This window comes from Haliotis rufescens, unplaced genomic scaffold, assembly GCF_023055435.1.
Source record: "Haliotis rufescens isolate VD_foot unplaced genomic scaffold, xgHalRufe1.0.p SCAF_4, whole genome shotgun sequence".
Taxonomy (NCBI): domain Eukaryota; kingdom Metazoa; phylum Mollusca; class Gastropoda; order Lepetellida; family Haliotidae; genus Haliotis; species Haliotis rufescens.
Window position 1 is genome coordinate 25,340,241 of NW_025964112.1, and position 63,410 is coordinate 25,403,650.

General features: G+C 38.9%; 2 protein-coding genes and 1 long non-coding RNA gene across 3 annotated transcripts; 1 reads left to right on the forward strand and 2 right to left on the reverse strand.

The window, feature by feature from the left end:
• Window positions 1-17,485: 17,485 nt before the first annotated feature.
• Window positions 17,486-40,461, reverse strand: LOC124128278. Its single transcript, XR_006860126.2, has 3 exons — window positions 40,132-40,461; window positions 19,373-19,443; window positions 17,486-18,801 (listed from the first exon to the last, which is right to left on the reverse strand). It is a non-coding gene; the product is annotated as an uncharacterized LOC124128278 (long non-coding RNA).
• A 412-nt stretch (window positions 40,462-40,873) lies between these two features.
• Window positions 40,874-42,844, forward strand: LOC125372253 (collagen alpha-2(IV) chain-like). Its single transcript, XM_048381544.1, has one exon. It carries the CDS (start codon window positions 40,874-40,876, stop codon window positions 42,842-42,844), a length of 1,971 nt encoding a protein of 656 aa, XP_048237501.1.
• An 11,532-nt stretch (window positions 42,845-54,376) lies between these two features.
• LOC124128279 (uncharacterized protein K02A2.6-like) lies at window positions 54,377-55,099 on the reverse strand. The gene has a single exon (XM_046491659.2). The coding sequence runs from the start codon at window positions 55,097-55,099 to the stop codon at window positions 54,377-54,379; it is 723 nt and encodes a 240-aa protein (XP_046347615.1).
• Between the last annotated feature and the right edge of the window lie 8,311 nt (window positions 55,100-63,410).

Below are 63,410 nucleotides of genomic sequence, written 5' to 3' on the forward strand. Positions count from 1 at the left end.
AGGTTATGAATGTCAGTCTGCTCTTTGTAATACAAACATGCACCCAGCATTTTGTGTTCTTTAGTCTATGAATGTCAGTCTGCTCTGTGTAATACAAACATGTATCCAGCATTTGGTGTTTGTTAGTTTATGTAAGTCAGTCTGCTCCTTCTAATACAAACATGTATCCAGCTTTTAGTATTGTTTAGTTTATGAATGTAGTTCTGCTCTTTGTAATACAAACATGTATCCAGCATTTTGTGTTGTTTAGTCTATGAATGTCAGTCTGCTCTGTGTAATACTAACATGTATCCAGCATTAAGTGTTGTTTAGTTTATGAATGTCGTTCTGCTCTTTGTAATACAAACATGTATCCAGCATTTTGTGGTGTTTAGAATATGAATGTCAGTCTGCTCTATGTAATACAAACATGTATCCAGCATTTTGTGGTGTTTAGTTTATGAATGTAAGTCTGCACTGTGTAATACAAACATGTATCCAGTATTTAGTGTTGTTTAGTTTATGAATGTCAGTATGCTCTGTGTAATACAAACATGTATCCAGCATTTTGTGTAGTTTAGTTTATGAATGTCAGTCTGCTCAGTGTAATACAAATATGTATCAAGCATTTTGTGGTGTTTAGTTTATGAATGTAAGTCTGCTCTGTGTAATAAAAACATGTATCCAGCATTTAGTATTGTTTAGTTTAAGAATGTAGTTCTGCTCTTTGTAATACAAACATGTATCCAGAATTTTGGGTTCTTTAGTTTATGAATGTCAGTCTGCTCTGTGTAATACAAACATGTATCCAGCATTTTGTGGTGTTTAGTTTATGAATGTAAGTCTGCTCTGTGTAATACAAGCATGTATCCAGCATTTTGTGGTGTTTAGTTTATGAATGTCAGTCTGCTCTGTGTAATACAAACATGTATCCAGCATTTTGTGTAGTTTAGTTTATGAATGTAGTTCTGCTCTTTGTAATACAAACATGTATCCAGCATTTTGTGTTTTTTAGTTTTTGAATATCAGTCTGCTCTGTGTAATACAAACATGTATCCAGCATTTGGTGTTTGTTAGTTTATATATGTCCTTCTGTTCTGTGTAATACAAACATGTATTCCGCATTTTGTATTGTTTAGTTTATGAATGTCGTTCTGCTCTGTGTAATACAAACATGCATCCAGCATTTTGTGGTGTTTAGTCTATGAATGTCAGTCTCCTCTATGCAATACAAACATGTATCCAGCATTTTGTGTTGTTTAGTTTATGAATGTCAGTCTGCTCTTTCAAATAGAAACATGTATCCTGCATTTGGTGTTTGCTAGTTTATGAATGTCAGTCTGCTCTGTGTAATACAAACATGTATCAAGCATTTTGTGTTGTTTAGTTTATGAATGTAGTTTTGCTCTTTGTAATACAAACATGTATCCAGCATTTGGTGTTGTTTAGTTTATGAATGTCAGTCTGCTCTTTCCAACAGAAACATGTATCCAGCATTTGGTGTTTGCTAGTTTATGTATGTCCTTCTGTTCTGTGTAATACAAACATGTATCCAGCATTTGGTGTTTGCTAGTTTATGTATGTCCTTCTGTTCTGTGTAATACAAACATGTATTCCGCATTTTGTATTGTTTAGTTTATGAATGTCAGTCTCCTCTATGTAATACAAACATGTATCCAGCATTTTGTGTTGTTTAGTTTATGAATGTCAGTCTGCTCTGTGTAATACAAACATGTATCAAGCATTTGGTGTTTGCTAGTTAATGTATGTCAGTCTCCTCTGTGTAATACAAACATGTATCCAGCAGTTGGTTTTTGCTAGTTTATGTATGTCCTTCTGTTCTTTGTAATACAAACAAGTATCCAGCATTTAGTGTTGGTTAGTTTATGTATGTTAGTCTGCTCTTTGCAATAGAAACATGTATCCAGCATTTGGTGTTTGCTAGTTTATGTATGTCAGTCTGCTCTGTGTAATACAAACATCTATCCAGCATTTAGTGTTGTTTAGTTTATGAATATCGTTCTGCTCTTTGTAGTACAAACATGTATCCAGCATTTTGTGTTGTTTAGTTTATCAATGTCAGTCTGCTCTGTGTAATACAAACATGTATCCAGCATTTGGTGTTTGCTAGTTTATGCATGTCCTTCTGCTCTATTTAATACAAACATGTATCCGACATTTGATGTTTGCTCGTTTATATATGTCGTACTGCTCTGTGTAATACAAACATGTATCCAGCATTTGTGTTGTTTAGTCTATGAATGTCAGTCTGCTCTATGTATTACAAACATGTATCCAGCATTAAGTGTTGTTTAGTTTATGAATGTCGTTCTCCTCTTTGTAATACAAACATGTATCCAGCATTTTGTGTTCTTTTGTCTATGAATGTCAGTCTGCTCTATGTAATACAAACATGTATCCAGCATTTTGTGTTGTTTAGTTTATGAATGTCAGTCTGCTCTGTGTAATACAAACATGTATCCAGTATTTAGTGTTGTTTAGTTGATGAATGTCGATCTGCTCTTTGTAATACAAACATGTATCCAGCATTTGGTGTTGTTTTGTTTATGAATGTCTCTCTAGATCTCCTCTGTGTAATATAAACATGTATCCAGCATTTTGTTTTGTTTATTCTATGAATATCAGTCTGCTCTGTGTAATAGAAACATGTATCCAGCATTTTGTGTTTTTTAGTTTTTGAATGTCAGTCTGCTCTGTGTAATACAAACATGTATCCAGCATTTGGTGTTGTTTTGTTTATGAATGTCACTCTCCTCTGTGTAATACAAACATGTATCCAGCATTTTGTTTTGTTTATTCTATGAATGTCAGCCTACTCTGTGTAATACAAACATGTATCCAGCATTTTGTGTTTTTTAGTTTTTGAATGTCAGTCTGCTCTTTGTAATACAAACATGTATCCATTATTTGGTGTTGTTTAGTTTATGAATGTCACTCTCCTCTGTGTAATACAAACATGTATCCAGTATTTTGTTTTGTTTATTCTATGAATGTCAGCCTGCTCTGTGAAATACAAACATGTATCCAGCATTTTGTGTTTTTTAGTTTTTGAATGTCAGTCTGCTCTGTGTAATACAAACATGTATCCAGCATTTGGTGTTGTTTTGTTTATGAATGTCACTCTCCTCTGTGTAATACAAACATGTATCCAGCATTTTGTTTTGTTTATTCTATGAATGTCAGCCTACTCTGTGTAATACAAACATGTATCCAGCATTTTGTGTTTTTTAGTTTTTGAATGTCAGTCTGCTCTTTGTAATACAAACATGTATCCATTATTTGGTGTTGTTTAGTTTATGAATGTCACTCTCCTCTGTGTAATACAAACATGTATCCAGTATTTTGTTTTGTTTATTCTATGAATGTCAGCCTGCTCTGTGTAATACAAACATGTATCCAGCATTTTGTGTTTTTTAGTTTTTGAATATCAGTCTGCTCTGTGTAATACAAACATTTATTACTTGCCCGTGAAGAGATCACCCGTTTAATAAACATACAGCTTTATTACACATTGTGTAATACCAAAACGCGTGCTTATGTACTCTCGGAACACGTTTCACGAACAAATATTGAAAGCTCTCAACATCCCTTGGCGTATTCAACGACATTGTGTGTGGAGATGATAGATCACTGTGAGGAGCTTATGCACACTCGATGACCCCAGCAACCTTGTTGCTAGGCTGACGTCACATGGCATTGTTTCGCCGATGGAACTTGCAACAAAATTCAACAAATTACGTCATCGGGTATTGTGACGTGATTGTAAACTTTGAGGTGCAAGGCCCCGTTCCACAAGGCGATCGTACTCTAGCGCAACGACAGTCGTTGGTCTAAGTTAAATTATGTGAGTTGTGATAGCCTTAGCACTACGATAATTTTGTGGGACGAACGCCTAAATTCTAAAGGTGGACCATTGTATGATATTAAATTCATACGTTTCAACTTTTGACGTGTTTGAAGTATTATTGTGTTAAACTCAATAGGATTATGCCATGGATCGTGTAGGTGTCAGCCTATTTACACTCAACAGTATAATTCTAAAAACATTATAAATGACAAGTAATAAATAAAATACTAAACTCGCTCTCGTGTAAAACCAATTTTATGAAACTCGTGAATAGTTGTGGTATCTGACTCGCTTTCGCTCGTCAGATACCAGAACTATTCACTCGTTTCATAAAATTGGTATTACACGGGAGCTCGTTTAGTATTCTATATGTATCCAGCATTTGGTGTTTGCTAGTTTATATATGTCCTTCTGTTATGTGTAATACAAACATGTATTCCGCATTTTGTATTGTTTAGTTTATGAATGTCGTTCTGCTCTGTGTAATACAAACATGTATCCAGCATTTTGTGTTGTTTAGTCTATGAATGTCAGTCTGCTCTTTGTAATACAAACATGCATCCAGCATTTTGTGATGTTTAGTCTATGAATGTCAGTCTCCTCTATGCAATACAAACATGTATCCAGCATTTTGTGTTGTTTAGTTTATGAATGTCAGTCTGTTCTGTGTAATACAAACATGTATTCCGCATTTTGTATTGTTTAGTTTATGAATGTCGTTCTGCTCTGTGTAATACAAACATGCATCCAGCATTTTGTGGTGTTTAGTCTATGAATGTCAGTCTCCTCTATGCAATACAAACATGTATCCAGCATTTTGTGTTGTTTAGTTTATGAATGTCAGTCTGCTCTTTCAAATAGAAACATGTATCCTGCATTTGGTGTTTGCTAGTTTATGAATGTCAGTCTGCTCTGTGTAATACAAACATGTATCCAGCATTTTGTGTTGTTTAGTTTATGAATGTAGTTTTGCTCTTTGTAATACAAACATGTATCCAGCATTTGGTGTTGTTTAGTTTATGAATGTCAGTCTGCTCTTTCCAACAGAAACATGTATCCAGCATTTGGTGTTTGCTAGTTTATGTATGTCCTTCTGTTCTGTGTAATACAAACATGTATCCAGCATTTGGTGTTTGCTAGTTTATGTATGTCCTTCTGTTCTGTGTAATACAAACATGTATTCCGCATTTTGTATTGTTTAGTTTATGAATGTCAGTCTCCTCTATGTAATACAAACATGTATCCAGCATTTTGTGTTGTTTAGTTTATGAATGTCAGTCTGCTCTGTGTAATACAAACATGTATCCAGCATTTGGTGTTTGCTAGTTTATGTATGTCAGTGTGCTGTGTGTAATACAAACATGTATCCAGCATTGAGTGTTGTTTAGTTGATGAATGTCGTTCTGCTCTTTGTAATACAAACATGTATCAAGCATTTGGTGTTTGCTAGTTAATGTATGTCAGTCTGCTCTGTGTAATACAAACATGTATCCAGCAGTTTGTTTTTGCTAGTTTATGTATGTCCTTCTGTTCTTTGTAATACAAACAAGTATCCAGCATTTAGTGTTGTTTAGTTTATGTATGTTAGTCTGCTCTTTGCAATAGAAACATGTATCCAGCATTTGGTGTTTGCTAGTTTATGTATGTCAGTCTGCTCTGTGTAATACAAACATCTATCCAGCATTTAGTGTTGTTTAGTTTATGAATATCGTTCTGCTCTTTGTAGTACAAACATGTATCCAGCATTTTGTGTTGTTTAGTTTATCAATGTCAGTCTGCTCTGTGTAATACAAACATGTATCCAGCATTTGGTGTTTGCTAGTTTATGCATGTCCTTCTGCTCTATTTAATACAAACATGTATCCGGCATTTGATGTTTGCTCGTTTATATATGTCGTACTGCTCTGTGTAATACAAACATGTATCCAGCATTTGTGTTGTTTAGTCTATGAATGTCAGTCTGCTCTATGTATTACAAACATGTATCCAGCATTAAGTGTTGTTTAGTTTATGAATGTCGTTCTCCTCTTTGTAATACAAACATGTATCCAGCATTTTGTGTTCTTTTGTCTATGAATGTCAGTCGGCTCTATGTAATACAAACATGTATCCAGCATTTTGTGTTGTTTAGTTTATGAATGTCAGTCTGCTCTGTGTAATACAAACATGTATCCAGTATTTAGTGTTGTTTAGTTGATGAATATCGATCTGCTCTTTGTAATACAAACATGTATCCAGCATTTGGTGTTGTTTTGTTTATGAATGTCTCTCTAGATCTCCTCTGTGTAATATAAACATGTATCCAGCATTTTGTTTTGTTTATTCTATGAATATCAGTCTGCTCTGTGTAATAGAAACATGTATCCAGCATTTTGTGTTTTTTAGTTTTTGAATGTCAGTCTGCTCTGTGTAATACAAACATGTATCCAGCATTTGGTGTTGTTTTGTTTATGAATGTCACTCTCCTCTGTGTAATACAAACATGTATCCAGCATTTTGTTTTGTTTATTCTATGAATGTCAGCCTACTCTGTGTAATACAAACATGTATCCAGCATTTTGTGTTTTTTAGTTTTTGAATGTTAGTCTGCTCTGTGTAATACAAACATGTATCCAGCATTTTGTGTTGTTTAGTTTATGAATGTTACTCTTCTCTGTGTAATACAAACATGTATCCAGCATTTTGTTTTGTTTATTCTATGAATGTCAGCCTGCTCTGTGTAATACAAACATGTATCCAGCATTTGGTGTTTGCTAGTTTATATATGTCCTTCTGTTCTGTGTAATACAAACATGTATTTCGCATTTTGTATTGTTTAGTTTATGAATGTCGTTCTGCTCTTTGTAATACAAACATGTATCCAGCATTTTGTGTTGTTTAATCTACGAATGTCAGTCTCCTCTATGAAATACAAACATGTATCCAGCATTTTTTGTTCTTTAGTTTATGAGTGTCAGTCTGCTCTGTGTAATACAAACATGTATTCAGCATTTCGTCTTTGCTAGTTTATCTATGTCAGTGTGCTCTGTGTAATACAAACATTTATCCAGGTTTAAGTGTTGTTTCTTTCATGAAGGTCGTTCTGCTCTTTGTAATACAAACATGTATCCGGCATTTGATGTTTGCCCGTTTATATACGTCGTACTGCTCTGTGTAATACAAACATGTATCCAGCATTTGTATTGTTTAGTCTATGAATGTCAGTCTGCTCTATGTATTACAAACATGTATCCAGCATTGAGTGTTGTTTAGTTTATGAATGTCAGTCTCCTCTGTGTAATACAAACATGTATCCAGTATTTAGTGTTGTTTAGTTTATGAATGTCGATCTGCTCTTTGTAATACAAACATGTATCCAGCATTTGTTTTGTTTATTCTATGAATGTCAGCCTGCTCTGTGTAATACAAACATGTATCAAGCATTTTCTGTTTTTTAGTTTTTGAATGTCAGTCTGCTCTGTGTAATACAAACATGCATCTAGCATTTTGTGTTCTTTTCTCTATGAATGTCAGTCTGCTCTATGTAATACAAACATTTATCCAGCATTTGGTGTTGTTTTGTTTATGAATGTCACTCTCCTCTGTGTAATACAAACATGTATCCAGCATTTTGTGTTTTTTAGTTTTTGAATGTTAGTCTGCTCTGTGTAATACAAACATGTATCCACCATTTTGTGTTGTTTAGTTTATGAATGTTACTCTTCTCTGTGTAATACAAACATGTATCCAGCATTTTGTTTTGTTTATTCTATGAATGTCAGCCTGCTCTGTGTAATACAAACATGTATCCAGCATTTGGTGTTTGCTAGTTTATATATGTCCTTCTGTTCTGTGTAATACAAACATGTATTTCGCATTTTGTATTGTTTAGTTTATGAATGTCGTTCTGCTCTTTGTAATACAAACATGTATCCAGCATTTTGTGTTGTTTAATCTACGAATGTCAGTCTCCTCTATGAAATACAAACATGTATCCAGCATTTTTTGTTCTTTAGTTTATGAGTGTCAGTCTGCTCTGTGTAATACAAACATGTATTCAGCATTTCGTCTTTGCTAGTTTATCTATGTCAGTGTGCTCTGTGTAATACAAACATTTATCCAGGTTTAAGTGTTGTTTCTTTCATGAAGGTCGTTCTGCTCTTTGTAATACAAACATGTATCCGGCATTTGATGTTTGCTCGTTTATATACGTCGTACTGCTCTGTGTAATACAAACATGTATCCAGCATTTGTATTGTTTAGTCTATGAATGTCAGTCTGCTCTATGTATTACAAACATGTATCCAGCATTGAGTGTTGTTTAGTTTATGAATGTCAGTCTCCTCTGTGTAATACAAACATGTATCCAGTATTTAGTGTTGTTTAGTTTATGAATGTCGATCTGCTCTTTGTAATACAAACATGTATCCAGCATTTGTTTTGTTTATTCTATGAATGTCAGCCTGCTCTGTGTAATACAAACATGTATCCAGCATTTTCTGTTTTTTAGTTTTTGAATGTCAGTCTGCTCTGTGTAATACAAACATGTATCCAGCATTTTGTGTTCTTTTCTCTATGAATGTCAGTCTGCTCTATGTAATACAAACATGCATCCAGCATTGAGTGTTGTTTAGTTTATGAATGTCAGTCTGCTCTGTGTAATACAAACATGTATCCAGTATTTAGTGTTGTTTAGTTTATGAATGTCGATCTGCTCTTTGTAATACAAACATGTATCCAGCATTTTTTTTTTTTTTTATTTTTTGAATGTCAGTCTGCTCTGTGTAATACACACATGTATCCAGCATTTGGTGTTGTTTTGTTTATGAATGTCACACTCCTCTGTGTAATACAAACATGTATCCAGCATTTTGTTTTGTTTATTCTATGAATGTCAGCCTCCTCTGTGTAATACAAACATGTATCCAGCATTTTGTGTTTTTTAGTTTTTTAATGTCAGACTGCTCTTTGTAATACAAACATGTATCCAGCATTTTGTGTTTTTTAGTTTTTGAATATCAGTCTGCTCTGTGTAATACAAACATGTATCCAGCATTTGGTGTTTGCTACTTTATATATGTCCTTCTGTTCTGTGTAACACAAACATGTTTTCCGCATTTTGTATTTTTTAGTTTATGAATGTCGTTCTGCTCTTTGTAATACAAACATGTATCCAGCATTTTGTGCTGTTTAGTCCATGAATGTCAGTCTGCTCTTTGTAATACAAACATGTATCCAGCATTTTGTGTTGTTTAGTCCATGAATGTCAGTCTGCTCTTTGCAATACAAACATGTATCCAGCATTTATTGTTGTTTAGTTTATGAATGTCAGTCTGCTCTGTGTACTACAAACATGTATCCAGCATTTCGTCTTTGCTAGTTTATGTATGTCAGTGTGCTCTGTGTAATACAAACATTTATCCAGGTTTGAGTGTTGTTTCTTTCATGAAGGTCGTTCTGCTCTTTGTAATACAAACATGTATCCAGCATTTTGTGTTGTTTAGTCTATGAATGTCAGTCTGCTCTGTGTAATACTAACATGTATCCAGCATTTTGTGTTGTTTAGTTTTTCAATGTCAGTCTGCTCTGTGTAATACAAACATGTATCCAGCATTTTGTGGTGTTTAGTTTATGAATGTAAGTCTGCTCTGTGTAATACAAACATGTATCCTGCATTTTGTGGTGTTTAATTTATGAATGTCGATCTGCTCTTTGTAATACAAACATGTATCTAGCATTTTGTTTTGTTTATTCTATGAATGTCAGCCTGCTCTGTGTAATACAAACATGTTTCCAGCATTTTCTGTTTTTTAGTTTTTGAATGTCAGTCTGCTCTGTGTAATACAAACATGTATCCAGCATTTTGTGCTCTTTTCTCTATGAATGTCAGTCTGCTCTATGTAATACAAACATGCATCCAGCATTGAGTGTTGTTTAGTTTATGAATGTCAGTCTGCTCTGTGTAATACAAACATGTATCCAGTATTTAGTGTTGTTTAGTTTATGAATGTCGATCTGCTCTTTGTAATACAAACATGTATCCAGCATTTTGTGTTTTTTAGTTTTTGAATGTCAGTCTGCTCTGTGTAATACACACATGTATCCAGCATTTGGTGTTGTTTTGTTTATGCATGTCACACTCCTCTGTGTAATACAAACATGTATCCAGCATTTTGTTTTGTTTATTCTATGAATGTCAGCCTGCTCTGTGTAATACAAACATGTATCCAGCATTTTGTGTTTTTTAGTTTTTTAATGTCAGACTGCTCTGTGTAATACAAACATGTATCCAGCATTTTGTGTGGTTTAGTTTATGAATGCCACTCTCCTCTGTGTAATACAAACATGTATCCAGCATTTTGTTTTGTTTATTCTATGAATGTCAGCCTGCTCTGTGTAATACAAACATGTATCCAGCATTTTGTGTTTTTAGTTTTTGAATATCAGTCTGCTCTGTGTAATACAAACATGTATCCAGCATTTGGTGTTTGCTACTTTATATATGTCCTTCTGTTCTGTGTAACACAAACATGTTTTCCGCATTTTGTATTGTTTAGTTTATGAATGTCGTTCTGCTCTTTGTAATACAAACATGTATCCAGCATTTTGTGTTGTTTAGTCCATGAATGTCAGTCTGCTCTTTGTAATACAAACATGTATCCAGCATTTTGTGTTGTTTAGTTGATGAATGTCAGTCTGCTCTTTGCAATACAAACATGTATCCAGCATTTAGTGTTGTTTAGTTTATGAATGTCAGTCTGCTCTGTGTAATACAATCATGTATCCAGCATTTCGTCTTTGCTAGTTTATGTATGTCAGTGTGCTCTGTGTAATACAAACATTAATCCAGGTTTGAGTGTTGTTTCTTTCATGAATGTCGTTCTTCTCTTTGTAATACAAACATGTATCCAGCATTTTGTGTTGTTTAGTCTATGAATGTCAGTCTGCTCTGTGTAATACTAACATGTATCCAGCATTTTGTGTTGTTTAGTTTTTCAATGTCAGTCTCCTCTGTGTAATACAAAAATGTATCCAGCATTTTGTGGTGTTTGGGTTATGAATGTCAGTCTGCTCTGTGTAATACAAACATGTATCCAGCATTTTGTGGTGTTTAGTTTATGAATGTAAGTCTGCTCTGTGTAATACAAACATGTATCCTGCATTTTGTGGTGTTTAATTTATGAATATCAGTCTGCTCTGTTTAATACAAACATGTATCCAGCATTTTGTGTAGTTTAGTTTATGAATGTCAGTCTGCTCTGTGTAATACAAATATGTATCCAGCATTTTGTTTTGTTTATTCTATGAATGTCAGCCTCCTCTGTGTAATACAAACATGTATCCAGCATTTTGTGTTTTTTAGTTTTTTAATGTCAGACTGCTCTTTGTAATACAAACATGTATCCAGCATTTTGTGTTTGCTACTTTATATATGTCCTTCTGTTCTGTGTAACACAAACATGTTTTCCGCATTTTGTATTCTTTAGTTTATGAATGTCGTTCTGCTCTTTGTAATACAAACATGTATCCAGCATTTTGTGTTGTTTAGTCCATGAATGTCAGTCTGCTCTTTGTAATACAAACATGTATCCAGCATTTTGTGTTGTTTAGTCCATGAATGTCAGTCTGCTCTTTGCAATACAAACATGTATCCAGCATTTAGTGTTGTTTAGTTTATGAATGTCAGTCTGCTCTGTGTAATACAAACATGTATCCAGCATTTCGTCTTTGCTAGTTTATGTATGCCAGTGTGCTCTGTGTAATACAAACATTTATCCAGGTTTGAGTGTTGTTTCTTTCATGAAGGTCGTTCTGCTCTTTGTAATACAAACATGTATCCAGCATTTTGTGTTGTTTAGTCTATGAATGTCAGTCTGCTCGGTGTAATACTAACATGTACCCAGCATTTTGTGTTGTTTAGTTTTTCAATGTCAGTCTGCTCTGTGTAATACAAACATGTATCCAGCATTTTGTGGTGTTTAGTTTATGAATGTAAGTCTGCTCTGTGTAATACAAACATGTATCCAGCATTTTGTGGTGTTTAATTTATGAATGTCGATCTGCTCTTTGTAATACAAACATGTATCCAGCATTTTGTTTTGTTTATTCTATGAATGTCAGCCTGCTCTGTGTAATACAAACATGTTTCCAGCATTTTCTGTTTTTTAGTTTTTGAATGTCAGTCTGCTCTGTGTAATACAAACATGTATCCAGCATTTTGTGTTCTTTTCTCTATGAATGTCAGTCTGCTCTATGTAATACAAACATGCATCCAGCATTGAGTGTTGTTTAGTTTATGAATGTCAGTCTGCTCTGTGTAATACAAACATGTATCCAGTATTTAGTGTTGTTTAGTTTATGAATGTCGATCTGCTCTTTGTAATACAAACATGTATCCAGCATTTTGTGTTTTTTAGTTTTTGAATGTCAGTCTGCTCTGTGTAATACACACATGTATCCAGCATTTGGTGTTGTTTTGTTTATGCATGTCACACTCCTCTGTGTAATACAAACATGTATCCAGCATTTTGTTTTGTTTATTCTATGAATGTCAGCCTGCTCTGTGTAATACAAACATGTATCCAGCATTTTGTGTTTTTTAGTTTTTTAATGTCAGACTGCTCTGTGTAATACAAACATGTATCCAGCATTTTGTGTGGTTTAGTTTATGAATGTCACTCTCCTCTGTGTAATACAAACATGTATCCAGCATTTTGTTTTGTTTATTCTATGAATGTCAGCCTGCTCTGTGTAATACAAACATGTATCCAGCATTTTGTGTTTTTAGTTTTTGAATATCAGTCTGCTTTGTGTAATACAAACATGTATCCAGCATTTGGTGTTTGCTACTTTATATATGTCCTTCTGTTCTGTGTAACACAAACATGTTTTCCGCATTTTGTATTGTTTAGTTTATGAATGTCGTTCTGCTCTTTGTAATACAAACATGTATCCAGCATTTTGTGTTGTTTAGTCCATGAATGTCAGTCTGCTCTTTGTAATACAAACATGTATCCAGCATTTTGTGTTGTTTAGTCCATGAATGTCAGTCTGCTCTTTGCAATACAAACATGTATCCAGCATTTAGTGTTGTTTAGTTTATGAATGTCAGTCTGCTCTGTGTAATACAAACATGTATCCAGCATTTCGTCTTTGCTAGTTTATGTATGTCAGTGTGCTCTGTGTAATACAAACATTTATCCAGGTTTGAGTGTTGTTTCTTTCATGAAGGTCGTTCTTCTCTTTGTAATACAAACATGTATCCAGCATTTTGTGTTGTTTAGTCTATGAATGTCAGTCTGCTCTGTGTAATACTAACATGTATCCAGCATTTTGTGTTGTTTAGTTTTTCAATGTCACTCTGCTCTGTGTAATAGAAAAATGTATCCAGCATTTTGTGGTGTTTGGGTTATGAATGTCAGTCTGCTCTGTGTAATACAAACATGTATCCAGCATTTTGTGGTGTTTAGTTTATGAATGTAAGTCTGCTCTGTGTAATACAAACATGTATCCTGCATTTTGTGGTGTTTAATTTATGAATATCAGTCTGCTCTGTTTAATACAAACATGTATCCAGCATTTTGTGTTGTTTAGTCTATGAATGTCAGTCTGCTCTGTGTAATACAAACATGCATCCAGCATTTTGTGTTGCTTAGTCTATGAATGTCAGTCTGCTCTTTGGAATACAAACATGTATCCAGCATTTTGTGTTGTTTAGTTTATGAATGTCAGTCTGCTCTGTGTAATACAAACATGTATCCAGCATTTGGTGTTTGTTAGTTTATGTAAGTCAGTCTGCTCCTTGAAATACAAACATGTATCTAGCTTTTAGTGTTGTTTAGTTTATGAATGTAGTTCTGCTCTTTGTAATACAAACATGTATCCAGCATTTTGTGTTGTTTAGTCTATGAATGTCGTTCTGCTCTTTGTAATACAAACATGTATCCAGCATTTGGTGTTGTTTAGTTCATGAATGTCAGTCTGCTCTTTGCAATAGAAACATGTATCCAGCATTTGGTGTTTGCTAGTTTATGAATGTCAGTCTGCTCTGTGTAATACAAACATGTATCCAGCATTTTGTGTTTTTTAGTTTTTGAATATCAGTCTCCTCTGTGTAATACAAACATGTATCCAGCATTTGGTGTTTGCTAGTTTATGTATGTCCTTCTGTTCTGTGTAATAGAAACATGTATTCCGCATTTTGTATTGTTTAGTTTATGAATGTCAGTCTCCTCTATGTAATACAAACATGTATCCAGCATTTTGTGTTGTGTGGTTTATGAATGTCAGTCTGCTCTGTGTAATACAAACATGTATCCAGCATTTGGTTTTTGCTAGTTTATGTATGTCAGTGTGTCTGTGTAATACAAACATGTATCCAGCATTGAGTGTTGTTTAGTTTCAGAATGTCGTTCTGCTCTTTGTAATACAAACATGTATCCAGTATTTTGTGTTGTTTAGTTTATGAATGTCAGTCTCCTCTGTGTAATACAAACATGTATCCAGCATTTGGTGTTTGCTAGTTAATGTATGTCAGTCTGCTCTGTGTAATACAAACATGTATCCAGCATTTGGTTTTTGCTAGTTTATGTATGTCAGTGTGCTCTGTGTAATACAAACATGTATCCAGCATTGAGTGTTGTTTAGTTGATGAATGTCGTTCTGCTCTTTGTAATACAAACATGTATCCAGTATTTTGTGTTGTTTAGTTTATGAATGTCAGTCTCCTCTGTGTAATACAAACATGTATCTAGCATTTGGTGTTTGCTAGTTAATGTATGTCAGTCTGCTCTGTGTAATACAAACATGTATCCAGCAGTTGGTTTTTGCTAGTTTATGTATGTCAGTCTGCTCTGTGTAATACAAACACGTATCCAGCATTTTGTGTTGTTTAGTTTATGAATGTCGTTCTGCTTTTTGTGATACAAACATGTATCCAGCATTTTGTGTTCTTTTGTCTATGAATGTCACTCTGCTCTTTGTAATACAAACATGTATCCATCATTTGGTGTTTGCTAGTTGATGTATGTCAGTCTGCTCTTTGTAATACAAACATGTATCTAGCATTTAGTGTTGTTTAGTTTATGAATGTCGTTCTGCTCTTTGTAATACAAACATGTTTCACGCATTTTGTGTTCTTTTGTCTATGAATGTCTGTCTGCTCTTTGTAATACAAACATGTATCCAGCATTTGGTGTTGTTTAGTTTATGAATGTCGTTCTGCTCTGTGTAATACAAACATGTATCCAGTATTTCGTGTTTGCTAGTTTATGTATGTCAGTCTGCTCTGTGTAATACAAACATGTATCCAGCAGTTGGTGTTTGCTAGTTGATGTATGTCCTTCTGTTCTGTGTAATACAAACATGTATCCAACATTTTGTGTGATTAAGTTGATGCATGTCAGTCTGCTCTGTGTAATACAAACATGTATCCAGCATTTGGTGTTGTTTAGTTTATGTATGTCAGTCTGCTCTGTGTAATACAAAACACGTATCCAGCATTTTGTGTTGTTTAGTCTATCAATGTCAGTCTGTTCTATGTAATACAAACATGTATCCAGCATTTTGTGTTGTTTAGTTTATGAATGTTGTTCTGCTCTTTGTAATACAAACATGTATCCAGCATTTTGTGTTCTTTTGTCTATGATTGTCAGTCTGCTCTGTGTAATACAAAAATGTATCCAGCATTGAGTGTTGTTTAGTTTATGAATGTCAGTCTGCTCTGTGTAATACAAACATGTATCCAAAATTTTGTGTTGTTTAGTTTATGAATGTCGTTCTGCTCTTTGTAATACAAACATGTTTCACGCATTTTGTGTTCTTTTGTCTATGAATGTCAGTCTGCTCTTTGTAATACAAACATGTATCCAGCATTTTGTGTTGTTTAGATTATGAATGTCAGTCTGCTCTGTGTAATACAAACATGTATCCAGCATTTCGTGTTTGCTAGTTTATGTATGTCAGTCTGCTCTGTGTAATACAAACATGTATCCAGCAGTTGGTGTTTGCTAGTTTATGTATGTCCTTCTGTTCAGTGTAATACAAACATGTATCCAACATTTTGTGTTATTTAGTTGATGCATGTCAGTCTGCTCTTTGCAATACAAACATGTATCCAGCATTTGGTGTTGTTTAGTTTATGTATGTCGTTCTGCTCTGTGTAATACAAACACGTATCAAGCATTTTGTGTTGTTTAGTTTATGTATGTCAGTCTGCTCTGTATAATACAAACATGTATCCTGCAATTGATGTCTGCTAGTTGATGTATGTCGTTCTGCTCTGTGTAATACAAACATGTATCGAGGATTTAGTTTTCTCTAGTTTATGTAACTCCTTCTGTTCTGTGTAATACAAACATGTATCCAGCATTTGGTGTTGTTTAGTTGATGTATGTCAGTCTGCTCTGTGTAATACAAACATGTATCCAGCTTTTCGTTTTGTTTAGTTTTTTTATGTCAGTCTGCTCTATGTAATACAAAAATGTATCCAGCATTTGATGTTTGCTAGTTTATGTATGTCGTCCTGCTCTGTGTAATACAAACATGTATCCAGCATTTTGTGTTCTTTTGTCTATGAATGTCAGTCTGCTTTTTGTAACACAAACATGTATCCAGCATTTTGTGTTGTTTAGTTTATGAATGTAAGTCTGCTCTGTGTAATACAAACATGTATCCAGCAATTTGTGTTGTTTAGTTTATGAATGTCAGTCTGCTCTGTGTAATACAAACATGTATCCAGCATTTGGTCTTTGTTAGTCTATGTATGTCAGTCTGCTCTGTGTAATACAAACATGTATCCAGCAGTTAGTGTTGTTTAGTTTATGAATGTCGTTCTGCTCTTTGTAATACAAACATGTATCCAGCATTTTGTGTTTTTTAGTCTATGAATGTCAGTCTGCTCTTTGTACTACAAACATGTATCCAGCATTTTGTGTTGTTTAGTTTATGAACGTCCTTCTGTTCTGTGTAATAAAAACATGTATTCAGCATTTTGTGTTGTTTAGTTTATGTATGTCAGTCTGTTCTTTGTAATACAAACATGTATCCAGCACTTGGTGTTTGCTAGTTTATGTATGTTGTTCTGCTCTGTGTAATACAAACATGTATCCAGCAGTTGGTGTTTGCTAGTTTATGAATGTCAGTCTGCTCTTTGCAATACACAAATGCATTCAGCATTTAGTGTTGTTTAGTTGATGAATGTCGTTCTGCTCTTTGTAATACAAACATGTATCCAGCATTTAGTGTTGTTTAGTTTATGAATGTCAGTCTGCTCTGTGTAATACAAACATGTATCCAGCATTTGGTGTTTGCTAGTTTATGTAAGTCAGTCTGCTTTGTGTACTACAAACATGTATCCAGCATTTAGTGTTGTCTAGTTTATGTATGTCAGTCTGCTCTGAGTAATACAAAAATGTATCCAGCATTTTGTGTTGTTTAGTTAATGAATGTCAGTCTGCTCTGTGTAATACAAACATGTATCCAGCATTTAGTGTTGTTTAGTTTATGTATGTCAGTCTGCTCTGTGTAATACAAACATGTATCCAGCATTTGGTGTTGTCTAGTTTATGTATGTCAGTCTGCTCTGTGTAATACAAACGTGTATCCAGCATTCAGTGTTGTCTAGTTGATGTATGTCCTTCTGCTCTGTGTAATACCATCATGCATCCAGAATTTATTGTTGCCTAGTTTATGTATGCCGTTTTTCCTAGAAATGATATCTAGTACTTGGACATGCAGTGAAATGCTACAGTATCGCTCATCAACTCCCCCTACCCGCAGTGTAATCACACCAAGTGTCGCTTATACTTCTGTCATGTCATTTTCCTCCTCCTCCTCCGCATCATCATAATCATCATCATCATGATTATCATCATCGTGTACGTCAGGAAGGACGTTCCCGGATCTCAACAGGCCAAATGTTGAAAAATTCTTCAAAAAGTCACACACACGATTCCTGCACACCAACAGGAATCCCAGAAAAATGAAACATAAAAGATAAAAGATTGGCAAGGCTATCTCTACTGTTAGAGAAATCTTGTTTGACTCTAGAACTGATGCCATTTTATGAAGTTAGGTTTGTTGAGATATTGTGAATCATTTGGCACGTCGCTACCACGGACACCAGATACGTACACTGAAGTAAGTAGAGGAAAAAGAAGCTAAAAAAAGTAGGTCGCTTTACATACACCTCGTACATGAGCTTCCATAATACTTTTCTGTTACATGTGTAGGCATATGCTTCCTTCAATATCTCTTGCAATACAGGCTTTCTTCCCACCCCAAATCTACACACACCCCGGATATGGTCCCGTCCCTGACTCTATTCCCGTTCCACCAAAGCTTTTGATGAGTGTGCATACAGGGAACTTCACAGTCAGGAGAACCACCACCATAACGCTGATGACTGCTGCAGCAACGGTCAGCGCGAGAGGAGCGACTATTTTCCTCCAGGCTCAATTACTCTAGACTCTGTCTTTTTTCCTGTTTCGCTTTGTTGTAGATTTCACTCTAGCCCGACCGACATCTCTGTTCACCTTTTTAAGGATAATAATGACGTATGATGTGTTGTCTCCCGTTGTTGGTTAGCTTTCTGTAACTGTCACTTGTCTTTAGAGTGTTGCTACCTTCACTTACCCGTTCAGACATTAAGCAATCAGAAAAATGATTGTAAACGTGAGTCTTACATTGTTTGTTCACCACGTTGTTCGCACTGACAGTCTAGGACCATCTCACTTGGCCCACCACAATCCTTCATATCGCTGCGAAATAGCAGTTACTATCTTGTTCTCTGCGAAAGAAATCATGGACGTCACACTATGACATCCGCCTATCAATGAGAGCACCAAGAGGACCAGTGTATGCACTGACGAAAGTTCTGATGTGTTGTAATCTGTGTGTGGCCCATGATGTTGCGGCTACTGGACAGTGTCAATACTGATGACGTAACTGGTACACGACGCACGCTAGGATTACATCTGCAAGATAAATAGAAAATATGATAAGACATAGAGTATCTATGTCTTTATATGAATGTTCTTACACAATCAAAAATGACCGTTCTACACTGTTAGTTAATAAAGATTAAATATTTGGTTAATGAAAAAACGTCTTAACCTGTACTGTTTACCAGTACACAGCGATATGATTAGGGTGATATGGTTGTCATTTCTTACGAACACCCATGGACTGATATTGACCAATTCCCAAGTGTAAACTATCACGTTATGATTATTATCAGTCACTTCCAGAACAGGTTTCGCTGATCGACCTGCCCCTTACATGTTTCTGTTGTTCGACGTTTATTAACGTGCCGCCGTGATAAAGTTGCAGTATTGATGACTGCGGTATGAAACATCAATAAAACAAAAGTAAAGTGCATAGGAAAACAATTAAAAACGAAAATATATCGACAATCATTTTTCTGATTGCTTAATGCCTGAAAGGGTAAGTGAAGGTAACAACACTCTAAAGACACGTGACAGAATAGTTAAAAGCCAACAACTATGTTTCCAAACAGCAAACACCTGAAAATGTGTTAAACGTAACTGTAGTTAGATGGCCACAGGGTGTGAGTGTCTCGATCTGTGGTCCCGGGCCCTCTCTCCAGCATGGTGGATCTGAAAAACACAAGGCTTGGAAATGACTCGTATAATTTGCACGTTCCTAAAAATTGTACACAAAATAATGTAAATTGCCCCCTAGGTCTAGTGAATAGAGCGTCTTCCCGGGGGGCGGAAGGTGGGTGGTTTGATCCCCGGCGCGTCATGAGGGGGTAACGATGTAAATTGCGGCATGGTATCTCAGTGGTCCGGGCTAGTACATACAGTCTCACACACGTACATGATCGCACGTGGCTATATATAAGTGCAGTTATCTTGAACGCAATATATAAAGGTTATCACGTGAGTGTGTTGGGGATGGTAAATATCCCCTATTAGGAGCTATTTAGCGAGCTTTGGCGAAACCTGTTTTTTATACAGCGGCGTAACTACATACAGACAAAACAACACTTGCCTGCACAAATGTCCGGTGGAGTTAGTGCGCTTTAACAAAGGGAAGAAACTCTAGCCCAAGCCTATGCGACGTCACGTTTGTTTAGAGATGGTCTGTTCTGACATAACGTTACGAAGTGCAATCAGATGTACACACAGCGACAAAATGAAACAAGGTAACAATTTGGACATATAGGCTCCAGTGTCCTCGATAATCTGTTCCGCAATTTATACCTCCAAACTTGTGAAATGCCTTAGCTACGTCACAGTTAGACACTGATTTTCAGTATATTAGACTATTCTTTTGATAGTAATTATCCTAGCAGTTTCTCCAGATTCCCGATGGTTAATTCTGACTCGATCTCAGGATGACAGGGGCGACCGTTGGCTTTATCCTGCCGACACATACCCATTATATGACAAACATATAATCAGTAACAATACTTAAACCTAAGGAAGTTTCATTGTTGCCGGAGACTTACAGGTAAACACGACATGCTGCTCTGTGGTCTCATAATGCTTTCCCTCAGACACTGATTGATTCCTACAGCCCGCTTTTCATGAGGAATAGTCAGCCATCTCAAAGTGATCTCGGGTGTTAAAACTATTGATTGTTGGTATGATGAAATTCGTCTACCACGGCGCGTTGTCGAAATGTCCGCGGTTTCATACTTCGGCCTGGTCACAGTCAGGGGTAATATGTTTTAGACAAGCTTGTTATACGGGCTAAAATGATAACTTACAGGGTGAAAAGAAGGTCATATGTGCTTTTTCATTTTGCAATTGTACTGTCTTGACGTTATATTATTTACTTTTAGCTTTCCATTTTGCATTATATATTTTTGCCATGGCAATGGCCCCAAACATGTGAAGTTTCTTCGGTATATTTGACAGCCTAAACTTTTACACTAACTTTGATGAGGCTTGATCGTTAGGATCCCCCCGCGAAATCTGACGGAAAATATGATTCCAAACAGTCTTCCCATTAATAACCAAGACCAGGGTGACATAATCGCAGTAGACTAGGATGACATAATCACGGTATACCAGGGTGACATAATAACGGTAAACCAGGGTGACATAATCACGATAGAGCAGGGTGACATAATCACGGTATACCAGGGTGACATAATCACAGTAGACAAGGATGACATAATCACGGTAAACCAGGGTGACATTATCACGGTATACCAGGGTGACATAATCACGATAGAGCAGGGTGACATAATCACGATAGAGCAGGGTGACATAATCACGGTATACCAGGGTGACATAATCACGGTATACCAGGATGACATAATCACGGTATACCAGGGTGACATAACCACGGTAAACAAGGGAGACATAATCACAGTAGACAAGGATGACATAATCACGGTATACCAGGGTGACATAATAACGATAGAGCATGGTGACATAATCACGGTATACCAGGGTGACATAATCACGGTACACCAGGGTGACATAATCATGGTATACCAGGGTGACATAATCATTGTATACCAGGGTGACATAATCACGGTATACCAGGGTGACATAACCACGGTAAACAAGGGTGACATAATCGCATTAGACAAGGATGACATAATCACGGTATACCAGGGTGACATAATCACGATAGAGCATGGTGACATAATCACGGTATACCAGGGTGACATAATCACGGTAAGCCAGGGTGACATAATCATGGTATACCAGGGTGACATAATCACGGTAAACAAGGGAGACATAATCACGGTATACCAAAGTGACATAATCACAGTACACAAGGATGACATAATCACGGTATACCAGGGTGACATAATCATGGTATACCAGGGTGACATATTCACGATAGAGCAGGGTGACATTATCACGATACAGCAGGGTGACATAATCACGGTATACCAGGGTGACATAATCACGGTATACCAGGGTGACATAATCACGGTATACCAGGGTGACATAACCACGGTAAACAAGGGTGACATAATCACAGTAGACAAGGATGACATAATCACGGTATACCAGGGTGACATAATCACGATAGAGCAGGGTGACATAATCACGGTATACAAGGGAGACATAATCACGGTATACCAAAGTGACATAATCACAGTACACAAGGATGACATAATCACGGTATACCAGGGTGACATAATCATGGTATACCAGGGTGACATATTCACGATAGAGCAGGGTGACATTATCACGATACAGCAGGGTGACATAATCACGGTATACCAGGGTGACATAATCACGGTTAACCAGGGTGACATAATCACGGTATACCAGGGTGACATAACCACGGTAAACAAGGGTGACATAATCACAGTAGACAAGGATGACATAATCACGGTATACCAGGGCCACATAATCACGGTATACCAGGGTGACATAATCACGATAGAGAAGGGTGACATGATCACAGTAGACAAGGATGACATAATCACGGTATACCAGGGTGACATAATCACGATAGAGCAGGGTGACATAATCACGGTACACAAGGGTGACATAATCACGGTAAACCAGGGTCACATAATCACAGTAGACAATGATGACATAATCACGGTATACCAGGATGACATAATCACAGTAAACCAGGGTGACATAATCACGGTAAACCAGGATGACGTAATCACGATAGAGCAGGGTGACATAATCACGGTAAACAAGGGTGACATAATCACAGTAGACAAGGATGATATACATGTAATCACGGTATACCAGGGTGACATAATCACGATAGAGCAGGGAGACATAATCACAGTACACCAGGGTGACATAATCACGGTAAACCAGGGTGACATAATCACAGTATACCAGGGTGACATAATCACGGTATACCAGGGTGACATAATCACGGTATACCAGGGTGACATAATCACGGTATACCAGGGTGACATAATCACGATAGAGCAGGATGACATAATCACGGTATACCAGGGTGACATAATCACGGTATATCAGGGTGACATAATCACGATAGAGCAGGGTGACATAATCACGGTAAACCAGGGCGACATAATCACGGTATACCAGGGTGACAAAATCACGGTATACCAGGGTGACATAATCACAGTAGACAAGGATGATATAATCACGGTATACCAGGGTGACATAATCACGATAGAGCATGGTGACATAATCACGGTAAACCAGGGTGACATAATCACGATAAAGCAGGGTGACATAATCACAGAATACCAGGGTGACATTATCACGGTAAACCAGGGTGACATAATCACGGTATACCAGGGAGACATAATCACGATAGAGCAGGGTGACATAATCACGATAGAGCAGGGTGACATAATCACGGTATACCAGGGTGACATAATCACGGCATACCAGGGTGACATAATCACGGTATACCAGGGTGACATAATCAAGGTATACCAGGGTGACATAACCACGGTAAACAAGGGTGACATAATCACAGTAGACAGGGGTGACATAATCACGGTATACCAGGGTGACATAACCACGGTAAACAAGGGTGACATAATCACGGTATACCAGGGTGACATAATCACGGTATACCAGGGTGACATAATCACGGTATACCAGGGTGACATAATAACGATAGAGCATGGTGACATAATCACAGTAGACAAGGATGACATAATCACGGTATACCAGGGTGACATAATTACGGTATACCAGGGTGACATGATCACAGTAGACAAGGATGACATAATCACGGTATACCAGGGTGACATTATCACGGTATACAAGGGTAAAATAACCACGATAGAGCAGGGTGACATAATCACGATAGAGCAGGGTGACATAATCACGGTATACCAGGGTGACATTATCACGGTAAACCAGGGTGACATAATCACGGTATACCAGGGTGACATAATCACGGTAAACAAGGGTGACATAATCACAGTAGACAAGGATGACATAATCACAGTAGACAAGGATGACATAATCACGGTATTCCAGGGTGACATATAACTGCAAACACGAAAACGTCGGGTTTTTTCGAATATGGTCATTGGACCGAAAAACGACTAAAAATTCATTAAAATTGATTAATTGTTGAGCGTCCAGAAAGTGTCCCGAAAAGCGTCAATTTTTTCAAGCGTAAAATGGAGGGGAAAACGATGCTTTTTGCTCCGCCTTGTACAGCTATACAGTATATTAACAGCCAATCAGATGGTCTCGTCCCCCGACGCACGTGATGCCCAAGGCTTCCTTACGAAAGTATTAGGTTTCGTATTTTTGGCATGCCTTGCCCTACTATCTGTCGCGCGCAGTGCAGCGAGATTTGCTGATTAGTCAGTTTTAGGATATGTAACTTGTTCATGGAATTCAGACACGCGCCAAGAAGTCAAACCAAACCATGTTACCAAGTATATTGAGATAACATATCCCTCCGCTGTGCACAGTGACCTCTATCGGATAATGGGTTGTGTTTTATTTGGTTATAACAGTAACTTTTTTTAATGTGAAGTTTACACGATATACGGCTTTTCCACAGGACGAGAGGTCGGTCACATGACTGTATTCTTGAAATGACGTAAACACTGACAACTTCCACATTCCTGGGGAAAACCCTGGAAATTCCCTAGCACGAATTCATACAGAAGCGTTGTTTCTTATCATTTAGACCCTTTAATTTTGAACTTAGCGTCTTAGCATACTCTGGGATAAGTCAGAGACTTTGATTGCATGCCCGTTTAAGGATACCCTCCCTACAACCCATCCCAGAGAAAAAAACACGAAAAAAACCCCCAAAACATCCGAACTGTCGTTGTGACAATCTACAGCATTCTATGAATTTACCTCAGTATCTATTTGACACATCTTTACAATCACCTTTCAATGATCGGCCAATTGATCAGTGTTGACAAAGGCTTCAAATAGCCACAGGTTAATTAACACCTTCGGAAATACCTACCGTCACGTTTATCGTGTCGGCCATTTTGACGTCTTGTACTTGATGTAAAACTGAAGTAGTTCTTAACAGACCTTCTCATCTAATGAGGATATTTTTTTTAATACATTTCTTGTAAACAAACTAAAACAGATGGTCCTCGCTTTAGGGGGAACTATTTTATTCCGGGAGGGCTTATTAAAGCTAGTAGTAAGTCAAGGCACCATGCGTGTATATGATCTGTTAGTGTATGTGTTTAACAAATACGGTTTTGAGTGTTTATAAAATACACTGACGCAAGTATATTCTAATCAAATCAATTGGATAATTGAATATGCTTTCCTTTACATATTACATAACATCACTACACAAAATTTGGACAGTTACTGTAACACACTACGGTGATCGCACTAAACACCACTTTGAACAGTATTGCAGTTTTATTACTTGCCCGTGAAGAGATCACCCGTTTAATAAACATACAGCTGTATTACACATTGTGTAATACTAAAACGCGTGCTTATGTACTCTCGGAACACGTTTCACGAACAAAGCTCTTAACATCCCTTGGCTTATTCAACGACATTGCGTGTGGAGATGATAGATCACTGAGAGGAGCTTATGCACACTCGATGACTCCAGCAAACCCGTTGCTAGGCTGACGTCACATGACATTGTTTCGCCGATGGATCTTGCAACAAATTCCACAAATTACGTCATCGGGTATTGTGACGTGATTGTAAACTTTGAGGTGCAAGGCCCCGTTCCACAAGGCGATCGTATTGTAGCGCAACGACATTCGTTAGTCTATGTTAAAGTATGTGAGTTGCGATAACCTTAGCGCTACGATAATTTTGTGGAACGGACGCCTAAATTCTGAAGATGGACTGTTGTATGATATTATATTCATATGTTTCAACTTTTGACGTGTTTGACGTATTATTCTGTTGTATTATGCCGTGGATCGTGTAGGTGTCAGCCTATTCAAACTCAACAGTATCATTCTAAAAACGTTATAAATGGTAAGCAATAAATAAAATACTTAACTCACTCCGGTGTAATACCAATTTTATGAAACGAGTGAATAGTTGTGGTATCTGACGAGCGATCGCGAGTAAATCCATTTATAACGTTTCAAATAATTGCAAATTGTATATCTTTCTACATTTTGAATTCATTTTAATTTTTGCAATAAAACCTTAACATCAGATAGTGAATGAATGAATGAATGCTTGAATGAATGTCTTTATTTCCTCCAGATAAATCCGAAGATTCTCAAAACATCAAGATTATGTAATTAAATAATCAAATAACACAATAATCAAAAATATATACACACATATATACATATCAATGTCCCGCATATTTACAGGCTATAAACAGTGAGAAATATTGGTAAGGTTACCACACGTTGTTTAGGATATGTTTAATTTGATATAAATACTTTGAAAATTCAATAATTGTGAAATGCCACGTTATTTCATCAATGTCATTGTTGTCTGCACCAAGAAAGAATGCTAACATATCATGGTCTTCCATCATCTCTATTTTAACATATATTTCAACAGTTTAAGATGACATGGTGATAAAAATCATGAGCAAAAGTATTACATTTTGTACAATGTCATTCTTTTGATATTTTGCTTCTGGATCCAATCCTTATTACATACTGTTTTTCTTCTCTCAATTCTGGATATAACTATACAATGCTGTATAACACATGAGGAGTAAGTCTTGTGTGAATTTTAGAATATCGAGATAGGTCAGCTCTACATAATAGTTTATATTTCCATACTTCTTCCTCGTGGGTATATATTTCATTTAACACAATCTTTCTCCACTTAATCTTCGCGGGGAATTCCCCTGTGCGAACGTAGTGAAATACATGATGAAGTAGGTTATATTTCTTGGCCGTTGAAAGCAACACTCCACATAAACCGTGTAAAATATTGTTATGAAAGCAATAGAGTGAAGTTGATGCGCAGAAAATAGTTTTACAAATTGAGACACATGAGTTGTTGCAGAGACGCCCCAGCAGCTGTAGTCTACATTTATCTATATAGCCAACCATGCTACAAAGTCCTAGATTAGCAATATTATTTTAATCTGTTCGTGTGAGTAGGTAACCAGAAATCGAGGCAACTCACAAACGTAACCATTTGTGAAAAATCAAGTATTCAAAAATTTAGGGGTTTGAACATTGGGCATTGAATGACAGACAAGAAAGCAACGCAATGATTAAACTATGGATCCAAATTATTTTGTAAATAAAACTAAATATATAGAAAATAAAAGTTTAACTTGTCATTGTTGGAAGGTGTTTAATAACAGTTTTGGTTTGACTGTTTGTTGTTAAAAGCCGAACTCAGCAATATACCAGCTTCATGACAGTGCTTTGAAAATAATCCAGTCTGGGCCAGACAATCCAGTTACTGACACCAAGAGCATCCATCGACGCAACTGGGATACGATGACCTGCATCAACCAAGTCAGCGAGCCTGACCACCCGATTATGTTAGTCGCCTTCGTACAAGCATGGGTTGTTGAAGGCCTATTCTTATCCGGATCTTCACGGGTATTTTTAATTAATAATACGGTACCATGATATTCTGAATATGTCCATAATACGTGTGTATAAGTAGATGGATAATATATACATACACGCCCATCTAGGGTCAGACTACATATGGTTCAGTGATGAGCTCTTTTACAAGTCCATATTTCAAGACATGAATTTGATATTCATAATAACTCCACAAAAGCTACACAATGGCGACAAAACTGTACCAGCATCACAGATACCAATAATACATTTTTGAACATGAGATATATATAATTACTTTAAAGTTAAAACATGTATCTAAATAGTAAATTAGAAGGATTAAAAATATACACTTCAGACATTTGTCGTATCTTGTTTCGTTTGGAGAGAGAAGTAGTGACAGTAGTGACTGGTATCTAATGGGTACCAACAGGTGTCGAGTCGCTGTCTCAGATGGCTCAAATTTCGTAGCTCTAAAGATCACGACGGCGATACAGACCGTGACGTAGTTTGTCTCACAGTCCCTGAACCATATTATTTTCCCTTTCGCCCATTCCTTACTGTAATGCTTTAGCCCCAAATGAAACAAGCCTAGATTACTATATGCTCCAGTGGTCAGAATGTGCTCGGATCTAAGCAGAGATTGTGGAGTTTCAAGTGACAAAATGACATTCCATTAACAGGCTCAGCGCTGGTCCTTATACAGAGGGGCCTAGGGATGGTGTGTTTAAAACAGATAACGGGTATCATATTACCAAGCAAAAACCACTGTGAAACAAAGTAAAGATGTTATACAGGTTCAGGTTGAAATTTCCATCCCATCGGGACTCCTTTTAAATTTTATTATAGTTTCTCGTTTTAATCAAAATAATATATTTTCAGAGACTAAGCGTTAGTCTAACCGTGAAGTATAACTATGCAAAAGATCCCATGCATGTCTATATTTCTTCATACAGACTCCTAGCAATGTTCGTATCGATGCATATCAAACGACAAATGAATAATTAATTATTACAGCACTTGTGAATAGGTTATATGCGCATGTCAGCGTCGATCCTACAAAATCCTTTTGCGCAAAATACATATACACTGATGAGTTAACGTTGTAATACTACGCAAATATATGTCCAGATGTATACATCAGTTTCATCTCGTGATCTTTATTCGTGCTTTTAGTTCTTTTTCTACAGGAGATTATGGGGTGGTACATCATACCAGAAAGCCTGGTCCAAATTCAAGTCATAATTTCACGGTCCGTCTTGTATGTTGGAAACCAATATCGCAATATGGCTGAATATTGCTAAACGTGGTATTAACCCGATTACTCACATAATTATTCCATTTTCTACAATCTACACGTTCTACAATCATTAACGATCACTATAAGGAGGTATGTCTATATTCATCCAAATATCCATTCATATATATCCACATATAAATGTATTAAGCAAGTCCTACACTCTTCCTTAAAGATAAATGCAAACCATTTCCTCTGTATGCATTTATATATGTAATTATCGTCGACACCGATGCAGTGAACGTACCACAGACCTGATGCAAGAATAACTTTTAATGTCTGAAATGAAATGTTTTACAGAAAAACACCAGTTGTTAAACAATAGTAATAAAATGTAATAAAGAGGAGCCAAGAAACTTTTTTCATTTTGCCAAATGTTGGGCTGTATTGGACATATTTGTTTCGGGGTATGTATGACAGACAAATCTCATGCTTTTTAGTATAATAATAAGTAAGTATAGCTGTTGCATATATTCAAATATGTTTGTGATTAACCCAAACTTGAAACATTTTGAAAGATAAGTGGTAACTATTTATGTCATTATTTCAAATTAAAATGATAGCACAGCAGGAAAGCATAGCACTTTAATATACGTATCTTGTCAACCCAATAGTTTTGTTAAGTCAGAGCAACATGTATATCGAGAGTATAGGTTTGGTGCGTGACTTATCACACATTACTTTCAGAAAGTGTGCACATTCTGTTTATCGGCAATAAATGACATAAGACGAATCATACGGGTAAATACGATTTACTTCAGCACTAGTATAGATTACTTTAGGTTAGGGTTTGAATTTGGTCTTTCCCGCATATTCTCACAATTTTCTCGTCGATTAGCTGTACCTTTTCTCCAAATACCGACTGTCATATCGCTCTCACTTTCGGACTCGATTGTTCGGGCATTGCATTTATCTATCATCCCCAGCTACATCTATGGGGAGCAACTCACTAGGCACTTCCCTCTAAAAAATAACGTCAACTTGACGACGTCCTCAAGTTGCAAGTGCATTTTCGAATCTCCATAAATGACGTCATGATAGAACAATGTTTTATCGTGAAATAAATAACGCCTCCTTCTTCTTTGTTCTCTGCGATTTGTCGCGTGGCTATCTTATATCATCGAAAACATAAACGGAACTATCATCAATGCGAACATCAACGTTTATTAGATAAACACAATAACAAAGACTCTCGTTCCTTCTGGAAAACTATCGGAAAGATAAGAATCGCAGAAGATCGTGTCAAAAATATTCCCTGGGAAATAGAGCAGGATGGTGCAGTCCTCACCGATCGTTCGTCAGTGCTTCATAGATGGGAACAAGACTACTCAGCTCTCTTCAAAGACACACCTTCAACTCGCTTCAACGCTGATCGACTGAACAAGGTCAAGGCCGAGCTCAACAACAACAATGTTACGCAAGAGGTGACCTACGACACCAGTGACCTAGATTCACCCATCACGTTCGCCGAGGTCGAGCGCGCTATTGCACGTGCGAAATGTTGTAGGGCTGCTGGCCCAGATCATCTGCCTGCAGAGGCTCTGAAGAATAAAACTTGCATAGAATTGCTTTTCAAGGTATTCTCCCTCTGCTTTAATAACTCAACTTGCCCTGATATCTGGTCAACTAGTGACATTAAGCCAATCAGAAAACCTGACTGTGACCCCCGGGATCCGCTTGGTTATAGAGGAATTTCGTTAATCTCCATACCTTGTAAAATCTACTCGGACATTCTCAACACTCGCCTCAGCAGATGGTTAGAGCATAACGATATTCTAGCACAGGAACAAAACGGATTCCGAAGTAAACGTAGCACTCAGGAACATATCTACAGTCTTCTTTCAACAATCGAAAATAGAAAAATAGAAAAAGAATCAACATTTGTTTGTTTCATCGATATTGCAAAGGCCTTCGATAAAGTTAACCGTGATTGCTTATGGTACAAGCTCAACAAACTCGGAACTAAAGGAAACTTTCTAAGAGCTGTGAATTCAATGTACGCTTCAACGTGGTCTAGAGTCAGTGCCAATGATAGGTACACAAACCTATTTCCAGTCTACTCTGGTGTGCGCCGAGGGTGTGTACTTTCCCCTACACTCTTTTCTGTGTATATCAACGATCTTGTGGATGAAATCAACTGTCTGAATTGTGGGATTAATATAAGTAATTATCAACTAAGTGTTCTGTTGTATGTCGACGACATTGCCTTAATTGCACCTGACGAAAGTTGTCTACAGAAGATGTTAAATTGTGTAAATACCTGGTGTACTAAATGGCGTATGTCTGTAAATTTGCAGAAAATACAAGTTGTCCATTTCCGGTCAAGAGGTTCCAGTATATCAAGTGTTACTTTCACTATAGGTGAAAATGAAGTGTGTTATGTTCATGCATATAAAATCTTGGTGTTTGGTTTCATGAACACCTAGATCTTAATTTCACAGCCAAGGAAATAGCCAAGTCAGCTCATCGTGCCCTAGGTGTGATTGTGTGTAAATTCAAAGCCAGTGGAGGAATGGCTTACGATGTATTTAATAAGTTATATGAAAACCTTGTGCAACCGATTCTCTCATACGGAGCTGCTGTGTGGGGCACACGTCAGTTCAGTTGTATCAATGCTGTACAAAACCGAGCATGTAGATTCTTTCTCGGAGTGGGCTGTAAGTCACCAAACTTGTCAGTTCGAGGAGATATGGGCTGGACTTCGCCTTATACCAAGCAAAAGTTGGAATTTTTACAACTATGTTATCGTCTACAAAACTGTGACAACATTCGAGTGAGTAGTAAAGTCCATCTATGGTCACGTAATTATCGTAAATCATTGACTAATAAGGTTTTTACACTTATCAAGTCGTGGCAACTACCTATTTTGGATATATTTAATTTAACACCCCTTGACATGGACTACATAAAGACTTGGCTTATATCAAATGATTACCACGACTGGCTACGTCAGCTGTGGAACGATCGAGGGCTTATAAACGGTAACAAACGTAGAACATATAGACTCTTTAAGGGCTCGCTTAACACTGAACCATATGCTCAACTTATAATGGACCGATCTTATCGAAGTACACTCGCCAAAATACGTACAGGAACTTTACCTCTTGAAATAGAGACCGGTAGATTTTCGCGACCGACAGTCCCCTTGGAAGAAAGGTTATGTAAAATGTGTGACTCTAAAGCAATCAAAGATGAAATCCACTTTCTAACTGAATGTAACTTATATTCTGATTTAAGATATGATTTATGGAATTATATTACCTCCTTGGAGCCCTCCATCCCGACCTGTTCTCTACTGCAACAGACCTGTTATTTAATGAATACTCCATGTACAAGTAAACCCCTAGCCTCCCTTGTCTACAGATTGTACAGGCGCCGTAAACTTTATATAAACTGTTAGCTTTTATTTTAATTACTTTTTATCCCATCCATTATGCATTGTCTAATATATGCACGTAGGTGGGTAGGCGGGTGTGTTTATGTACGTTAGTATACAGTGCCTCTCATCTATATTATCTGTTGTATTTAATGTATGTTCATATTATATTCAGTACGACTCTTGTATGGTTGTATGGGTGTATGTATATATGGACTGAGGTGTGAATGGATGGATATAGGTATGGTTGTATGTGTGTATGTATATATGGATCGATATGTGTATGGATGGACATAGGTATGGATGTATGGTTGCATGTGTGTTATTATATTTGGATTGAGGTGTGTTTGAATGGATATAGATATGTATGGATGTATGGTTGCATGTGTGTTATTATATTTGGATTGAGGTGTGTTTGAACGGACATAGGTATGGATGGACCTGTGTATGTATAATACGGATTGATTTATGTTTGATGGATATAGGTATGTATGTAGGTTGGTATGTTAGTATGTATGCTGGTTATACATGTAGGCTAGTATACACGATTGATGAATTAAGTTGTGTGTATATGGACCCATATGTGTATAGATGTATGACATGTATGAGATTGCCGTGAGTGTTCTGTATGAGATTGCTGTGAGTGTTCTGAATGAGATTGCTATGAGTGTTCTGTATGAGATTGCTGTGAGTGTTTTGTATGAGACTGCTGTGAATGTTCTGCATGAGATTGCTGTTAGCGTCTTGTATGCTTACCTGTCTGTATGCTTACCTGTCTGTATGCTTACCTGTTTGTATGCTTTGAGCGGGATTGTAATGCGGATGTGTATGTGGCTGTATGGGTGCGGGTGTGGGTGTGGGTGTGGGTGTGGGTGTGGGTGTAGTAATATACAAAGTTACAACTAATTTTTTTATTTTTTTTTTTTTTAAATTTTAAATGTACCATTATGTAATTAGTGTCTCATAGGCCAACTGGCCGGGTGCTGTTTTTTTAATGAAATGTTTATATGTCCATATATTTTGTACTGCAGCATGTGACACTCTAATAAAACAATTTTCTTCTTTTCTTCTTCTTCTTCTTCTTCTATCATCAAATGTCAATTTCTCATTGCTTTATCATGACGTATCCGTATCATAACCAATCATGTAGCAATAGCATACACAAATCTCTTTGACTTCGACGTAGAATAGTGTCATGATATATAATTATCCATGGTGATAAATCTAACATATGCTTACTGTTAAGAATAGCGACTATACATTCTTATATCACTTTATCAGGTCTCTGTAACATTTGCAAAATAAAACAAATTTAATAATACAACTGAACCTAAATCGATGTATGTTGTAAAACAAACAAAACATAATATCTTTAAGAATTACGTTAACAATACCGATGCTAAAAAATAATCTCCACAATCTCGATACCTCTCTCTCTATGTTTAATATGAAAACATAATAACTTTTTTTAATAATCTGAAGGAATAAAAATGACACTAATATCATAATAATATCATCATTATTCAAGTTACCTATCCTCAACTGAAGTAGTCATTCACACTATACATTCAATGTCATTCAGTAAAGAAGCCCGTGAACATATTAACTATGTAACAGTTGCTGAACAACAAAAGTTCCTGTGACATTGATTAAGATTTAATGCAAAGTTATGTTTTTTACCAAATCTGGAACAATTTCGGTTTGCAACAGATAAAAGACTCCTGTAAGTGTTCAAATGGTTTAATTTGACATACTGACTTCAGAAAATGCGTGATTTCATTAAAAAAAACATGAACATGCCAAAATGTCAATTTACAAATCAATAGCGTGTGTGTCCACCTCTGGTTGCGATGCAAGCAACACATCTTCGTCTCATGGAATGCACCAGGCGTCGCACAAAGTCCTGTGGGATATCTGTCCATATCTGATGGAGCATGTTTCGAAGTTCCTGGAGTGTCTGTAGATCACGTGGTTGACGTCGAAGGCGCCGATCCATTTCATCTGCCGCTCCCGAACCGATCTTCTTCCATGACACAATGATTGACGTAACGTTCACCTCGACGTCGGTACAGTCGAATCCGTCCATCGCTGTGGCTGAGGTGAAAACGAGACTCGCCAGTGAATAGAACTTGTCCCCACTGCATGGCCGTCCAGCGTAGACGCTGTCTGCACCCCTGTAGACGTGCTTGACAGTGGCTTCCTGTCAAAATGGGACGTCTAGTGGGTCTTCTGGCGACAATCCCTACACATCTGAGGCGACGACGTACGGTTTGTGAAGATATTCGTCGAAAGCCAGGGATGCTTCTTGCAGTCACTTTTGCCCCCTGGAATCGATTTCGTAGGCGTGTTGTTCGAATCCAGTTGTCTTGTCGATTATTGGTTACACGTGGCCTGCCACTCCGAGGGTGGTCTCTGACTGCATTCGTCTGTTGCCAACGTGGCCATAAACACCAAATGGTGTTTCTGTGGACGTTAAATTGTCTTGCAACGTCAAGTTGACTCGATCCTGCTTCAAGCATACCAATGGCTCGCAGACGCTCATTTTCGGACAAGCGTGGCATTTCGTTATGTTGAATAATTGCATAATTTTGTGGTTTTTCTGAGTGGTTGGTGTCAGCACAATGCTAAACAATGCATATGGAATCCCGTTAACGCACATGTTTTTATACCCATTCTTGGGTAGCGAAATGCATGGGGCTTGCATGAAAGTCAACTTTTGCATGGAATGCATGCTTTTCTGTAGGAGTTGCGTTTTTGTGACTTGATTCCATACATGTACTAAAATATTGAATACCAAACTTTACTTGTTTGAAAAATGCACTAAACTATTGGTGTCACGGGAACTTTTGTTGTTGAGTATACATTAATGGAAATTAGATGAACAGTTGAAGTTAGCAAATATTATTCGGTCGAACGTCTATCAGCCAATACTACATTATTGAATTGTGAATCTATAGTGATTTTTGCAAGGCTACTCTCATAAATGTCATGACGCATTTTAGGCCAGGGTTCTATACTCGCATTAATGAGCTGACTTATTATTGCGTTAATTTCATGATTTACAGTATTCATGAAGAACATTTCAGGTGGGACCTACAGAGGGAATTATGACTATCGACTTGCTAATTATGTTTGGTATTCATGCTAGCTCAAACGATCTATTGGTTTGATTTATTGTTATGGTATCCACAAAACAAGTAGGATCCGGGGTTTTTTTCGTTTTTACGTTTACAACCAAGTCAGCCACCCTGACCACCCGATCCCTTTAGTCGCCTCCTACGACAAGCATTGTCGCCTCTTACGGCAGGCATGGGTTGCTGAAGACCTATTCTCACCCGGATCTTCTCAGGTCAAGTGAGGTTCAACTGATACATTAAGATGAAATAAAACTGAATTATATTGCTGTTTACATATCAAAGTTTGGTAAATTGTTACAAAATGTATGGCCACAGCAAGGCTATGTATTCACAACATATTGTGCTAGGCACAGTAAAACTGGACTGAGGGAGGGCCGTATTCCTCCTTGGGGGTCACCTGCTTGGCAATATGGGACGGGAAAACTACAGGGGTGAGGGCAGTTAAGTTGATGGTACAGATGAGAGAGATTATTTTACAAATGTGAAACATGGTGAGATTTACAGAACAAAGGCAATTATTTCTAGTTTCTTACTGACTCTCGAGGATACATTCAATAAAGCAGTTAATGCGTGTGTGTGTGTACAGCATAAAAATGGCTAGGTAGTTCGGGTAGATATGTAGAGCGGCAGGCCAGTATGACTTTTGAGACACTACATTTTCAGTCATTAAATGCGTAAAACATTTATTGAGTAAGAGAAAACACTTTTAGTGAGTGAAACAAAAGACATCACTACAGGCACACCCAGTCCCCCAACCCCAAGTTTACAAGTATCAATACTTATACCTGCCACATCCTCAACAACTTTACTTGTATTGGTATTCGTGCTTACATACATACACCCTCCTACCATTCCCCTACATCCATCGCACTATAACTATAACTATAACCGCCTTCATGCATCGGCACTCATGTTCACATTGCATTGCATGCATCGAATTACACGTTTGAAATATCGTAAATATTTTACAATATTGACATATCAAATATCAGCAAACCGAGATTATCATAACGCAATAGATTTCATCCGTCAAAACATCACAGAAAGAAGGGCAGCCTGGAATTTTACAATGGCATCAGAATGCACTAAGAAGTTCAACTGGTCAGGAGGTGAGAGTTGCGGAAAATTACGATAAACTACAGTTACAGATCTCCATTGCGAATATCTAAAGTATGAATAAAGTTTACAGCTTGCTGTAAAGTGTACTTCATCCCGGCAGATTTAGCAATTTCCTTAGCTATAAAAGTTATGTCTAAATGCTCATGTAGACAAGGACCCAAATTTTTATAGGCATGACCATATTATATTCTACGCAAATATCTCCACATTTAAAAACAAAGCTAGATTGAGTCTTTGAAGGGCATTAAGAAGTGATACATATAAGGAAGAAAATTTATGGATGTCGACGTCTATATTATGAGGAACACAACATCTCGGAGTATATACTGACTCCTTCATCAGGTGAATAAATGCTATGATCATGAGGTAGAGAACATATATATGTACCTGTAAGAACAACAAATGTAAAAAGATTGCAAAGGAGGAAACGTAAAAAGGGAAGCCAACGGATAACTGGCGCTAATTACCCCGGCCTCCCGTTTGCCCATTGTCCAAAGTTTTGGCTTTAATTTGTCCATTGATAATCAACCATCAACGTCTATTATCTCAACCTAAAAAGTACGAGAATCTCTACTTTTCTGAGAAAGTGTTATCCAAATATAACATTTGTTACAGTTGACCACTTTCTTAATGGCATTGTGTGTTCAAAGCTTTCGGACTTGGGGGCCACGTCATTTTTCACTTGTCAGAGGGGTACACAAAGTACGTGATCTGGATTAACAGTTGTCGGACTTTTATTTTTGGTGGAAGCCTCAGTGGCTGGGTAAGATCGATGACTTTGTGTTATAACATTTGTTGTCAAGAAAGCACAATAAATGTATATTCGGCGTATTTGGATGTGTAATTATATCACAGACATTTACGGATATTGATGACGACTTGGGGAAGCTTCGTAACACACGTTTTCTCAATTCAGGGATTGGTAACTCAAAATGTGTGTGAGTGCATGTGTGCGTGCGTGCGTGCGTGTGTGTGTGTGTGTGTGTGTGTGTATGTGAGGGCCTGTTGGATATTACATAAAACATTCAGTTTGAGCGGGACGGTAGTTTCAGTTGGATAAGCATGTTAACTATGATCTTCTGAAGGTAGAGAATGCCGCGCATGAATGTATTCATGAGATTCCCGGGTACATGGGTCCTTTTCGGCACCAAAAATAACCACAGAGGAGACTTAAATGGGGATCGGGTGAACACAATGTGCTACCTGGTAGATTGTGTGTCATCAAACCGAACAATGATGGCCTTTGACTGATTGTGGCGTAAAACACACTTAATCATTTACTTGTATCGGAAATTGAATGTTCATCTTAATTGTTATTGATGAACACGAAATATATTTTTCAAAGAAATAAAACAGGGACATAATAACTACAACTTTATGTGAGCACGAGCAGCTCTATTGGAATGAGATGAATAAGTGTTATAAAGTTGTAAGCTTCTTCACAACCGTGTAACTATGAATTGACTTTATTGGGTAATCAAAAAAGAGATAGCGACCTAAAATAGCCAAATATCACACGATTTCACTTGTCCACCATCTTCGATGCAAGGCGAAAACATTTCAGCGCATTTGAAGCCACTGAGAATGCCTCCTGCAGAGTTGGACGAACATTCTTTGATTGACTGTGGTGTCAAAACAAACTCATTCATTTACTTGAACTGAATGTTCATCTTAATTGTTACTGATAGTCACGGTGACTATCCAGAGAACAGGGTGTCATTAGATAAAAACGAAGTAATAATAGGATTACCATAAAAACGGGGTATAACACCCAAGCCAATACGCTTCGCTCAGGAACACCAGAGTAAGTCAGAACAAGATTGAAAACTGACCTATAATTATGTATGACAGGCTAGTCTTTAGTATTAACATTAAAATACACGATATCTGTATAGGCGATATTGTCTTCGTTCCACCGGTGAGTAAGCGTTAGCCTTACTTTCTCGTGGTATAAATATTGCAAGAAAAATTATTCCTGAAGACATCACGATACAGTTTTTACGATGCATCACGTCTGCACTAGCGCTTGTGTTTGGGTGTTTCAGTAGTTTAAATTGCTGCTTTGATATTGTTGATTAATCTTTGATACAATGAACAATATAAGATTATATGAGAGTTTGACCTTAGGACGATAACATGCGTTAATGTATATCTGATATATATATAAGATGACATGAATAGAGCAATGAGTAGTACGTCCAGATTAGTGTATAGGCAACATTTTATAATCCAAGTCAACAACTCTCCCTTTAAGTCATTTTTTCCTGACTTAAAAGTAAATGCAAGAACACAATCGTCCGGAATACAAAGGATAATACTGGTGCACTTCCATGTGACTATATAGCATACAATAAGCTTTCGGGTCCCGTTTGGATCGGTTTGGGTGGCACCCAAGATATCCATAGAATGGGTTCATCTCGGAATCTCCCATATCACTGGGGCTCCGTTTCAATTAAAATGGAGTTACTAGTTTCTTTCAAAACTATTTAGTTTTAGAGACTAAGCATTAGTCTGAATATACATCACCAGTTTGGAATTTTAAACTAATCTGTTTACAGTAACAAGACACTGCTTAAGTGTCATGTACAAATGAGAAAGTGGAATCCCGTCAATTAGGCGGACGAACCTTAAAACTATTAATAACCCTAAAAATAAGCAATATCGGAAAAATATATATGCATAATTTATTATTATACTACCTGGCAATATGCACCAAGTTCACCTTCTACAAAAATAAGTTTTAAAACCCGGTTCATATTCGTTTGCGTATTTGACGATTATATAACTTGAGAAAGTATAAATCCATTTCCTATACTCAGACGTTCCTGAGCCTTGAGCCTTTCCTGATTATTACTGTTATCATTGTATTAGTTAAGGGGAAATGCGTGCCGATCAAGTACGTGCCATAAATTTAAGCGACATTGTACGATTCCGAGCTTATCCCGAGACTATGTTTATGAATCATTGTCAAATAGTGGTGACATTAAATCTAGGAAACAATACCCGACATCGCGCATGCACAGAACGGAAAATTTGGACAAGGCATTAACGATTGATGTCAGTACTTCCGCTAAGCGCTTCGTGTACAGCGTCAAACTCGGGCCTGTAATCTAACACGCGACAACTGACCAATGAAATCTGAGAAGTAGAAATACCGGTAGACGCTGTTGCTTGATTATATCGTTCTCTCTCAGTGAATTCCGATTTCAAATAACGACGTTATTTGGACGGAAAAACGATGGTTTGAAAGCGTCTAAATAACGTCGTTTTTCCGTATGCGGAAAAAAACGACGTTTTCGTGTTTGCAGTGTAATAACGGTATACCAGGGTGACACAATCACGGTATTCCAGGGTGACATAATCACGGTAGACCAGGATGACATACTCACGGTATTCCAGGGTGACATAATCACGGTATACCAGGGTGACATACTCACGGTAGACCAGGATGACATAATCACGGTATACCAGGGTGACATAATCACGGTAGACCAGGATGACATACTCACGGTATTCCAGGGTGACATAATCACGGTATACCAGGGTGACATAATCACAGTATACCAAGCTGACATATAACTCCACTATTTCGACAGAGAGAATCGTCCGAGAATGTGACTGTCAATGTTTCTTACACAAACTGACGTGATGCGATTGTCAAAAAAACCCGAATAAGTATGTGTAAACATACCTATTTGTAAAGGAATGTAGGGTTACACAAACATAGAGCTACTCTGTCATATCCTCTCTTATGTAGTTAAACTAGCACGAGCGCTGTGTTGTAGGATCAGCATGTGATCAATGTACAGTAATTACACCGTAGTCCATTCTGAATGCTCGTCATAGAAGCAGGTGAACTTTATACTTAACCGAAAGTAAAACTGACAGAAAGTCATACATACCTTGATGTGAATAACGCCGTAACGTTAACCAGCTCGTTCAATGCAAATTAACAATATAATCTTTGCTAACCTTGATGCTAACTCCGAAATATTTGGCAAAATATTCTCTCGCCTGCTCCGCGCAACAGTCACGTACTCAGTTCCGTGTGTCCGAGAAGATATATATTTGAGTCACTTGATTGCTACGTGAGTCTGACTGGTCACACTCACTCCCGAGTTCAAGCTCGGGCACGTCTCAGTCTGCCGTTAATACCTGTAAACGCTGCACTTGTGTTTAGCTACAGTTATCTATGTTCAACTTGTCAACGGGGCGCATGTTGTCAGACTAAGTAGAAAAATGTTCGGGTCGGCAAAATATGATACAGTCCTAAGACCTACCCCACCTCATTAATAAATGACCAATTCTCTTAGCCTTCACCTGTACACCACTGTGCATGTGGTTGCCACGGCCACGCCACTGAATGATGTCTATAAATAAAACATTTACTTATCACAACACATATGTTACGTACAGATATTAAATGAAAATACCCAATATATGTGGATCAGTGAACATTGCATCAATATTAAATGAAATGAATATATTCTATCTATTATTTCAACAAGCAAATGTTGTTCAGTTTGTTGCGTGTACACAAAGCAATGTATATGCTAAAACGATGCGTGCACATAGAGCCTGCCAGACATTTATGTTCTCGGCCTTATTATGAGCATCCGTTTTTGGAATCCAAGGCCTGGATGAGGTCTCTGGTATCTAAGGCCAGGAGCATGGACTTAGCTTTTTGTATCTACGGCCTGGCATATATTCTGGTATGTTCGGCCTGGATTTAGTGTCTGGTATGTTCGTCCTGGATTTGGTGCCTGGTATGTTCGGCCTGGATTTGGTGTCTGGTATGTTCGGCTTGGATTTGGTGTCTGGTATGTTCGGCCAAGATTTAGTGTCTGGTATGTTCGGCCTGGCTCTAGTGTCTGGTATGTTCGGCCTGGATTTAGTGTCTGGAATGTTCGGCCTGGATTTAATGTCTGGTATGTTCGGCCTGGATTTGGTGTCTGGTATGTTCGGCCTAGATTTAATGTCTGGTATGTTCTTCCTTGATTTAGTGTCTGGTATGTTCGGCCTGGATTTAATGTCTGGTATGTTCGGCCATGATTTAGTGTCTGATATTTTCGGCCTGGATTTGGTGTCTGGTATGTTCGGCCTGGATTTAGTGTCTGGAATGTTCGGCCTGGATTTAGTATCTGGTATGTTGGGCTTGGATTTAGTATCTGGTATGTTCGGCCTGGCTCTAGTGTCTGGTATGTTCGGCCTGGATTTAGTGTCTGGTATGTTCGGCCTGGATTTAGTGTCTGGAATGTTCGGCCTAGATTTAGTGTCTGGTATGTTCGGCCTTGATTTAGTGTCTGGTATGTTCGGCCTGGATTTAGTGTCTGGTATGTTCGGCCTGGATTTAGTGTCTGGTATGTTCTTCCTTGATTTAGTGTCTGGTATGTTCGGCCTGGATTTAGTGTCTGATATTTTCGGCCTGGATTTGGTGTCTGGTATGTTCGGCCTGGATTTAGTGTCTGGAATGTTCGTCCTGGATTTAGTGTCTGGTATGTTCGTCCTGGATTTAGTGTCTGGTATGTTCGGCCTGGATTTAGTGTCTGGTATGTTCGGCCTGGATTTAGTGTCTGGTATGTTCGGCCTGGATTTGGTGTCTGGTATGTTCGTCCTGGATTTAGTGCCTGGTATGTTCGGCCTGGATTTGGTGTCTGGTATGTTCGTCCTGGATTTGGTGTCTGGTATGTTCGTCCTGGATTTAGTGCCTGGTATGTTCGGCCTGGATTTGGTGTCTGGTATGTTCGGCCTGGATTTAGTGTCTGGTATGTTCGGCCTGGATTTAGTGTCTGGTATGTTCGGCCTGGATTTAGTGTCTGGTATGTTCGGCCTGGATTTAATGTCTGGTATGTTCGGCCTGGATTTAATGTCTGGTATGTTCGGCCTGGATTTAGTGTCTGGAATGTTCGGCCTGAATTTAGTGTCTGGTATGTTCGGCCTGGATTTAGTGTCTAGAATGTTCGGCCTGGATTTAATGTCTGGTATGTTCGGCCTGGATTTAGTGTCTGGTATGTTCGGCCTGGATTTGGTGTCTGGAATGTTCGGCCTGGATTTAGTGTCTGGTATGTTCGGCCTGGATTTAGTGTCTGGAATGTTCGGCCTGGATTTAGTGTCTGGTATGTTCGGCCTGGATTTAGTGTCTGGAATGTTCGGCCTGGATTTAATGTCTGGTATGTTCGGCCTGGATTTAGTGTCTGGTATGTTCGGCCTGGATTTAGTGTCTGGTATGTTCGGCCTGGATTTAGTGTCTGGTATGTTCGGCCTGGATTTAGTGTCTGGTATGTTCGGCCTGGATTTAGTGTCTGGTATGTTCGGCCTGGATTTAATGTCTGGTATGGTCGGCCTGGATTTTGTGTCTGGTTTGTTCAGCCTGGATTTTGTGTCTGGTATGTTGGGCCTAGAATTAGTGTCGGGGATGTTCGGCCTGGATTTAGTTTCTGGTATGTTTGGCCTGGATTTGGTGTCTGGTATGTTCGGCCTGGATTTGGTGTCTGGTATGTTCGTCCTGGATTTAGTGCCTGGTATGTTGGGCCTAGATTTAGTGTCGGGTATGTTCGGCCTGGATTTAGTTTCTTGTATGTTCGGCCTGGATTTGGTGTCTGGTATGTTGGGCCTGGAGTTAGTGTCTGGTATGTTCGTCCTGGATTTAGTGTCTGGTATGTTCGGCTGGATTTGTCCTAACTGAGGATGCAACAAGCATCTGCGTGAGAGAGGAATTTGCGAATAATTTGAATTATATAACGTTGACTTTGTATTTCAGTATGATAAGAAAAACAGCTTCTTGCAACTTTCAAACCACATGGAACTAGCTACTGTGTACAGAGAGTCAGGAAGGAGCATAGCGTAACACGGTGCACAGAGTCTCACAATAAATAAAATCAATGCATAGAGTTGCACGATGCATAGAGTCCCACGATGCATAGAGCCACACGGTGCTTAGTGTCACACGGTGCATAGGGTCATGAAGGAGCATCGCGTAATTAACACAGTGCATAAAGTCTCACAATGCATAAAGTCCCACGACGAATGGAGCCCCACGGTGCATTGAGTCTCACGATGCATAGATTCATAAAGCATAGCGTAATACGGTGCATAGAGTCTCACAATGCATAGAACCCCACGATGCATATAGTCTCACGGTGCATAGAGCCACACGGTGCATAGAGTTATGAAGGAGCATAGCATAACATGATGCAAAGAGGTTCACGGTGCATAGAGTCATGAAGGTGCATAGCGTAACAAACACGGTGCATAGAGTCTCACGATGCATAAAGTCCCACAATGCATAGAATATCACAATGCATAAAGTCCCACAATGCATAGAGTCTCACGGTGCATAGAGTCATCAAGGTGCATAGCGTAATTAACACGGTGCATAGAGTCTCACGATGGATAAAGTCCCACAATGCATAGAGCCACACGGTGCATAGATTTATAAAGGAGCATAGCGTAACACGGTGCATAGAGTCTCACAATGCATAGTCTCACAATGCATAGTCACGAAGGAGCATAGCGTAACACTGTGCATAAAGTCTCACGATGCATAGATTCATGAAGGAGCATAGAGTCCCACGATGCATAATGACACATGGTGCATAGAGTCACGAAGGAGCATAGCATAACACGGTACATAGAGTCTCAGGATGCATAGAATCTAAACGGTGCATAGAGCCACGAAGGAGCATAGCGTCACACGGTGCACATAGTTTCACAATGCATAGAGTCTCACGGTGCAGAGTCACGAAGGAGCATAGCAAGCACGGTACATAGAGTCTCATGATGCATAGAATCTGACGGTGCATAGAGCCACATGGGGCATAGAGTCATGAAGGTGCATAGCGTAATTAACACGGTGCATAGAGTCCCACAATGCATAGAGCCACACTGTGCAAAGAGTCTCACGATGCATAATGTCCCACATAGAATCTCAAGATGCATAGAGTAATGAAGGAGCATAGCGTAACTTGGTGGATAAAGTCTCACAATGCATAGAGCCACACAGTGCATAGAATCCCATGATGCATAGAGCCACACGGTTATGAAGGAGCAAAGCATAACACGATGCATAGAGTCTCACGGTGCATAAATTCATAAAGGAGCATAGCGTAACACGGTACATAGAGTCTCACGATGCATAAAGTCCCACGACGCATAGAGCTCCACGGTGCATAGAGTCTGATGATGCATAGTTTCACGAAGGAGCATAGCGTAACACGGTGCATAGTCTCACAATGCATAGAGTCTCACGGTGCAGAATCACGAAGGAGCATAGCATAACACGGTACATAGAGTCTCAGGATGCATAGAATCTGACGGTGCATAGAGTCACGAAGGAGCATAGCGTAACACGGTGCATATAGTTTCACAATGCATAGAGTCCCACGCTGCATGGAGTCCCACGCTGCATAGAGTCTCACGATGCATAGATTCATGAAAAAACACGTTACATAGAGTTTCACAATGCATAGAGTCTCACGGTGCATAGAGTCATGAAGGAGCATAGCGTAATTAACACAGTGCATAAAGTCTCACAATGCATAAAGTCCCACGACGAATGGAGCCCCACGGTGCATTGAGTCTCACGATGCATAGATTCATAAAGCATAGCGTAATACGGTGCATAGAGTCTCACAATGCATAGAATCCCACGATGCATATAGTCTCACGGTGCATAGAGCCACACGGTGCATAGAGTTATGAAGGAGCATAGCATAACATGATGCAAAGAGGTTCACGGTGCATAGAGTCATGAAGGTGCATAGCGTAACAAACACGGTGCATAGAGTCTCACGATGCATAAAGTCCCACAATGCATAGAATATCACAATGCATAAAGTCCCACAATGCATAGAGTCTCACGGTGCATGGAGTCATCAAGGTGCATAGCGTAATTAACACGGTGCATAGAGTCTCACGATGGATAAAGTCCCACAATGCATAGAGCCACACGGTGCATAGATTCATAAAGGAGCATAGCGTAACACGGTGCATAGAGTCTCACAATGCATAGTCTCACAATGCATAGTCACGAAGGAGCATAGCGTAACACGGTGCATAAAGTCTCACAATACATAGAGCCACACTGTGCAGAGAGTCTCACGATGCATAGATTCATGAAGGAGCATAGAGTCCCACGATGCATAATGACACATGGTGCATAGAGTCACGAAGGAGCATAGCATAACACGGTACATAGAGTCTCAGGATGCATAGAATCTAAACGGTGCATAGAGCCACGAAGGAGCATAGCGTCACACGGTGCACATAGTTTCACAATGCATAGAGTCTCACGGTGCAGAGTCACGAAGGAGCATAGCAAGCACGGTACATAGAGTCTCAGGATGCATAGAATCTGACGGTGCATAGAGCCACATGGGGCATAGAGTCATGAAGGTGCATAGCGTAATTAACACGGTGCATAGAGTCCCACAATGCATAGAGCCACACTGTGCAAAGAGTCTCACGATGCATAATGTCCCACATAGAATCTCAAGATGCATAGAGTAATGAAGGAGCATAGCGTAACTTGGTGGATAGAGTCTCACAATGCATAGAGCCACACAGTGCATAAAATCCCATGATGCATAGAGCCACACGGTTATGAAGGAGCATAGCATAACACGATGCATAGAGTCTCAGGATGCATAGAATCTGACGGTGCATAGAGTCACGAAGGAGCATAGCGTAACACGGTGCATATAGTTTCACAATGCATAGAGTCCCACGATGCATGGAGTCCCACGCTGCATAGAGTCTCACGATGCATAGATTCATGAAAGAACACGTTACATAGAGTTTCACAATGCATAGAGTCTCACGGTGCATAGAGTCATGAAGGAGCATAGCGTAGCACGGTGCATAGAGTCTCACAATGCATATAGACATGACAAAGCATAGCGTAACACGGTGCATAGAGTCCCACGATGCATTTAGACATGAAAGTGCATAGCGTAACACGGTGCATAGAGTCTCACAATGCAGAGAGGCCCGCGATGCATAGGGTCACATGGCGTATAGAGTCCAACGATGCATAGAGCCACACGGTGCATAGAGTCACGAAGGTGCATCACGTAACACGGTGCAAAGAGTCCACAATGCATAGAGTCTCACGGTGCATAGAGCCACACTGTGCATAGAGTCTCACGATGGACATAGATCTAAATCTTGTGATCACGCAGTGGTCTGTCAGCGCTGTGGTGACGGCCATGAAAACACCGACTGTACAGTCAAACTGTTCAAACTGCAAAGGGCAAAATCTGTCTCCATGAAGCTTATGTTCAGAATGACAAAAACAATCCAAAATCCTAACGCTCAAAAATGAAAACAGTATCTCGTTTTACGAGGCTAAAAAGTTTATTGAAAAACAGTCTCCACAAACTCCACTATACAGAACCTATTCTGCTGCTGTCACTATCTCTGCTCCTCCAGCTCCTCCAACATTATCCATTTCTATTCAGATAGAGTTGACATGGATCACATCAGATCAACCTTTCAGCATATCTTCTGTGATAACTTCCAATACGTCTTCAACTCACACTATAAGCCAATCTGTACCTATGACTAGTACACCTGAAGAGACATTTATTAAAGAGTCACAGGCTGTAGAACCAGCGACTATTGAATCTGACGTTGTTACTCTGACCAGAAAAGAACGAAAAAAAATTAATAGAAAACAGACGAACAGGAAATCCTCTTCTTCAGAGGTACCTCTCCACAACTCCTGTGACGTTCTGGACATGGATGTAACCCAATCGTCCAACATTATTCATTGGAATTGTAGATTAATAATTTTAATGATTTACACCATTTAATTCAAGATAAACCATCAGCAATGCGTTTGCAAGAAACATATCTTTAAAACACAGATCAATGTAATATAAGGATATATAATATGTATACCTTTCTTCTCACCTGCAGGAGCAGAAGCCACTGGAGACTCCTCCATCTTGGTGAGACAGGACATAATTCAAAATGCTGTTCTCTTAACACCAATCTTCAGGCTGTTTCAGTCCGGCTAACATTTTACACTTTGCTCTTTGTATATCTCACCATCTTCTCCTCCTCAGCAGGCTGATCTTCAGTCTTTATTTGGCCAACTCCCTAAACCCTGTGTCATGACCATAATGGACATAACCCTCTATGGGAAAGTGTGGCTACAAACGCTACGGGCACGGTCATTGAAGATATTATAACTAACAACAATTTATGCATATTTAATGATGGCTCGGACACCTATCTACATCCTGCAATAGGAACCTATTCAGCATTGGATCTATCACTTACAGATGCTAATTTACTATAAATGTGACTGATCAGCTCATGACCTATGTGGAAGTGACCATTTCCCCACAGTACTTAAAGCTTCAACACGGTGGAATTTAATAGAGCAAACTAGCCGTTGTTTTGAAACACTGAAACCTGATACATTCAGAAATATTCCAGAACCTTTTCCCGTCCCTATTCGAACAACTGAAAAACATAACTGATGAAACCATTCCTAAGTCCTCTGTGAACCCGCACATTCGTAAACCATGGTTTAGCGATGATTGCAAATGGGCTAAAAGCGTCAAAAAGGTAGAAAAGTTTGTTTTTTCCGCTAACACCCTACAGGCCATAATTTAAATATTGTAAAAATTTACAGCCTAAAGGCTAGACGAACCTTTAAGCAAAATAAAAGTCAGTCTTTGAGAAATTATGTATTCAAATTCAATTCACGTACACCTATTTCAAAGGTGTGGAATATGATTCAAAGAATTAAAGGCAAGGGTTCAAAACACAGCATTCACCATCTCAAAGATGGTCCTAATATATGAACAGATAAATCTGACATCGCAAATAAACTAGGTGAAACTTAAGCCAAACATTCTTTTTCATCCAACGATGATCCTAACTTTCAGAAATTTTCAGAAAAGGTTACTAATAGTTTTCATTCTCATAATGGTGAAGATTTCAATGAAGTATTTTCACTACATGGGGTCAATACCTCCCTTTGGCACTGTAACTGGGAACATATTCATTTTCAGTTCTTAAAACCCTTGCCTGAACCATGGTCTCCAGACACTTTTAACTATATTTGATGATATTTGCACATGAGGGATTTTTCCTCCTTCGTGGCATAATGCGATTGTAGTCCCTATACCTAAACCTGGACGGGGTCATACAGATAACATCAAACTACCGTCCTATATCACAAAGAAGCTTCGTCTGCAAAACTATGGAGCGTATGGTGAATAATCAGTTAGTTTGAAATTTGGAAACCAATTATCTCATTACAGATATACAATGTCGTTTCCGGAAAAATAGAAGTACCACCGATCATCTGGTACGTTTAGAATCGTTCATAAAAAATCCATTCAACATGTTGTATCCATCTTTTTCGATTAAGAAAAAGCTTATGATCCAACTTGAAAGCATGGCATTTCAAGAGAGCTTCGTGATTTTGGTTTGCGAGGTTGTTTGCCTCAGTATATATCCAGTTTTGTAACCGTCAAACAATTTTAAGTCCGTGTGGGATCAACCCTGTATGACCATTACAATCAGGATCAGGGTATCCCACAAGGAAGTATTTTTTTATTCAGCATTAAACTTGACAGTCTCTACAAGGTATTGAATGACTCAATTGATGGGTCACTCTTTGTAGATAACTTTAACATATCCTGTCGTGGCAAAAATATGCACACAATAGAAAGGCAACTACAGCTTTGCCTCAATAAAATTCAAAAGTGGTCACTTGAGAATGGTTTAAATTTTTCCAAAGCAAAGACAAATTGTATACATTTTTGTAGAAATTATAGACTGCATAAAGACAAAGAACTATTGTTAAACGGAACCCCAATCAAGGTTGTTGAGGAGGCCATGTTCTTGGGTCTTATTTTTGAGCGCGACTACACGTTTTTACCGCATATTAAAAACCCCTAGGCCTACAACTAAGCGCTAGACAGCTCTTGATCTACTAAAGGTTGTTGCAAATTATCATTGATCAGACAACCCTACTTCAACTGTATCGATCCCTTATTCGATCTCAATTAGATTATGGCTCAATCGTGTATGGCGGTGCTTCTAAACGTAGTTTAGATATCATACATCAATAAAGACAAAGGCTCTGTCTTGGAGCTTTTAGAACATCTCCTGTAGATAGTTCATATGTAGAGGCTGATGAGCCGTCGCTTAAACAACGCCGATTAAAATTATCCCTTCAGTATATAATTAAATTATTTGCAAACCCATCTAATCCAGCTTTTAATTGCGTCTTTCATCCTCTTCATAAGGAACTGTTTCACAACAAGCCAAAGCTTGTTCCGCCACTTGGGATTTGGATCAAGTTTCACATCGCAGATGCTGATATTGACTTAGATATAATATCTTCTATAATGGCTTCTGTCTACTCCTCCTTGGAAATTAGTCAGGCCTGAACTAGACCTTTCTCTCACTAATTCTAACAAATCTGAATCAAATCAACTAATTTATCCACAAGAATATAATCAATTACGATCCTCATACAAAACCTACGAATCTGTATTTACAAGCGGATCCATGGATGGTGATGCTGTTGCCAGCGCCACTGTTTTTGAATAAATACATACACAATCAAAACCAAAAACTATCTATTATATTTTCAGACTCACTTTCTTGCCTTCAAGCTATTAAAAATATATCTTGCACACATCCACTTTTAATCAAAATTGTTGAATTTTGGCCAATACGACATCGTTTTGTGCTGGTTACCGAGCCATGTTGGAATCATTGGTAACACAATGGCTAATGCTGCAGCTAAAGCAGCACTCAACAAAACTGTGACAACACTTCTAATTCCATACAGCGATAATAAACCTGTGATCAGATGTTACTTTAGAGATCTTATGAAAAAATAGTAGGACACCCAAGCAGGTATAAATATATTACAAGAAATTAAACCAACTATTGGTTACACCGACTTGGGTTGTCAGTCCAGATTTGACGAAGTCATTTTGCGGCGATGTCGTTTGGCCACACATGAATATTTAATGAAAGGTGAGGATCCTCCGTTCTGTATCCCTTGTGATGAAAGAATCATGGTCAAGCATGTCCTGCTTGACTGCATTGATTTTTCCATCACAAGGGATAAGTATTTAAAAGTTTCATCCATCAAGGGTCTTTTTAATCAGAGAAGTTCTCATTTAATTTTTGTTTTTTAAAAGAAATCGAATTGATTGATAAATTTTGAGGGCTATATTTTGTAAATAAATTAATTAACTTTTACATTTGGTAGTATGAAACAATAACTGAGATTGTAAGTGGCTATATCCTTGAAGGGGGTTAAAGTAGTGTAAAATGATTGTCCCCTGAGAGGGTAATACTATGTAAAACCACTTTCAAAGAATTTAATCTACCACTGTTTTAACCGCAGAATATTTGTATATTTTACTTAATGCCTAATCTTGTCAACAATCGCCAATGACTAAAGGGATGGTGTAAATACCACTGGGGAACCATGCATGTAGCAAAGGTACTGTAAGTCCCCGTGGTCCCTGGTATGTTGTTGGTGATCTCTAGCCTGTTTTTATGTGTCGTCTGTCATAACCTGATAATTGTATTGTTCTAAAACTAGTTTTAAAATTATAGTCTGTAATATATTGCTGGTTGTTGTACTTTAAATTTGTATATTAACTCACACACTCATTTAGCATGATTAATTGCACATACAACCTCATCCTGATATATATCGACATCTACTAAGCTTGCATTGACGTTACAAGAACCAAATCATTAGAGACACCACTTTCCATAGGTTATTATCATCAAATTGATCACTCATGTCACCATTATGTAATTTGCAATAGTTTGCATTTTCTTAACACTCTGTTCCTATCGGTAACAACAACCCTACTCTCCATAACCTCCCATGGGAAAGCACTACTCCTATCATTGAAGACCGCCTCAGTGTTCTAGCCGTAGAGCGTCCGACCGGAGAGCAGAAGATCCGGGGTTCGATCCCTGGCCGTGTCATACCAAAAGACAAGGAATGGTCGGCTCGGAGTCAGTATACTGTGCCTGAGTGGGGTATTCATGTTAAACTCATGGTATCTCAATGGGCTATCACTATAAATCGGCATCAGTCTGGACTAGTACAAGCTGTTGTTTCTGGTGAGAACATTTACGTGACCGAAACACTTTTGTCAAAGGACTTAAGCAACTTCTTTCTATATGACCTGCAATTTAGCCTTATGCGTTCTGCGGTAGAGACGATGTCCCACTGGGTTTGTAAAGCCTTTATACTTTATCAAGCTCAACATACATACAATTAAAAAGCTCACCATAGGAAGCATTAACATCGTGCTGTGTACTCAAGTCAAACACTCTTCACTCACAAGGAAATCGCCCTGAATTTTACATTGGTTATGACGCTTACATTCTCCCTCACCCTTGTCACACACTGGCTCAACGATGGCATTACTAGAAATTGATGTGCGTAGGGATATTTCAGAACAGAATGATCTTGTTCAACATCAGGTACATTTGACTCATAAGTAAGGGATGACATTTTAATAACTTTAAAGTCAGTCAATCAAGTTAGGTTTCCATGAGCTGTTGCGATGTAATCGACCACTGAGCAGGAGTTTTTTATACAGGTAAATTCCTGGTGGCAACACGACCATTAACCACACATAGATTTGTGGTCTACAAGGACATTAATAAAGGGATTTCCGTGTGCATTTAGTGTCGTGCTTATTACTTCATGTTCAACAAGATTGTCAACACCTTCGATGTAATCTTTCTCGGAAATGACTCCTCCTGGGTCGACAGTACGGTAATTTTTGCCATACCACTTATATCCATCCACTGAGAGATTGCCACGATGTTTCAGAAACGTTCTCACAAGTCGGTATTATCACAATCAAGTTCAGTTAGTACAGGCTCCTGAAAAATATATTGTTTGGATTACGTTTAGACCACCCACACGAATTCCATAACCCGAGCTACACAGTTTCCTCTTCTTTCATAGTGACCAGCCAGTTACCATGAAAGCGAAGTTTTTTACCTTGTCTGTGCTCATCTGTCATTGTTCGCATATTTGGTCTAATTGCAAGTTCTACTTGTGAAGGCATTGATCAATAAATACAGTTCAGTGTCAATCAAGGTATTTGTGATTTGGTTTCACGATTCTGCCACTCCTGGTAACTGTCATGTTAGGGTATGTGTTGTTTTCTGGCACCATCATAGGTCTTGTGTCTTCACTTCTCTTTGTTGTCATTTCTTGTCCCATGTTAGTCTTTGTAACTTGTGTTTCAGTGTCTTTAGTGTTGAGTGTATATTCCTCAGGTGGGGACATCAGCTTCACTGGTGTTTTCTCATGTGTGAACGAGGGTTGTCTTCTATTCCTTCTCAGGTCTTTACCTTCCGAAGATATAATGTAGGATCTGGGTGACTGATCCAGTTGTCTTACTAGTCCTAGTCTATCAAATCCATTATTTGTTAGAATTCTCACTAGGTCACCAGGTTCAAGTCTAGGCAGCAGTTTTGCTGTCTTGTCAAAATACTGTTTTTGTTGCCCTCACAGTTCTACAAGGCGTTTGTAGACAATTGATGGTTTTCGAATAACCGGTGAAAGTAGCTTTGGCAATATAGGAGTTTCAGTTTTGGTTCTGTGTTACATGAGGGCAGGCGATCCCAGGACTTGATCTCGGGTGATTTCTCTGGTTGAGTATGGCAAGGTATGGGTCACTGCCATCCCTACTTGATTTTTCCAAAATTCTTTTCGGCAAGTCCATTGCTCTTTGGATAAGCTGGGTCCATTGTCAGTTAGAAGAGTGTCTGGCACACCAAACCTAGCAAAGTGCCCTTTCAGCTTTCTTATTACAGCTGCAGAGGTAGTTGTGTTCAGAATGTTCATTTCTATCCAACCGGAGTATGAATCGACGAGCACAAGGTATTCGGTTGAGTTCCCAGTGAATAGATCTGATGCAAGTATTTGCCAGGGCCTGGTAGGAATATCATGACATTTGAGGGGCTCCTTCTGCTGTTGAGATTTGCAGCTGTTGCACACTGCACATTCAGCTACCCACTATTCAATGCCAGAGTTCATGTTACACCAATACAGGAAATCTCTTGCTCTTCCTTTACACCGCTCTGCATTGAGGTGTCCTTGATGAATATGTTTCATGTAGTCATGCCGCAGTGATGTAGGGACAATGACTTTGTCTCCTTTAAAGAGAATGTTGTCGCACTCTGTGATTTCATCTCTGAACGAGAAATATTTCCATGCCTCTGGGTGAACATCTCGTTTGTACTGTGGCCAGCCATGTTTGACATATTGGCGAATTAATACAAGTTCCGGATCACGACCAGTTTCAGCCTTGAGTTGCTTCACTTCTGGCATCTGTCATGGGTAAAACTTTCATTTCCTCCAATTCCTCAAAGTCAGGTACATTTGAATCATCTTTCAAGAAGGCTCTCGACAATGTGTCCGCAAAATGAAGTTCTTCACCCTTCTTATAGACTAACTTCAGGTCGTACTGTTGCAAACGTAAAAGCATTTTTTGCAACCACGCCGGTGCAGCAAAGAGAGCTTTCTTGCATATGCTGATCAAAGGCTGGTGATCAGTCTCTTCTGTGACTTCTTTTCCAAGGATATAATCATGGAACTTCTCACAAGCAAACACAATTGCCAGGAGTTCTTTTTCGATCTGAGCGTAGTTTACTTGTGTTTTCGTCATAGCCCGTGACGCGTAAGCAATGGGACGACCGCTTTGGAGTACAGCCGCACCCAGTCCATTCTTCGAGACATCACATGTTAGTGTGATGGGTTTGTTAACATCATAGTACTGCAGTGTGTTGGGCTCACAAATGTCTCTCTTGATACCATCCAGAGCTTGTTGGTGAGTTTGATTCCAATGCCACTGAATGTCACTCTGTAGCAGGTCTCTCAAGGGTGCTGCTTTCTCACTGAGATGAGGAATAATCATGGCAAGGTACGTGACCATACCTAGAAATCGTCTGAGTGATGGAACATCATCTGGAGTTGGCATTTCAAAGATTGCCGTGACCTTCGCGGGGTCTGGTTTGACTCCCTGATCGTTTACAAATGTCCAACATAACTGACCTCTTTCACTTTGAAGTGAAATTTGTCCTTGTTGAGTTTCAGCCCTATTTTCCCAGCTCCGTCCAGCACTTTCGCTGCATTCTTGTCATGCTCGTCTTCGTTTTCACCCCATATTATGATATCGTCCATGATACTTTCTCATAGCAGACCACTGAAAAGCATGTCTATGTTCTTCTGGAATACCTCACTTGCTGAGGTGATACCAAACGGCATGCACAAGTAACGATATCTGCCGAATGGCGTGGTAAAGGTGGTAAGCAATGAAGTCTCATGTATCAAAGGTATCTGCCAGAACCATTTTGAAGCGTCCATTTTGGTGAATATCTTCGCTGATGGCATTCTGAACATTATTTCCTCAATCATTTTTATTGGATAATGTTGTCTCATCAATGCACGGTTGAGATCTTTGGGGTCAATACATATCCGCACACTGTCCGAACCCTTTTTCTTTGCCACTACCATTGCAGACACCCAATCAGTTGGTTCGTTTATTGGAGCTATCACTCCTTCTTCAATCATTTTGTTTAATTCTGCTCTTATCTTTTCTCTTGTAGGTGCAGGAACTCGACGTGGAGTTCTGACTACCGGAGATACATCAGGATCAAATTGCGCATCATACGACACAGGCAAGTTTCCAAGTTTACCATCAAACAATTTAGGGTATATGTCAATTATATCCTGTTTGGTCATTCTTGTTTCAGCTTTCACATCATGGATGTCAAGTTTCACCATGCCCAAGGCATTCTTGTCAGCGTGTGCTGCTTCCACGAATATGCAAAACTCGAGTTCAAATTGCCACCAGTTGTCTGCGATGTCTTCTTCAAAGGATAAGGGTGCAGGTTTGTTAAATGCGTCAGCCATCCCGCTTCTGACACCATGTAAGTTGCTGTGTCAAGTGAATCAAGTGAATCAACAAAAAGAGTGAACTTCTAATAAACCGTCTTCACTTGGGTCCATGTGTTTTCATAAAAGAGCGCGGCTTCCGGTGGTTGGCCATATGTTGCGCAAGGGAGGTAACCCTAGTTGTAGCTGTATGGCGCTTACCGATTGTTAAGATATGAATCTACAAGACTGTTTCACTCAGATCCTATGGTAGATTTCTTCTTACAACTGAGCATTGATGTTCTGACACTGAATTTGACCTCTTGACCACATCCGAGAATTTGGTCGCAAGCGACTTTATCTTTCAGTCAGCACTGTTCAAATTAGCTTTTTTCTGCATTTATAGCATTGTTCGTTTTCAATTTGTTTAATTTCATCAACTAGGAGTGCTACTTGTTTCAAAGCCTCGGTTTCTTCTTTAAGGGCAGCTACGCGTTTTCGGACGGCCCTGTTTTCTTTTTCTAACAACTGTCTTGGAAATGTGATGCTCAATTGGTTAATTGCAGCTGGAATATCGGAGTTACTTGCCGCTATACCCACGGGTATGTCTTGGGCGGCTTCGGACATGACTGAACTTGTTGATTGTTCAAGATTAGAATTCAAGACAGTATTTTCATTTCTATAGACGGCTCACAAGTACCGGTTACAGTTTGTAGTGACATAACAGCTGCATCAAAACTGTCCGCTTCATTGGCGAACTTGGCCATCTTAATTGTCACGTGTTCAACACCGAATTGCCAATATCTGACAAAAGCAATAAAACATCAAATTTGCTTCACAATATGTTGCAGAAGTCCAAATTAGTGCGTGTTTTATTTAAACACAACACCTTTGGAGACGGATGGCCGAAGAGTCTTGACAGAAGCCGGGAAAGCGAGGTAGATCAATGAGATGTCAACATATTGTATTAAACGTAACCCTGACTTGTCTCAATAAAATGGATGTTTAACTTATAAAACAAAATCGTAAGACAGTTACTCTTATGTAAAATGTGCCAGGTGTAGATTGACGCTTACCGTTGTCAAAACATTGTTCATTGTGTTGTCTTTATGCCAAACAATCAGCATAGGGCTTAAGCTAAATGCGTGTTCTATACAAATGAATGTTTTGTATTAATTGTATTGTCCGGGGATGGAAGTTTTAGTTAAAACTGCCGCTTAAATAAAGTGTACTTCATTGAAAGATAGAGGGATATTAGTGGCTTGAATTTATCTTACAACATACACTCTACTTGTCTTGTTCAAAAACATCATTATATCATGGACTACCATATATTAGAGACAAACCTATAATGAAATAAACATAGACAAATTTAATAACAAATATAAAAAATAACAAGAAAATAATGCCATTATTTGTTTTTAAACCTGGTTAAGGGGAGATAAGTACTCTGCAAACATTTTAGGGGAGATAGCACTAAGGGGAGATAGCTCCGGTTGGACTAGCCCTTCTATTTTGTGCATGTTACAAGGGGCACTGTCATTTTTTATATTTGTTGTAGATGGCATCGCGTTGATAACCGCCATGTTTGCAGTTGTGAAGGCTAAAGAATGTGCTTGAAATAGTTTTATAGTCCCGGAGCATTAAGTTGGCATTTAGCTAACACCATACACTCTACTTGTCTTGTCCAAAATATCCATAATTATATCATGGACTACCATTTATTAGAGACACAAACCTAGAATGAAATAAACATAGACAAATTTAACAACAAATAAATTAAATAAAACTGATAATATTACACTCAAAAATGCCTGTCACATTATAATGTTTCTAATGTACACCACATTCACATTTGTTTAACTTAAAACAGCATTTTGTCATACGATAACGTATTCTAGATTCAGACATAGAATATGAATAATCATCATGTGGTGGATCCAGAGGCGGAATTCACAGGTTTAAACACACACCCTCCTTTTGAAATCCACAACCAGTAAACAGTATCCCCTTTCCGCCCCTTTCCGCGAGGGTAAAAACAGTTCGTTTGAAAAATCTGGATCTGCCTCTGATCCTTAATGATCGACAATAAACAAATATCCAATCAAACTGACACACAAACATATCGGATAATCATTCCCAATGCAAATACATGTACATGTTATTTTTTTCTTTTTAAAATCTTTTATATAAAGTTTTAAATGAGAACTCAATACTATACTATACTTATTAATTTCAGGGCTTATTGATATTGTGCAGTCAGAAGATGCTCAACTTTAAGTCTTCTTTGCTAAAGACGTCCTAAAAATATAGTTGAGTTCATCCTTCATGTTTTGTGGATACACTTTTATAAGAGAATTCTTTCCTGAACAGATACAAGGGTTTCAAATATGTAAGACCATGGACTGAATATGTGAATGTATCAACGCAAAAAATATGTGCTAAATATATTGCCTTAGCATGTAATCTGATCCGTTTGCTTGGTTCTTTGTCATTGTTGTACGATGGTAGTCAGTCACGGATTATTTTAAACATTGAATGATACTGTATACAAGTGTCTGCCCCTCACTGTCCGTCCATACTGTTTACAAGTCTCCTCACTGTATACAAGTGTCGGCTCCTCACTGTCCGTCCATACTGTATACAAGTGTCTGCCCCTCACTGTCCGTCCATACTGTATACAAGTGTCTGCTCCTCACTGTCCGTCCATACTGTTTACAAGTGTCTGCCCCTCACTGTCCGTCCATACTGTATACAAGTGTCTGCTCCTCACTGTCCGTGCATACTGTATACAAGTGTCTGCTCCTCACTGTCCGTCCATACTGTATACAAGTGTCTGCTCCTCACTGTCCGTCCATACAGTATACAAGTGTCTGCTCCTCACTGTCCGTCCATACTGTTTACAAGTGTCCGCCCCTCACTGTCCGTCCATACTGTATACAAGTGTCTGCCCCTCACTGTCCGTCCATACTGTTTACAAGTGTCCGCCCCTCACTGTCCGTCCATACTGTATACAAGTGTCTGCTCCTCACTGTCCGTCCATACTGTTTACAAGAGTCTGCTCCTCACTGTCCGTCCATACTGTTTACAAGTGTCTGCCCCTCACTGTCCGTCCATACTGTATACAAGGGTCTGCTCCTCACTGTCCAGGCATACTGTATACAAGAGTCTGTCCCTCACTGTTTGTCCATACTGTATACAAGGGTCTGTCCCTCACTGTTCGTCCATACTGTATACAATTGTCTCCTCCTCACTGTCCGTCCATACTGTATACAAGTGTCTGCCCCTCACTGGTATACAGTATGGACGGACAGTGAGGAGCAGACACTTGTATACAGTATGGACGGACAGTGAGGAGCAGACACTTGTATACAGTATGGACGGACAGTAAGGAGGAGACACTTGTATACAGTATGGACGGACAGTGAGGAGCAGACACTTGTATACAGTATGGACGGACAGTGAGGAGCAGACACTTGTATCCACTATGGACGGACAGTGAGGAGCAGACACTTGTATACAGTGAGGAGACTTGTAAACAGTATGGACGGACAGTGAGGGGCAGACACTTGTATACAGTATGGACGGACAGTGAGGGGCAAACACTTGTATACAGTATGGACGGACAGTGAGGGGCAGACACTTGTATACAGTATGGACGGACAGTGAGGGGCAGACACTTGTATACAGTGAGGAGACTTGTAAACAGTATGGACGGACAGTGAGGGGCAGACACTTGTATACAGTATGGACGAACAGTGAGGGGCAGACACTTGTATACAGTATGGACGGACAGTGAGGGGCAGACACTTGTAAACAGTATGGACGGACAGTGAGGGGCAGACATTTGTAAACAGTATGGACGGACAGTGAGGGGCAGACACTTGTAAACAGTATGGACGGACAGTGAGGGGCAGACACTTGTATACAGTATGGACGGACAGTGTGGGGCAGACACTTGTATACAGTATGGACGGACAGTGAGGGGCAGACACTTGTATCCAGTATGGACGGACAGTGAGGAGCAGACACTTGTATACAGTGAGGAGACTTGTAAACAGTATGGACGGACAGTGAGGGGCAGACACTTGTATACAGTGAGGAGACTTGTAAACAGTATGGACGGGCAGTGAGGGGCAGACACTTGTATACAGTATGGACGGACAGTGAGGGGCAGACACTTGTAAACATTATGGACGGACAGTGAGGGGCAGACACTTGTAAACAGTATGGACGGACAGTGAGGGGCAGACACTTGTAAACAGTATGGACGGACAGTGAGGGGCAGACACTTCTATACAGTATGGACAAACAGTGAGGAGCCGACACTTGTATACAGTGAGGAGACTTGTAAACAGTATGGACGGACAGTGAGGGGCAGACACTTGTAAACAGTATGGACGGACAGTGAGGGGCAGACACTTGTATACAGTATGGACGGACAATGAGGAGCAAACACTTGTATACAGTGAGGAGACTTGTAAACAGTATGGACGGACAGTGAGGGGCAGACACTTGTAAACAGTATGGACGGACAGTGAGGGGCAGACACTTGTAAACATTATGGACGGACAGTGAGGGGCAGACACTTGTAAACAGTATGGACGGACAGTGAGGGGCAGACACTTGTATACAGTATGGACGGACAGTGAGGAGCAGACACTTGTATACAGTATGGACAAACAGTGAGGAGCCGACACTTGTATACAGTGAGGAGACTTGTAAACAGTATGGACGGACAGTGAGGGGCAGACACTTGTATACAGTATGGACGGACATTGAGGGGCAGACACTTGTAAACAGTATGGACGGACAGTGAGGGGCAGACACTTGTATACAGTATGGACGGACAGTGAGGAGGAGACACTTGTATACAGTATGGACGGACAGTGAGGAGCAGACACTTGTATACAGTATGGACGGACAGTGAGGAGCAGACACTTGTATACAGTATGGACGGACAGTGAGGGGCAGACACTTGTAAACAGTATGGACGGACAGTGAGGGGCAGACACTTGTATACAGTATGGACGGACATTGAGGGGCAGACACTTGTAAACAGTATGGACGGACAGTGAGGGGCAGACACTTGTATACAGTATGGACGGACAGTGAGGAGGAGACACTTGTATACAGTATGGACGGACAGTGAGGAGCAGACTCTTGTATACAGTATGGACGGACAGTGAGGGGCAGACACTTGTATACAGTATGGACGGACAGTGAGGGGCAGACACTTGTAAACAGTATGGACGGACAGTGAGGGGCAGACACTTGTATACAGTATGGACGGACAGTGAGGGGCAGACACTTATATACAGTATGGACGGACAGTGAGGAGCCGACACTTGTATACAGTGAGGAGACTTGTAAACAGTATGGAAAGGACAGTGAGGGGCAGACACTTGTATACAGTATGGACGGACAGTGAGGAGCAGACACTTGTAAACAGTATGGACGGACAGTGAGGAGCAAACACTTGTATACAGTATGGACGGACAGTGAGGAGCTGACACTTGTTTACAGTATGGACAAACAGTGAGGGACAGACCCCTGTATACAGTATGGACAAACAGTGAGGGACAGACACTTGTATACAGTATGGACAAACAGTGAGGGACAGACACTTGTATACAGTATGGTCAAACAGTTAGGGACAGACACTTGTATACAGTATGGACAAACAGTGAGGAGCCGACACTTGTAAACAGTTAGGAGCGGACACTTGTATGCAGCATGGACAAACAGTGATGAGCAGACACTTGTATACAGAATGGACAAACAGTGAGGAGCAGACACTTTTGTATACAGTATGGACGGACAGTGAGGGGCAAACACTTGTATACAGTATGGTCAAACAGTGAGGGACAGACACTTGTATACAGTATGGTCAAACAGTGAGGGACAGACACTTGTATACAGTATGGTCAAACAGTGAGGGACAGACCCTTGTATACAGTATGGACAAACAGTGAGGGGCAGACACTTGTATACAGCATGGGCTGTTAGTGATGATCAGAAATGTTTACACAGTGTGGACTGGTAACATGTTATGCCGGATCTACACTTAACATATGAAGCCTAATCTACACAGTAACAACATATGATACCTTATGTACGCTGTAACATATGAAGCCAGGTCTACACTGTAACATATGATGCCTGATCTACACAGTAACATATGATGCCTGATCTACACTGTTACGTATGATGCCTGAACTACACAGTAACATATGATGCCTGATCTACACTGTTACCTATGATGCCTGATCTACACAGTAACATATGATGCCTGATCTACACTGTTACCTATGATGCCTGATCTACACAGTAACATATGATGGCTGATCTACACAGTTACATATGATGGCTGATCTACACAGTAACATATGATGTCTGATCTACACAGTAACATATCATGCCGGATCTACACAGTAACATATGATGTGTGATCTACACAGTAACATATGATGTCTGATCTACACAGTAACATATCATGCCTGATCTACACAGTAACATATGATGTCTGATCTACACAGTAACATATGATGGCTGATCTACACAGTAACATATGATGGCTGATCTACACAGTTACATATGATGACTGATCAACACAGTATCATATGATGCCTGATCTACACTGTAACATATGATGGCTGATCTACACAGTAACATATGATGGCTGATCTACACAGTAATATATGAAGCCTCATCTACACAGTAACATATGATGCCTGATCTACACAGTAACATATGATGGCTGATCTACACAGTAATATATGAAGCCTCATCTACACAGTAACATATGATCGCTGATCTACACAGTAATATATGATGGCTGATCTACACAGTAATATATGAAGCCTCATCTACACAGTAACATATGATGTGCGATCTACACAGTAGCATTTGATGGCTCATCTACACAGTAGCATTTGGTGCCTGATCTACACAGTAACATATGATGGCTGATCTACACAGTAATATATGATGGCTGATCTACACAGTAATATATGAAGCCACATCTACACAGTAACATATGATGTGTGATCTACACAGTAGCATTTGATGCCTGATCTACACAGTAACATATGATGGCTGATCTACACAGTAACATATGATGGCTGATCTACACAGTAATATATGAAGCCTCATCTACACAGTAACATATGATGGCTGATCTACACAGTAACATATGATGCATGATCTACACAGTAACATATGATGGCTGATCTACACTGTAACATATGATGGCTGATCTACACAGTAACATATGATGGCTGATCTACACAGTAACATATGATGGCTGATCTACACTGTTACATATGATACCTTGTCTACACAGTAACATATGATGGCTGATCTACACTGTAACATATGATGGCTGATCTACACAGTAACATATGATGGCTGATCTACACTGTTACATATGATGCCTTGTCTACACAGTAACATATGATGGCTGATCTACACTGTAACATATGATGGCTGATCTACACAGTAACATATGATGGCTGATCTACACAGTAACATATGATGGCTGATCTACACTGTTACATATGATGCCTTGTCTACACAGTAACATATGATGGCTGATCTACACAGTAACATATGATGGCTGATCTACACAGTAACATATGATGGGTGATCTACACTTTTACAAATGATGCCTTGTCTACACAGTAACATATGATGGCTGATCTACACTGTAACATATGATGGCTGATCTACACAGTAACATATGATGGCTGATCTACACTGTTACATATGATGCCTTGTCTACACAGTAAGATATAATGGCTGATCTACACAGTAACATATGATGGCTGATCTACACTGTAACATATGATGGGTGATCTACACAGTAACATATAATGGCTGATCTACACAGTAACATATGATGGCTGATCTACACTGTAACATATGATGGCTGATCTACACAGTAACATATGATGGCTGATCTACACAGTAATATATGAAGCCTCATCTACACAGTAACATATGATGTCTGATCTACACAGTAACATATGATGCCTGAGCTACACTGTAACATATGATGGCTGATCTACACAGTAACATATGATGGCTGATCTACACAGTAATATATGAAGCCTAATCTACACAGTAACATATGATGTCTGATCTACACAGTAACATATGATGCCTGATCTACACTGTAACATATGATGGCTGATCTACACAGTAACATATGATGCCTGATCTACACTGTAACATATGAAGCCTCATCTACACAGTAACATATGGTGTGTGATCTACACAGTAACATATGATGTGTGATCTACACAGTAACATATGATGTGTGATCTACACAGTAACATATGATGTGTGA

Coding starts and splice junctions, on each gene's coding strand:
- LOC125372253 (XM_048381544.1), top strand. CDS start 40,874: ATGTTCGGCCTGGATTTAGTGTCTGGTATGTTCGTCCTGGATTTGGTG.
- LOC124128279 (XM_046491659.2), bottom strand. CDS start 55,099: ATGGCTGACGCATTTAACAAACCTGCACCCTTATCCTTTGAAGAAGAC.